We start from the raw sequence: 68,056 nt of genomic DNA on the forward strand, positions 1-68,056 counted from the left end.
TCTGATAATACCTGTTTCTCTTATATTTGCTTGGTATGAATGTCTTTGCTATGTAAAACATTTGAAAGTTTAAATAATTTTATTCAGTTTAGATATAAATACGTATGTATGCCACATATATGAATATATATGTATATATATGATTTACGAGTTAAATAATGCCTTGTTCTAGTAGTTTCTCTTCTTGTATGGTGTTACGCAATTGCTCAAAACATTTGTGGGAACTGGTACCAATCATGTCCTATCTCATCCTGAACACAAGCAAACAGGGTCCTCTGCTTTGCCCACAGCATCCCCCTGCATAATCTTGCTGACATGCACAGGCCAGCATGACAACTCAATGATGGGGGAGGTGTGTACAAATTTTGACCCTCTCCTTGAATATATCATCCAAGAAAGTTTACTTTGCACATTTTTATATGTGCAAATATATAAAAATATTTGTTTAAATAAACATGATTAAACCTACCTATTAAAGATTTCAGATTTATTTTGAATTTGAGCAGAAGAAACTCAATTTGGGTTTTTGGTATATAAAATAAAATGGATTTTCTGTTATAAAAACTTCAGCTATTTACTTACCATTTGAATTATAAATGATTCATTTGAAGGTTATTGTAATTCAGCTGAGTCAGACTGAGAAATAAGAAAAGCAAAGTAAACATTTCAAATAGGTTGTATTTTTAAAACATGTATAATTTGTATTTGTACTTTTGTTCAGCTTCCTAATGTCCTTATATTAATGTCCAATATATCAGAAACTCATCAAATGATTTTGAAAATTATAGCTTTTCTATGATTGCAAAAAGTTATGCGTATTCAATTAGGAAAATTTTTAAAATAGAAAGATGTATTCCATTGAGACTTTGATAGCAATAATACCAGATATTCTCTCTTTTTTTTTTTTTTTTTTTGGCATTACGCGGTCCCCTCTCGTTGCAGAGCACAGGCTCCGGACGCGCAGGCTCAGCGGCCATGGCTCAAAGACCCAGCCACTCCGCGGCATGTGGGATCCTCCCGGACCGGGGCACGAACCCGTATCCTCTGCATCGCCAGGCGGACTCTCAACCACTGCGCCACCAGGGAAGCCCCAGATATTTTCTCTTTAAAGACCACCCACGGGCTGTACAAGAAGTTAGTTTCTTGAAATGCCACCAGAGGGCGATCAGTTCAAAAATTCATCTATCTGATTTATAAACAGGCTTCTGTGTTGCGGAGGTGCCGACAGGTTTTCAGTTTTAATTTGGAAAGACAGAAGAAAAAAAAAAGAATTAAAAAACCTTTTAGTTAATAGAAAATATATCCAAATAAGTGTTCAATTTTTTAAAAGGTTCATCACTACCCTTTTGGGAACCTAATTATTATACATTCCTGAATATAGCAAAAATTTATGGAGTGCTTACTTACTGTTAATTGTAATAGGTGTTGTTGATAAAACTTGGTCCTGACATTTTAGGATTAATATTTTCTCTGGGAAAAGAGGCGTACATAAACAAATGAATTAGGATCCAGTATTTTGTGTACCACACTAAAAATCTTCAAATGCTGTGAAGGACAGGATTAATTCTGCTAAAAGCAAATAGGTCAGAAGAATGCTTCACAGAAGAATTGAACCTTGCAGAATGAGTAGACTCCTCTGAACTTTCAGGTTACAGTGGTGGATTGAACATGTGCAATTAATTTGCCTCCCTCTTGAACAATCAAAAATAAGAAGTGTTTTAGGACCTAAGCCCACATGGATTAGAATAGGAGAAGAGACAACAGCAACAAAATTCTGGAAGCTGAAAAACTTATGGATTAGTGGTAAGTGATTTAACAGACCTGAGAAAACGAACCTCAGGCTGTCAGTGGGAAAGCTGAGAAACCAACAATAATCACACAGCAAAATCTTTAAAAGGCATGATTTGTAGGCTCCTTAAGTAAGGACTACAATTCCAGGGCTGGAGCTAAAAGGGAGAAAAGAGCTAATATAAAGAGGACCAGGATGAAAACTGCTTGAGAAGAAATTAGAGCCCTAGACCCTCCCTCACCCTGGTAGAAGTCTGGATGTTTATTCTTATTGAGGGGGATTAAGAGATCATCCCTTCGCCAACCTCTTCCCCCTACTTGGTCCCCAGAATGTAACAGCTAGATCTTTACTCTTTAGGTGGGAGATTGGAAGACTCTTCCCTGGAGAAATCTGGTCATCCAAAAAGAAAACATTTAAAGGTTGATGTCAAGGTTTTTCCAACAGCCTCTCTACCAACATCACCCTATAGTGAAAGTCAAAAGCTCAGAGTTTTTAATCGGTTTTTAAATTTCCCAATCTTAATTTTGAGCAGACCACCAAGGATTACCAGATAGCTGATGAAAGCCTGTTGTGTAGAAGATAGAGACCAAAACAAACAAGCACAAACAGAAGAAGCATCTTGGAGGAAACAGAAATTAGTCAAGAATTAAAAGCAACAGCTATAATCATATCCTCAGACAGAGAAGAGGGGATATTGCATCCATTAAACAAGAACCAAAGCTATGGAAATGGAAGAATTGGGGGGGGGAAGCAACTGCAAAGGGCTCTTGGAAATTAAAATCATGGCAGCAGAAAATAAATACTTGTGCTGTCCAACGTGCTAACCACTAACCCCTTTATTGAAAAGTAAATCACTTAGATTTAACAAAATTAAAAATTCAACACCTCATTTGCACTAGTTGCATTTCAAATGTTCAAAAGCCACATGTGCCTAGTGGCTAAGGTGTTGGACTGCTCAGATATAGAACATTTCTATCATTGTAGAAAATTCTATTGCTAGCACTTGAGAAAGTACATTTGAGGACACCTCACATGAAGTAGAAGACAAAGAGAAAAGATGAAAAGAAAAAAAAACCCATACAACCATCCAGGAGATCAAACAATTGAATAACAGAAGTTCCAGAAAGAAAGAAAGAAGAAAGAAAATGGAGGGAAGAAAATAATCAAAGAAAAAATTCAAGAAAATTTCCTGGAATTGAATGATGTAAGTTGCCAGACGGAAAGAGCCCTAGGTACTTAGCCCAATATATCTGCTCTGAGGCATATTTTTGTCAAATATCAGAAATCCGGGGGTAAAAAGAAATTATTCATTTCCAGACAGGAAGAAGTAGTAGTATACCCAATATTAGGAAACAGAAAAGCTTCTGACTTCTCAATAGTAACCTTGGAAGTAAAAAAACATTGGAGCAATATCTTCCAAAACCTGAAAGAATATTGCTTGCAATTTAGAATTCTATACCTAATCAACTATTGTTATATTTTTTGAGTAGAAACAGGCTTCTCAAGATAATCCATAAGATACTTAACTGTTAAAAACTTAGCTGTCATTCAATCTCCAGGAAATGTGACTTTCAGTCACAGAATAAGTCACAGAATAAGACGACCACGCTATTATAAAAGCATTGAATTAATTTTTTGTTCTATAGACTATGCTGATTGAAGAAATTGGAATTTGCCTACCAGAGTAACTGACCTCACTCGGCTTGTGTTAATTGACTTCTTACACTATTATGTAGGTGCTTCTATTAGTCAGAAGGCTCCAGGCTCTGGGGCTTTGTTTTCTGTTTCATCCTGCTCCATGTAGAATGTATCTTTAGCAGACTAATTCTAACTAGTTAGAATTCAAACACAACAGGAAAACTGTTCCTTCGATGTACTTGAAGTACTTTCATTAATAATGAAATAATATTATTGCTATGTTTACACATATTTGAAAACAGCTGTGGGAGTTACCCAGGGCAGTTCTGTGCTCCCCACTTAATGGAGTAGGAAAGTTGCTGCCAAGAGATTCAGAGCGTTCATCCCAGGCTCTCATATCTGGAACTTGACTGGTCCAATCAGAACAACATCTTCTACTCCAAATCAAATGAAGGTTTTAACTTTCTTTGGAAAAGAAAACATAAAAGGAGACCGCAGTTATATAACAACAACAAAAATCATGTCTTTCCCAACCTATGAAAGTATTTGTTTTTAAAAAACAATACGCCTTTTTCCCTAGAAAAGTCATGCATGGAGGAATCATTCCAAGAATGTGGACAGCGGCCCTCCTCACAGCCCTCTCCCACCGTAGCTTTCAGGGGTTGGAATGCTGATGCGTCCCTGTCAGAGGCAGGGGTATTTACTTTAAGTGTCATAGGCGTGGGGTCTCTGTTTAGAGATTCAGTCCGTTGAGGAATTGCTTTCTCCTCCACCAGACCGGCCCAGCATGGTAGTCTGAAGCTGCTTCTGCTTGGGGGCTGCACCACTTCAAGAAGCAGGGTGGTGGAGAAACCACCTACAGGTGGTGGGGAGGGCAGCTGAGGGAGCAACGTCAAGTTCCCAAAGGCGGTGGCAGTAATGCCTGAAGCAGCGCCCTGTATCTCATGCCAGCATCAGTGGTGGACAAGCTGTGGGGGGTCTTGTGTAGGTGACAGCAGCAGTGGTGTCCTCATTGGACTGGCTTGTGGTTCTGGCAGCCGTCCAGTGTCCTTTGACTCTGTCTCTAAGCCTGTTCCTCCAGCCTGCTCACAGGAGTGGGAGCTCCAGAGTAGCCTTTGAATAATGTTCTTCCTTCCCAAGTTATCAGAGTTGGATTCTGTCACTTGCAAATGAGATCCTTGCCAGGTACAATTTGAGAGATTAGAGACACTCTGATCTAGCTCTCAGGAGGGAGTGCATTCCCCTCTTCTTCCTTGGATTTGCCCCATCACATTGGGCTGCTCTGGAGGCTGTGACTTGGACTGAATTTAGAGGAAGGAGGCCCCTAGAGGCTGCTCATCCCACTGTTAGGAGGCAGCCCCTTGGATCTGCCTGTAGCCTCGGCCAAGTGAATCCTTCACATCATTTAGCCCAGCTCACCATACTAGAGGCTTAGAGCTAAAGCCTCTCTCTCTCTCTCTCTCTCTCTCTCTCTCTCTCTCTCTCTCTCTCTCTCTCTGTCCCCTCTCTCTCTGTTCCTGGTGATAGGAAAGGAGTGAAGTAACAGCTTGACTCTCCCACCCTGTTCTTTCAATTTCGATACCACAGATCACCTTATCCCCTTACACGCACCAGGTAGACTATGCATTATACATGAACATCCTAGTCCATTTTGTGCAGCCCTTAGGGCCAGAAAAGTGCTGGCTACACAAGTCTGGGATTAGTATTTAGAGAACATAAATGGATAGAAATTAAGATATAAGATATTCTGAGAGAAAATAATGAAGCCTAGTATGTGCTTTTGTGGGGGAGGATTAACAAGATACAGGTTCAAGGCTGGAAATGTCAAAAAAGACTGGGAACAGATTCAGTTATGAACATTGAAAATCTTTTCAGTCCCCTCCTCGTCTATGTTCAAAGAAAAACCCCTCTAAGAATATGAAATGATTTTTTGTTTGCCTTTTAGAATGTGTACTTCTTCCTGGAGTGCAATGTTGTGTATGAATCTTCAATCCAATATTTTTTATTCTATTAAATAATAATAAGATGACGATGATGACATAGCAGCTATTTATTGAATACTTTCTATCAAGCACAGTGCTAAGTGATTTACACATATTATCTCACTTAAACCTGACACCTGTATAAGGCAGGGGCTATGACTAATCTCCTTTGACAGATGACATTGAGTCTTAGATAAATTAACCAGCCCAAGGCCATACCATGAAGTTAATATTCCAGGATGAATACAACATCGTAGCCCAAACCTCCTTTGTGGAAGCGTCCATATGTATTTAACTACTTTGTAAAATCTCTGGACTGGCTAAAGGGAGTTTTGTTTCCAGTTTCCAGTTTAGTGTTCTCCACCTTGACTGCACATTAGAATCACCTGATGAGCTTGTAAAATTGATGCTGGGGTCCTACTCCCACCAATGAAGTCAGAATGCTGTGGCTAGATAGATATCAGTATGGAACAAATTAAGCTAACTGTATCGATTGAGATGGGAAAAGATTTGTCGATGGAAAAAAAAAAAAACCCACAACCTAAAATTTGGAAGTTATGTTTTATTCGGTGCCGTTACTGAGGACTATAGCCTGGGAAACAGCCTCTTAGGTAGCTCTGAGGAACTGCTCCAAAAGAGGTAAGGGAGGAGCCAGGATACACATAGGAGTATTTGCTGGGGAAAAAAAGAAACAAACAAGTAGTCAAACATCAAAAGATTACTGCTAATCACACAAACAGACATCTCCAGTTTATTATTTTCGTGTTTTTCTATGGGAATATGCAAGAGCCTGGGCTCATTGAAAATATTCCTTTGATATGCCTTTTTTTAAATAAATTTATTTATTTCATTTTGGCTGTGTTGGGTCTTTGTTACTGTGCGCAGTCTTTCTCTAGCTGCGGCGAGCAGGGGCTACTCTTCATTGCCGTGTGCGGGCTCCTCACTACCGTGGCTTCTCTTGTTGCAGAGCACGGGCTCTAGGTGCGTGGGCCTCAGTAGTTGTGGCACACGGGCTCAGTAGTTGTGGCTCGAGAGATCTAGAGCGCAGGCTCAGTAGTTGCGGCACACGGGCTCAGTAGTTGTGGCACACGGGCTCAGTAGTTGTGGCCCGAGGGATCTAGAGCGCAGGCTCAGTAGTTGTGGCGCACGGGCTTAGTTGCTCCACAGCATGTGGGAACTTCCTGGACCAGGGCTGGAATCCGTGTCCCCTGCATTGGCAGGTGGATTCTTAACCACTGTACCACCAGGGAAGCCCTGAGATGCATCTTCACTACCTGAGGCTGGTCTCCTGTTTTCCCCACCCTGAATCCCCTCAGGGCGCACCGCGGGGTGGCCTGGGCGGCAGCTGCTGCGGCTCAGGGCTTGATGGGGGACAGAATTGAACGTTTACCAGGATGGCGGGCAACATTCTTTGTTTACTGAAATGGCAGGCAGCATGTTTTTGTCCACAGATTGCACTGAAAATATGATGGTAGATTCATGGTTAGGAGAATGTGAGTTTAGAGGGAGAAGGGGATGGGACTACACAGGCAGCTTTTAGCTTCGATGAGTGGGAGGTTGAGTGGAGGGGATATTGGATAATGAAACGAATGTAGGGTCACTGGGTTTCTATTTCATAACAAGATTGTTATGAGTATCCTGAGCCCTGAATTTGGAAGGAGAAAACTATTGAAATGTACAGGTAATTCGCAAAAATAATGTCACGGGGGACAGATAGTATACAAAAATAAGGACATAAAATTAAAGTCAGCTAATAGTTACTTGTCAACTGAAAAAAAATGCACCACCTAAAAGTTGTGCATTATATTTTATTCGGTGGACATTCTGAGGACTTCAAGCCCGGGACACAGCATCTCAGATAATGCTGAGAAACTGTTCCCAAGAGCCAAGGGTGGGTGGGGGGATAGCTAGGATATATAGGAGTTTTTACAACAAAAGAGCAGGTATTCAGAACATCAAAAGATTACTGTTAATAAAAGAAAACAAGGAGGCCGTTGTGGTGGGATGAATTGGGAGATTGGGATTGACATATATACACTAATATGTATAAAATAGATAACTAATGAGAACCTGCTGTATAAAAAATAAGTAAAATAAAATTCAAAAAAATAACACCACAGGAAAAAAAAAAAGAAAACCAGTTATCTCAAATTAAGGAATTTAGTACTTTTCTCTGTATGGGAAGATGCAAGAGTCTGGGCTCACTGAAATCATTCCTTTGGTATGCACCTCAGCTATCAGGGCTCAGTATCCTGTGTTTTCCTCTCCTGAGTTTCCTCAGATGCACCATGGGGGTGGCTGCAGCAGCCGACTGCTAGATGTGCTTGGCAGTCAGCAGCCCGTTTGCCTCCATCCTGAGTTCCCTCAGCGCTCACCATCCAGGCGGCTGTAATGTGCTTGCTTGATGGCTGCAACATCCTTTGTTTACTGATATGGTAGGCAATATTTTAGTTCCCATACTGAAAAAAAATGAATTCCAAAGGGATGGGCCTAACCATCCATATTTTTGAAAGGTTTTCCAATATCAGTGTGCAGCCAGGGTTGAGAATTCTTGCCTCATCTCTTTCCTCTTAATTCAGTCTTCCTTCTTTGGACAACTCCGTGTCACTATTTGGTAGACAGCATATAGAATCTGCTTGGAATTTGTGTTATTTGCATACAAGCAAATGGCACTTAACCCTGCAGAAGAGATGCTGTGCTCGAGCTGGCTTGACATGGTTTCTACAGACAGGCAGCTGTTTGGAGATGGAGAAGCTGAGAATTCTGCATCTCATGCCCCAGTTTCATGCAGCTCATCGCTGGCCTCCTTTTTTGCTACTGTATTATTCCCCATGACTGAGTTCCTAAGGCATCACCTTGCCTTGGGACCAGCTGCACTTATAAAATGCTTAGAAAAGCTTTTGGAGACCTAGCCCTTTTTTGTTTGTGAATACGCAAGTCATTTCAGCCTCTCTTGAAGTGGCAAGTTCTAGGAAGTTACTCTTTTCATAGTCATCAGTTTACCACCCTTTGACTTTAAGACAGTCTCGTTTTCAGCAATTTTGCCTTCCATTCTTTGATTCAAATCTCAAGTCAATTTATGAAATACATTATGTTCCTATTGGAGTTCTGTCTTTAGAACAGTGGTTTCAAAGGTAGGGTGGTTTGGAATTACCCCTAGGGAATGTTTCAGAAATCTGTGTGGGAGAGAGGATTAGTTGTCACAATATTTGAGTACTGCTGTTGGTATGGGACAGTTCTGTCAACTTTCGAATACCCCATCAGATATTTGTGTAAGAAAGTCAGATAAAATGAACACCCTATTTATGATTATCTGAGCCTAGAACCCAACTTATTTTACACAAAATATTTTTTGCATGGTTTTAATATACACTGAATTTCATGAATGCAACTACAGTGTAAAAAGAGGAAGCTCACACTTTGTTTTTCTTGCTTTACTAAGAGTTATTTGTCATTTCAAAAAACGCTATCACCAATTTGGGATATTTTACTTGCCCATATGAGACACCTATATCAGCCTTCATTTGTGGCTGTCACTTTCATATGTGACTCTACACGTAAGGGACTCTACATCATGTCCCTGTACCGTATTATTATTATTATTTTAGACAATTTATTCTTTTTTTATTTTTTTTACATCTTTATTGGAGTATAATTGGTTTACAATGGTGTGTTTCTGCTTTATAACAAAGTGAATCAGTTATACATATGTTCCCTATACTTTTTTTTAAAATTTATTTATTTGTTTTTATTTTTGGCTGTGTTGGGTCTTCGTTGCTGTGCACGGGCTTTCTCTAGTCGCAGTGAGCGGGGGCTACTCTTCGTTGTGGTGCCTGGGCTTCTCATTGTTGTGGCTTCTCTTGTTGTGGAGTGCGGCCTCTAGGCACGCGGGCTTCAGTAGTTGTGGCGCACGGGCTTAGTTGCTCCACGGCATGTGGGATCTTCCCGGGCCAGGGAACGAACCTGTGTCCCCTGCATTGGCAGGCAGATTCTTAACCACTGTGCCACCAGGGAAGCCCCCCATATTATTATTAATGACTTCCCTTTTATTTCTCCTTTATATTTTAGTTAGAGCATTGTACTGATTTTTTAAAAATTATGTTGTAGGTAAATGACATTACCTATGAATTGCATTTTAGGACAGTTAAGGAGGCATTACAAAATATTTGTGATAAAAGTGAGGACAAAGTCTAATAGGGTTGAGAACTTTTCTGTTAGAAGGAAATGAAACCTTGCTTTTTAGGCTGGATCCAAAGGACTCTTGAACCTCAACTCTGTATTTAACATAAGAAAGTGTTATATTAAGTGCTGCAAGTGTTTTCCAAACAATATCTGCTCAGAAGTACAAAGTTTCAAAATAAATGGAACATTATATAATTATATGCAACAATTATATAGATTATATGTGTATTTTATTGTATGCACTGTGTATATGTATATATCTAGCCATATCTATCTATCTATCTATATATATATATTTATAATATCAAGGACAGTGCATGCAATTGTGTGAATACGAGCTAAGGTGCAATACTTTTCCCTCATGTAACTGTTTGAAATAAGCATTAACTCTTAATTCCAACATTTCCCTCTAACCCAAAGAGAAGGGCATACTTAAAAATTTTTTTCAGTTGAGTTAGCACCATGCAGGACTTCATCATGAAAACATCCTTGTCATGCTGGTCTTTCTTCAAGTCCTGCTCACCAGGCCCTCCCTTCCTGACTAGGCCCTAAAAGGGAGAGTCACACCCATGGAAGAAAGCAGCTCTTGGCTTTCTTGAGAGGCTTCCTTCCCCACTCCGGTGGAAGTCTGATCTTGTTTTTTGGCAGTTGCCATGGGAGCGGTGTGTTTTGCAAGGGTGACTCCATCACTAAAAGAGCTGAGAAGCATATTTCAGCCTTCAGTGCTTCAAACCCCGAGGAATGAAAACAGTCTGTGCAATTTAAATAGTATAAATCCCAATGCCCCCAAGGGAAGCAGGAGTTTATTTTTAGGCTACAAGCACTGCCACCCAGGCTTTAGGAATGACAGACTGAAAGTCCAGATTGGTGTCGAAGTGCGTCTGTTGCGTTGCCGGGCTTGCTTCCCAGCCTCCCGGGCCGCCTGCCCGTGCACCCTACTAGCCACGGCTGCCGTTCGCAGAGCGGGGCTCAGAGCAGACCCACTTGCTCTGCATCTTCACCATCCCTGGTGCCGGGGTGTGGTGCGCACGGCCAGTGGCCACACGCGGCACTGGGCTGGCAGGTGGAGCCGGCGCTGTGGGATGCGTGGGCCCGGCCGTGTGGCCACAGTGATCACCAACCAGATAGAAGAGGCACCTGCCAGCACGTGGGAGCTGCCCCTCGTGCCCAGCACCCTAGTGGGAATCAGAGGGATCCTGGCGATGGAGGGCGCCCGAGGCCAGCTCTTGCCAAGGCCGTGCCAGTGGATGAGGGCGCGTCAGGTCCGCGCCAGCTCCTATCCAGGCAAGACCTGGCCGGTCCCCAGATAGCTGTATATACAAACTAGATAAGGAAGAAAGGCATTCAGTACCTTACCTTATAAAACATGATTAGGGCATCATAGTCCTGGCTTGGTTTTGAAATGATAGTTTTCAATTATATTATGTTATTATTGGTCATTTATTAGTACATATAAATATTAAAAGCCAACATTAAGTTATTTAAAAATTAATATACTTTTTAAAAGGGCAGCTTCAGTTTTACAGAAAAATTGAGCAGAAAGTCCAGAGAATTCCATGTGTCCCTTCTCCCCTCCCCAGTTTCCCTCTTAACATCTTGCATTAGTGCAGTAGGTTTGTTACAATTGATCAGTCAATATAACTACATTATTATTAACTGAGTCCATAGTTTACATTAAGGTTCACTCTTTGCATTGCACTGTTCTGTGGGTTTTGACAAATGAATGTCATGTATGGATCATTACAGTAGCATACAGAATAGTTCCACTGTCCTAAACACCCCTGTGCTCCACATATCCATCCCTCTCCCAACCCCTGGCAACCGCTGATCTTTTGTGTCACTATAGTCTGGCCTTTCCCAAAATGTCATATAGTTGGAATTATATGGTATGTAGCCTTTCCAGAGTGGCTTCTTTCACTTAGCAGTGTGCATTTAGGGTTCTTCCATGTCTTTCAAGACTTGACAGTTTTGGTTTTTCTTCAATCACTGAATAATATTCCATTGTATGGATATTCTATAGTTTGTTTATCCATTCATCTATCGAGGGATATCTTGGTTGCTTCTGATTTTTGACAATTAGTTATCACCCCTTTTTAGTATCTGTAATTAAGAGCTTACAAATCAGAAGTCATCTTAATACCAGTATTTATTAGTCAAACATGATTATCAATGACATTCTGCATCCAAACACATTTGGACACTATGATGATACTCTTACATTGTTCTAACACCTCTTCTGCCTTCTGTTCTTGCACAGATCAGGTACACAAAGAAATATTTTTAGAAGTTTAATTATTATAAATATGATACCTTTTATATTGAAATACATCAACTATACTTCAATTTTTAAGTCTCAAGCACAAGAAAAAAAGCAAACAAAAAAAACCCCAAATTAAAAAAAAGGATACCCACTTCAGGTGAACATTTTTTTTCACATATGGAATATATAAAGTGAGAAGCAAGTACTCACTCCCACACTAGTCCCCAGCCCCATTCCCGCTCCCCAAAGGTAACCACTGTTAACATTTTTATATGTATCTTTCTAACTACTTCCTCTTCATATACAAGCATTCCTGTATATTATCTTTTTTTTTTGGTAACAAAATATATATTTTGTTACCTTTTGCAATATATGTGTGTAAATGATTTCTAAAGAAGGTGTCCTGCTTTTGTTTTTGAGAAAGTGCATTTGAAAATATAGTCAAATGGAACACATTTTAAGATGCCTTTTGGCATCTTCAATAGGATAGAGACTTTTGATTCCCTTTCTCCAAAATGTTACCCTGTTCCATGGTCCCTAGAGCTACACTAAGTGAGCAATACACTGATACCACTCCTGAGCAGGAGAGAGTTTGGAAGTTGGGCTTATTCATCTCACTCCCAACTGCAGATTCCTAGATCAGCCATCATTTATCTTCTCTTATTCTCACTACATTCTTGGTGATGTCACCCCTTCCCCAAGAAGCGACTTGTCTCTTCCCTGGTAACCAAAGTTCCACTCAGAGTTTCTCATATAGTTTTAGCACAATAAATTCTTTTATGGGGGGTAACTTTTAATTTCCCCATGTACTAATAGCATAAAGGCTGTTTTTGTTTTTGTTCTAAGCCTACGCACTTCCCTCAGGTATCTATCCTAACAAGCACATCTGCAATTCTTTGGAAAATGGGAATAGAAAATAATAAAAGTTCCTAAACTCCAGGAGGGGAAATAATAACCATAGGAGGGGCTCAAAGGGTAACCAAATATTCATCATTTCCATATAGAAGGCCCAGTTGCAGAAACCACTCCCTCTTATAAACCATTGCTTTTGCAGTGATCATTTACAATTGAAACATCTTTTTGTAGAATAAAATATGAGTGTTTTTACATTGGGTCTTTGGATCTCTCAGAGGATGTTTTATTCTTTTAAAATCTGTCTTGAGTACTCAGGTTTGAACATCATGTCTTATTAAACTGTGTTGGGAAAAGGATCTCCTCTCAGTGGGTGCTCTCAGTAAATGAATAAGCCCCTGCATTGGCACTGGGGTTGGTTCCATTGACAGAGCCTTTTCACAGAGTCAGCTGCACTCTGTAAGTCTGGTGGATGAGCAAAACCATAGTTCAGTGAGAGGCCAGTTTACATAAGAAATTCTTGCCTGAGAAATTCCATTTAGTTCTTGTGTGTCTGTTTCAGTAGGCTCTTGAACATCAACTAAATAAAAAAGTGGAAACCAGAGAGGAAAGAAGCCAAACAATGGGCATCAGGAAATATAAACTATCCAGGGAGTTAACGGTAAGGGAAGAATGATGGGTTTCATATGATGCATATGGAATATTAATATTTCATTTATCTAAGTTGTATAGATAAATGTGTATAATTAGGAGAGATTAGGGGTCATCTTTTTTTTTTCCCCAATCATCTAGCACTGTTACCAGCAAATGGTCACATTTGTTCTGTTTCTAACCACTACATGTGTAATACAAGGAACTGAGGTGGAAGAAAATACTACAATGGCTCTTCTATTTGTAAAATCCCTAAGCCCACATGTGCCACAAAAATTAGGGCATATGTAAGTGGTGGGGTGACAGAACAGTAAAGTCAACCCAGTGCATAATCATATGGTCTTGTTATGTTCCTAAATTCCTAAAATCAAGTAGGTTAGAGGGGACTATTTTCCAGGGCGAAGTCTCCGGTAGATAAATTACTAAACACCATGAATTACTTGGCCAAATGCCTATATCCCTGTTTAGATTATGCTTTGATACAATAATTAAACAAACAGTTTGGTCACTGAACAGACCATTTGTAAGTACATGCGGGCTATTCATTGGTATGGAAGGTACTCTGCGACCCTGAGATTCTAGGATACCTTTGTATATTTCCAGGATGTCCACCCACTTGGTACAAACTGTCCGAAGGCGACAACTAGCCAACTGCTCTTCCAATGAGCTCCGTGTACCACAGCAATTCAGTCTAACAAGTACGAGTAACCTGAAGATTTGTTGCTACTTCTTAGTTTGAAATATCTTCAGGTTCAAGAGCTCTAGCCCTTCTGTATTCACATCAGGTTACATGAACAAAATCAAACACCTCCCCTTAGTTAAACAGGTCAACAGCCTGCTACAACCAAATGCATGTTAAAATTTTTGTGTCCATTGGAAGGACACAGACCAATAGGTAAATTCCTAATTTTATTTTACTTCTTAGGCTTTTTTTTTTTTTTTGGTCTGGAGAGAAAATTGATTTAAAAAAAGTTTTGCTTTGGGGTTTTTCTTTTGCTATTTATATCCATGAAGTCAATTTTATATATCTTATTATGGCAATAAGCTCTTATTCATAAAATGCTATGTTGTATTTTTCTATGTGAGCATTTACTTATTTGATTTATTTACCATTCCATTGTCCATCAGATGTGACACATACCATCCTAACTGAATTCCGGTAACATCTCTGATGATATTTAAACCACTTGTTTATTAAGCAATTTTAAAGGCACGTTGTTCGCTTTAAAATTCTATACAATCATCTGATCATTTTCCTTTCAATGTGGCTAATAAAAATACAGGAAGGGGGGCTTCCCTGGTGGCGCAGTGATTGAGAGTCCGCCTGCCGATGCAGGGGATGCGGGTTCGTGCCCCAGTCCGGGAGGATCCCACATGCCGCGGAGCGGCTGGGCCCGTGAGCCATGGCCGCTGAGCCTGCGCGTCCGGAGCCTGTGCTCTGCAACGGGAGAGGCCACAACAGTGAGAGGCCCGCGTACCGCAAAAAAAAAAAAAAAATGCAGGAAGGGGTTAGATATTTACAGAAAGTATCTCAAGTAATTGGGAACAATTGGTGCTTTCACATTTGCACACTTCCCTTTGGAGGGAAGGTAATAAAACCCCCAAGTAATTACAGTCACATAGCCCTCCAGCTGTGTCATTCTGAGCACATAAATCACATCTTGTCAATATTACATCAGTCAAATGGGCCAAATAACAGTAATATACCTGAATTCTGTATAACTATTAATAGAGTAAGAACAAGTAAATCTGAAAGGGTTCTATCCGGAATAGAATCTGTTTTCATAAAAGGAAGTGAGAATTCGAACAATGACAGAAAGAGTTTATTTCTTGCCATCCACCCTCCAGGTTGTCAGAGAAGTCTTGTTCGATGTGCCTTAAGAGGATGCGGAGGAAGACCCTCCTATGTCCCTGTATCTCTGTCCACATTGTGTGTAATATCCTCCATGTCATCCTAATGTCAGACGGAGACAGCCTTTTCTGGACCTTATGGATTCTGAAGTCCAATTTGTGACTCGGACAATACCTCTATGCTGAGAGAATGTAGCTGTCTAGTTTATCTACCGTTGCAGAAGCAGACGCAATGCACAGCACACACACCTCTAGCACTCATTTGTCTGAATTCGACTTTTAATAAGTATGGAACAGGAAAGCCACGCTTTCTTTCTAAAGTGCTTCAGAACATGTGGCAGTGGCTACCCCTTACATAAGTCAGCGTGTTTCTATCTATTTTCAAACATTGGTGGTCCCTAAGCCTTTCTGTCTTATACTTTTTGTGAAGTGGATGTATTCAGGAAGACATTATGGGATTAAAAAAAAAAAGCCTCATCGTTCATTCATGTATTCATACACTTATTTGATAAAAAATAATTACCAGACTTCTACCATATGCCAGGCGCTCTTGTAGACACCGAGGATGCAGAGGTGAGCGATACCCTCACCGGTTTTGGTAGCAGTTGGGCATCCATCCAAGACGTTTCCTATAATGTGTGTGAAAAGAAGCATCGCTCCCACCGCCTTCCAGATATTCCCGCTTTACCCCGAAGTGGAGAGGAGGTCCTCAGGGTGACGTGTCCCTAGGCGCCCGGGGTGAGCGACGGGCCCAGGCGTGGAAGCGGGGCTGCGGCCGCCCGCGGCGGGAGCCCCCAAGTCCGGGCACCCGCTCTCCGGGCGGGGCGAGGCGGCGCGCTCCGCTCCAGGCCGCGCCCTCCGCCGGGGCCTCCAGGGGGCGCTCGCGCCCAGGCCAGGAGGAGCGCGGGTTTCCTCGGAAGGTGGGAACTCAGCTGAGAAGCCTTCCCCCGCCGCCCGCCGGCACCCCGCTCCCCCTTCCCGCTCCCCGGTACCCCCACCTCCCGCCCCGAGTGACTGAGGGCCGAGAGGCCCCGCCCCCGCCGCCCGGAGTGGACCCGGTGCCCGCGGAGCCCGAACTCCCGGCTGGGACGTCTCTTCCATCCGCTGGCGCTGAGCAGCCCCGGGCCCGCGGGGAGGGCGGTGCGACCGCCGACCCCGCCCACGGCCTTCACACCGCCCTGGGGATGGACCCGGCGGGCGGAAGCCCAGTCCGCCCTCGGGGCCGCGCGTCAGGTAAGAGTGTATGGGCCCTGTACCCGTCCCGGGCTGCGGCGCGAGACCAACCTTTGAGGCGCAGGCGTTCTCCCAGAGCCGCAGCTGATGTGTAGGAAGACCTGCGCGTGGCGTCTTAGTCCGGGGAACTTTGGCCCTTCGTCTCGCCCCTGCCCTCCGCTCGGCTTGCTCGGCCTGGCGTGGGTGGGGAGGGGCCGACTTGCGCGTCCTGAGGGGAATCGGGGGCGGGGAGGCGCAGGGTCCCGGCTGGGGTGGCAGCGCCCGTCGTCCTGACGGCGGGGAAGGGCCGAGGGAGGGCTGTGCTGGGTTCCGGGGCTGGACCCGCCGCCGTGGGACTCAGCCTCTCCGCCTCCTAACCTCCCCTTCCCTGCCCTTACAGTAGGTTCCAATAATATTTAATTGGCTCTCGGGTTTAGAACTCATCCATAGGCTCGCAGGTCCCTTGATTCAGCCAAGTTCCTCTCCGCTCCTTCCTCGGTTAGAGAAAGTGCCGGGGGGGAGGGGACTGGAGGGACCCCTGAAGCGCTGGCCTGAGCCGACTGAAGAGGCCGGGACCCGCGCCGTCACAGACGCCAGAGGACCCTTAGGGCGGAGTCCAGGGGCACAGGAGGTGGTCCGAGCCGCGTCGAGTGAGTATTGATCACCGTCGAGTGAGGAGCGGGCTGACCCCTGAGAAGCACTGTGAGGAAGATGCGTTACTCGTCCCCTCGAAGGAAGTGGGTGGCCTTTAAGGCTCTAGTTCCCCCACGCACACCCCAACCCCCGACCTCCAGGCCCGAGTGGCCCCTGGCGGCCGTGCAAGCCTGGCTTTCAGTCCCAGAACTTGCCAAGCTCCAGGAAGAGTCCGGGCTGCAGAGGTGGCCCCTGGGGGCTAGACCTTAAGAAGTGCTGCACACCCCCCGGGGGGTGGGCGGGTCCTGGAGGTGGAGGGGGGAAGGGTGGAAGGAGTAGTGGGGCGGGGTAGGGAGGGGTGAGTGCCCTGGGAGACTTTGAGAAATACCCCCCGCACCCCCGACCCCGCGACGGATCCGTTGATGCCGTAGGATTCCGGCGCCTTTTGGGAAGAGGTGCCTCTGCTTCTTTACTGCTGTGTTCAGAAAGATGCAAAACCAACTCTTCATCCTCTTGCTGCTTTGCCAGGAGTTTTAAAGCACTGCTCTATTCTTGGCTCACTTGGTTCTTGGTTCCCCAAATAGCAGTTTTGAGCTGTCCAAGGTATTTATAAGTGTTCTCCTTAAACTGAGACTGAACCCTACTCTTCTGGAAAAACTACCCTAACTTCAGAGGAGATATTCTTTTCTGCCCATTCCTTCCTTCTGCTGCCCTCTTAACAATCTCTGTTCTCAAAGGTGTTTGTGTTTCAATTTTTGCTTTATGTGGAAACAACCTTCCCCCTGCACCCCCCAAAAAACTTTCCTAGAACATAGGTGTTTCAAACCCATGACAGTGTTTTGTAGTTAGTATACACTGGTTAAACTGCATAGCAATCCCCCCAAGAGCCAGAGGCTAGCAACAACTTTACTACTTATTTTATTTGATGCCCTTCAAGTTTAGGAAGGTCCCATTTTTATTACCCAGCAGATAAGACAGAGCCCTGGATGGCTGTGGCTGTGATTAGATAACTTATGATGTTTTCATTTACCTTACCGAGCTGCTGCTTCTAGATTAAATTCGTTTTATTGCTTGTTCTTTTTTTTTTTTTTTGCCGTTCGCGGGCCTCTCGCTGTTGCAGCCTCTCCCGCTGCGGAGCACAGGCTCTGGACGCGCAGGCTCAGCGGCCATGGCTCACGGGTCCAGCCGCAACGCAGCATGTGGGATTTTCCCGGACCGGGGCACGAACCCGTGTCCCCTGCATCGGCAGGCGGACTCTCAACCACTGCGCCACCAGGGAAGCTCCTACCTGTTCATTTTTAAAGAAAGACTGACAAAATCACTCTAATAGATCAGGGGGTCTGAGCTCAGAGTAGGTCAAAGGTGCTCACATGTAGGGAGGTGGATACAAATAGCAGGAGAGGACTTTCCTGGTGGCGCAGTGGTTAAGAATCCGCCTGCCAATGCAGGGTACATGGGTTCGAGCCCTGGTCCGGGAAGATTCCACATGCCGCGGAGCAACTAAGCCCGTGCACCACAACTACTGAGCCTGTGCTCTAGAGCCCACGAGCCACTACTACTGAGCCCACGCGCCATAACTACTGAAGTCCGAGTGCCTAGAGCTCGTGCTCTGCAACAAGAGAAACCACTGCAATGAGAAGCCTGTGCACCCCAACGAAGAGTAGCCCCCGCTCTCTGCAACTAGAGAAAAGCCTGCGCGCAGCAACAAAGACCCAACACAGCCAAAAATAAATAAATTTATTTTTTAAAAAAATAGCAGGAAGGTTGGCAAGTACAGCCAGGTCACCTGTGTTAATTGTGCACACTAATAAGGCCAGAATCTCCTCATTTATCTCTGGTGGGAAGTTCTGATGGTTTCACGGGATCAAACTGAAACTGCATCAAAACTGAGTGGAAGTATCCATCCCCAGTAGGAGTGGCTGTTGTATCCTGGATAGTTTTTAAATGGTCGGAGAGGAGGAGCTTGCCTGCAGTGGAACCAAAGGTCTGCTCACGTGTCAGCATGTGAAAGCGCTCATGGACATCAACCCTATACCATCCCTGTGAGCGCTCAGTTTCATATTTATTCTTCCAGACACACTCCCAGCATCATTTATTGGGAGCAGGAGCCGATGGGGTCCAGTGTGCTTCCCAGCGTAAGACAAACACTTTCCTTGAGCTTCTAAATATTTATTTAAAAATAGTTGCTCTGAGGTTTGTGAGTTGTTTTTCAGTTGTGCTTAAAAGACTTCCTATTTATTTCCAGGTCTCTGGTAGCAACAATGGCATTTTGCTTGAATCATTGGTTTGTCTTAAGGAGACCTTGCTTTGGGAGATTTTGATTAAAAAGTGCCTTTTACTACAGGGTTTCTTGATCTGCATGTAGACTTCTGATTTTAAAATACTGCATTTCAGTTAGTAGGAAGCAAAGATGTTATCTGTTTCCAGAAAAGTTTCATGTAGTATTCCAGAAAATAGAGGCTTTGATTCATCCCATCATCAGATGATTGGAGTCCATCATAGTGTCTGAACAGCTTTAGATTATATTGACTAGAAGGAATAATCACAGAGAAAAAAAAAGGGTTACTTGGAATCTTTATTCTCATCTGCATTTGAGTCTTTTGCAACCCAACTGAATGTATTTATATGATTTGCACCATGCACTTCTCTGTCTTCTCTTCACAAGTTCCCTGAAATGTAACACTCTGGACCTTTACCGCCACCTTTATTTACATAAAGAAAGGATTTTTCCATTTAGAGATAAACATGTTGGAGGTGGGTAGTTAATATTGTGTATAATCAATGTCCCACATTTTCAGAGGGGCCTCAATCCAGAACAAAGAATGAGAAGAAGACTCTGATGGTAGCTGCCCCACTGATTGGGAGAAGGTCTCTATACCAGTTGGGAAAGTCACTGCATGAGTCTTTGTATTTTTTAATCAGATATATGATCAGAGGATCTGTACTGCATGCATTTTGAAGAGAAAAGGGGCTGAATTTGTTCTCTATATTTACTTTTTCCATGTTTGTCACGTTAATATTTAAAAAACAACAAACAAAAACCCCTTTGTATCCCTGCAGTAACCCATATTGCCTTGGCAACAGTAGCTATCCCAGTGGAGTCACAAAATATCAAGACAGAAAATTTTAAACGCACTTAAAATGTCAGATGGTTCAAGATCATCCTGTAATGCATTAGAACTGACCTTCCAGCATGTAATACAGTTGCTTTTAACTGCCTTTCTCCTGATTGAATGTAGATGGGAAAGACAGATTACAGAACTTAAATTCTTTTTAGGATGTTCTAAAATTTTATGGTTTTTCTTTTGAGGGAAGCATTCTTTGAAAATTAAGGGGGGTGGAATTACAAATCCTTTCTTTGAGTGAGGTGTTCTTATGGAGATTGGTGATAAGTCCAAAATCAAGCTCAATCAATGGGTCAGGCAAGATGTGCTCTCTTTTTTATGCTATTTGAAATAGACAATATATAGTAGAACCTCAATTAGCATTAAACTCAGTGGATATCTGCTAAAACTGTGACTGCAGAATAAAAACATAGTCTTTTCTGTACTAGAAATCTCATTTATGTGGGAGCTTTCTGTTTAGTGTATGAACTACTAAATATATACAAAGTATAGTATATGTTTTCCTTAAGTTAGCAAATGCTGCGAAGTCCTGCATAGACTTCATGACCCAACTATAGGACATTTTGGAGTAATGGTTTCATCTCTTTTTTTCTTCCTCTCATTTTAAAATCTCAATATATTTTTCTGTATTGTTGTATTGATTTATTTTTGTTTGCTGCTACAAACTCCTTTTTTTTTTTTTTTTTGGACTGAGGAGAGGAAAAAAACTAATAACTGGATAAACCTATCTTTCTCTTCCTTCCCCAGAGAAAAGAGCTGAAATGTTAGCCCAGATTATTGGCTCTGAAAGAGCCAGAAAACTCTTTGAACTGAAGTGACCTTCTCATTTCAGAGGTCAGAATTCAACCTTCTTATTTCAGCCCTGAGAAAATGGAAGCCAAAGTTTATGTGATTAGATACTAGTTGATGACAACATCTGTGTCCTTGATTATTCAAAACACTTTTGCCAATTGGGTATCAGGTGTCTAGAAAGGGAGGCAGCTATAGGTGGAATTTCATATGGTGTTACAGACAATGTTACAGACTAATGATGCCAATTGAAATTATTTATGTTGTTAATCATTAATAATAAACATTGCATTGTATCATGAACATTTCATCCTTTAGTAAAGTCAAGCTGCCACTCATCTACATTTCTACTGACAGATTCCCAAAGCAAAAATCTCTTACTTATTCTACTTTTTGCTAATTACAAAGTTAAAATTTTTTAGCAGAAGACTTCTTGTTTCTCAAAATGGAGGGTTAGGTTAGTTGGATCCCGTTAAAAAAAATTGAAAAGTTGAAAAGATTTGACAAGTGGGACTCTCTGGCTAGTTTTTTGGGTAAAAGACTGTTTTCAGAATAATATTTGGAAGGGTTGGTGGGAGCGGGGAATCAAAACTGCCTATGCCGCAGGGGAATTGAAGACAGCACCCAGCTGACCAAGGTTGTTAACCCTGCTCGGGTAGGAGGGACGGAGGTCAAGTCCAGCAGGGAAGGCAGTTCTGGAAGACTTTCCCTATAGCCTTTAACCCCAAAGTGCAACGGCATCAGTGTGAGTTAAGCGGAACTAAATATGCCCTTCTGCATCACAACCACAAGAGACTAGAAAATGCTACTTGGAAGTGAGCAGAACAGGAGGAAGAAGGAAAAGAAGATAATCCCGTAGAAAATTGGCCACAGACCAGTCCTCACAGGCATTTGCATTTTGGGCACATACAATCTGAGGGAGCCAGAGAAAGTCAAGCCTTAAATTTGGTTTGACTTGGTTTCCAAGTAATGGAGTTTCCAAGAGTCTAACCGGCAAATGCAAAATGCAGAGGAGGAAGCATATTCATCTCAGGCCGCAGGAAAACCTCACAGGCAGTTTTCAAGGTCAGTAGCAAATGCGCACTTATAGGTAACCAAGCTCACAAGAAAGCAAGACAATAGGAGGGAGAATCGGCCAAAAACAGGACAGCAGGAAGAGGTTGTGTAGACTGCTGCTATCAGAATTCTCAGGCTCAGATTATAAAGCCACTTTGCTTACTGGGTTTAAAAAAATAAATGATAATATTGGAAATGTTTGCAGGAAACAGAAAGCTACAGAAATAAGACAGATTGGTTAAGGAACCAAACAGAATTTATATATATTTATTATAAACTCTGTATGTATTTGTTATAAATTATATATATATGGACATCTTTGGCAGCAGATTGGATGCTAGAATACAGCAGAAGATTAGTGAACTAAAAATAACTCAGAATATATATCATCAAGAATTTACAACAGGGAGTCAAAAATATGAACAACAGAGGAAAGAAACCTAGAAGAGACAGAGAGAAGTTTGAACACATGTTTTTAAAAATAGACATTCTTTAACAATAAGAATTCTTAAAAGAAAATGACTACAATATCATCACACCTAAATATTTATAATAATTCCTTAATACTTTCAAATATCTATTCCATCTAACATACATTTGATCAAAATCCCAGAAGGCAAGGAAAGAGATAATAGGGGAGATTCAATATTTAAAGAAATAGTGACAAACTTTTCCAGTGCTAATAGAAATACTATTCCCTGACTCACTGGCAAGTTAATACCAAGAAGGATCATTTTAAAATCCACACCTACATTCAGCAGAATAAAACTGAAGAAAACTAAAAATAGAGGGGTGAGGGGGAGAGGGAAGAAGAATAGCCAGAGAAAAAGTCAGATTAGCTTTGAAGAAAGGACAGTTGGACTTGTTGATTTTTTAAAAATAAATTTATTTCTTGTATTTATTTATTTTTGGCTGCGTTGGGTCTTTCGTTGCTATGCTCCGGCGTTCTCTAGTTGTGGCAAGAGGGGGCTACTCTTCGTTGTGGCGCGCGGGCTTCTCATTGCAGTGGCTTCCCTTGTTGTGGAGCATGGGCTGCAGGCACGCGGGCTTCAGTAGTTGTGGCTCGCGGGGTCTAGAGCACAGGCTCAGCAGTTGTGGCGCACAGGCTTAGTTGATCCACAGCGTGTGGGATCTTCCCGGACCAGGGCTCAAACCCGTGTCCCCTGAATTGGCAGGTGGATTCTTAACTACTGCGCCACCAGGGAAGCCCCGGACTTGTTGATTTCTGAACAGCCACAATGGTAGCCAGGAACCAGTGGTATGATCTCTTCAATATGCTAATAGAAAATAGTTGCCAGCGAAAAATCCTACATCATCAAAAGTGACCTTTGAGATGCAAAGTCATGTGCATTTTGTAATCCTAAAGTCTTGTATTTTATAAGATTCTGAAGTGCAGTGAGCCGCACAATTAAGGACAAAAGCATGTGACTTGAATCACTGCCTAATAAGTCTTTACCTCCTTGTACTCTCTTATTTCCACCTTTCTCCCCATCAAATTATCACCACTATCAGTTATCTAATATTAATTTCTCCACTGACACAATTTTCCTCTATGATTTAAAAAATTAGTTTTGTTTAAATTTATCATCAACAGGGCATGGAATCAAGATAAAAGGATACTTTGGAGAATATGGCCCCATTCATACTTTCTCATCCACGTGCTTTTTAAAAACAGAAAATAACTAGATTTTGTGTTTACGAGAGTATTGCGGAAGATGTGCTATCAAATATACTAATTGCTAGAGCTATTGGGGGAAGCAATATGGCAGTATGTCTTGAGAACCTCAAAGTGTTCACTTCCTTTGGCCTGGTGATTCCATGAGTGTGGAATCTATCCAAGAGAAGATGGAATACACACTACACACCCGGTACACACAGCATCACAGTACAGAAAAGTCATTTTGCAAAAGATACACATCAAATTATATTTATAATAAAGAAAAATTGGAAGTAACTTACAAGTCCAGCAATTTAGGGAACAGCTTAAAATTTTTGATTCAGTCATACAATGGAAATTTTGTAGCTTTTTAAAAATGCTGTCTAATGATACAGTAATAGAAGAAAATACATATGGTCCAATATTAAGAGGAAAAAGCAAGATACAAAGTTGTTTCTACAATATGATTTTCTACATTAAAAGATTTGAGAGAAACCTATACAAATGCTCCATTGGTTCCTCTTGGGTAATAATATCATAGATGATTTTTCTCCCTCTTCCTTAGTCTTTTTTATACTTTCTAAAATACAACAAATATATATTATTTTAATAATCAGAAAATTATTTAAAAATCTAATCAGTATCTCTTAAGCTGGGTGAGGAGACTCAGGTGTTCATTTTGTCATTTATTTTTATTCCTACACATGTCTATCATACTTACGTAATATAACAACTAACAAAGCAAAATATAAATAGATGACTTGTAGAGGTAGGATATAACCATATATAATGTTATTTAAAAGTCAGGAATCAGGGCTTCCCTGGTGGCGCAGTGGTTGAGAGTCCGCCTGCCGATGCAGGGGACACGTGTTCGTGACTCGGTCCGGGAAGATCCCACATGCCACGGAGCGGCTGGGCCCCTGAGCCATGGCCGCTGAGCCTGCGCATCTGGAGCCTGTGCTCCGCAACGGGAGAGGCCACAACAGTGAGAGGCCCGCGTACCATAAAAAAAAAAAAAAAGTCAGGAATCAAAAGGTGTTGTGTCCCCTGTCTGGGCATTCACAGAGACTATATAACTCACTAATAGTAAACATCAAAGAAAGTGAAATGGACGATAAAGAAATGTGTTATTTATGAACTAAATATTAATAACCCCAAATTTGTTTACATGTCAAATTGAGTACATCCAAATTGTCTATTTAAATAAAAATAATCTTTTGCTACATCCCAGCAGTCAATAACAATAGAAGAAAAAGTTTATTTCATCTAGCTGTTAGAGAAATATGTCTTCTTTAGAATAAAACTTCCACAGATTATAATTTCAATGTTATTGAAATTATGCAGCCACACAGATATATATATATATATTATACATATATATAACATATATATAACATATATATATATATTATACACACTTATCAAGAATTTAGAATAGGGAGTCAAAGATATAGAAAATACAAAGTAGAAGACCTGAAAGATACACTGAGGCCTAACGTACACTTTTAAATAACACATTATTTAGAATATATAAATATATCCTAACTTATCGTAAATTATATAATTGCAAAATTATGCAAAGGTCACTTGAATGAACATGACAGTATGACTGTGACTTGAACATTACCTGGCTAGCAGGTCCCTGAGAGGGTCAAGGGCGGGAAAGAGATTTTGTTAAAAGCAGATTCCTAGCCATGTTGGTTTCTTCTGTTTTCTCCTCCTCCTGTTCCTGCTCTGTATTCATTATCACTAAGAGTCATCCTGGTCTCTCCTTCATCTCCCACAGCCAGTTACCAAGTCCTGCTGGTTTTACTTTGTAAACATTTCTCAAATATGCCACCTCTTCCTTACCCTGCTCTCATTGCCCTATGGAGGTCCCATTCTCTACCTGGAATATGGCCTTAGCCTCATGACGAGTCTCCCTGCCGGCTTCACACACCTGCTGGAGAGATTCCTATGAGATACATATCTGTTGGCATTGCTTCCAGGTGTCATTCAATTCCACAAATACTTTTTAAGCACCATTTAAGTACCAAGCACTGTTTTAGGCACTGAACACACCAGTGAACAAGATGGATCAAGTTCCTACACTCAAGGAACTTAAATTCTAATAGGAATAAATAATTCAAAGACATGCTTGGATGTTCTTTCTAAGACCTGGCCTCTCCTGCCTTCCTTCACCCATCAAATGCTGGCATTTCTGCCCATGGTTTACGTTTGGGTAGTATTCAGCTTTTTGTGGTTCAGCTTAGGAATCATTTCCCCCCTGAGAACCTTTATGAGCTTCATACTGGGCTAAGTGGTCCTTTTCTGTGCCTCATAGCACCATGTGTATAACTTTATTACAGCACCTCCCACATTTCATTAAAATATGTGTTTGTCTCCTTCATGAGGTAAGCATTTGAGGAAGGAAATTATGGCTTAATCATTTTTGTAATTCCAATGGTCAATGCAAATGAAGGTAGAAAAGATGGGAAGCAGGATTAATAGGTTAAAAAAAAGTTGGAGTGATATTGGTTTAACATATCTAGTCTGATGGAGGAAAGAAGGCTTCCTTGGCTGGGACAGTAAAATATTGTGAGAAAGAAAGGTTGGGGCAAAAAGAGAAGATCTTGCTTGTGGTCATATGTGGCACTTCCTCAACACTGGTTTGTTTATGAATGTGGATGTAACATGAGTGTGGCCTTTGCTGTTAACACAGGAGGCTGCTTGTTCTAAATAGACAATTCTCTGCAAAGGACTAAATCAAACCACTTTATTGTTCCTGTGACCCTTGTCACTTGCCTCCCAGGTCTTTTGGTCCCTGTGGAAGTCATGGGAACAAGGAATCCGGATACTTTGATCTGGTCATGGAGAAATATAACCCCCATGAAAGTAAGGATGAGATGCTCCTGTCCAAGTTTATATCTTTTCTTACCTTGTACTATTAGTTAAACTATTTAGCTACTAAGCCCCTTAGTAAGTAATTAGGAAGCATTAAGTTATTAAGCAGGAGCAGCATAGAGCCAGTAGTGATTATCCTCAATCCCTAAATGGAGAGCAAATACAAACAAGAGTTATTTTAGTGAATGGAGAAAACAGGTAGAGCATCTAGCCACAATCACTAGTTAAGCCATTAACAAAGAAGATCACTCTCCCTAGGCAGGGTGACATTGAATGCCAGAAATGAACTGAATCAAATAACCGTTAACAGCACAACCAAAAAGCCACAATGCAATCCTAAGATGGGGTGCAAGGCAGGATCCGTATCAGTTATCCTGTTCTAAGTAGTAACAGAGAAACCCAATGCAAGCATGTTTAATCAGTAGAGAGGATTTATGGGACCATGAAAAGGAAGATTCCTAGGTAAGGAAGTGAACTAATCAGGAGAGATTAACACTGTAACTGATAACTTTAAAATTCTGGTGATTTCAGGACTTCCCTCGTGGTCCAGTGGGTAAGACTCCGTGCTCCCAGTGCAGGGCGCCCAGGTTCGATCCCTGATCGGGGAACTAGATCCCACATGCCGCAATGAAGATCCTGCATGCCACAACTAAGACTCAGCACAGCCTAAATAAATAAAAATAAAATATTTTTTAAAATTCTGGTGATTTCACACAATGTAAATTTGTTTCTCCATGCAGTTCGGTCCAGTGTTCCCGGTCAAGCAACCGTCCTGAGATGCTGTCCTCCAAATGGTTACCCAGGCTCTCTCCATTGTGGTTCTCCACTCAGCCAGCAGATGGGGAAAGAAAAAGGAAGATCACTAGAGAAGAGGCAGGCTTGAAAGGGGAGACATCGATTTGGTCCACATTCCATTGGCTAGAACTCAGTCATATGGCCAAGGAGGCTGGACAATGTAGTGAGCTGTGTGCCCAGGAAAAAAAGGAAACACTAGCAAATATTTAACTAGTTTTTGCCAGCTGCAATGGGAGCTAAATGTTTTCTGGCTTATTTCCAATGAAAATAGAGTGCCTCAGTCTCTGTATTCTAAGAAAGACACTGAGATTCACCTTGAGTCACAGGCACATCCCTGAACAGACGAACTGACCAGGGGACTGCAATGGGCTGATGGCCTCAAGCCCACCAGAGTCCACCTGTTGAACGAGAGGTGGGGTCGGCTTTCCCTGAAATGTCTGGACTGCACGAGAAAGAGGTAAATATCAGAGAGATAATGTAAGTACTATTAGGAAGTAGGAACAGATTAGTGAACTAACAATGTCCACCTAAGGTCCTTATCCTAGAAAAATGGAATATCAAAAAGATGACGAGATAGCTCAAGGATCTGGAGAAAACCATGGGCGAGACATGTGACCTGGTTATTGAAACTCATGCCTGCCAGGCACTCAGGCGCTGGGAATGAAGCAAGAGCCTGTTCCTGGCAAACCTGTGTAAAGCTGAGAAAGTAGCAAGGAACAATAACTCTGTCCTTTAAACTGAGCACCTGCCTTTGGGTCCCTTAGATTCTCCTGAATCTGGGGGCATCACTAAATCCCTGAAGTAGAGAGGTCCCAGTTTAGGTTAGAAGGCTACAGAGGCTGGAAGTAAGAGAAATTGCTAGGCTTAATATTCCAATGTCATTCATTCCATGAATGATGTAGAGATTTATTCAAGGAAATGAGCATACACATTTTCTCATTAAAAGGACCAAAACTCCATGCATTTTTCTGGGTGATAGGTTTTGAACCTATTGTTTCTTCAGCTGGTACTTTCAGTCCGTTTGTTGTTTCCAGAGAATGTCTCTAATCACAAATGAACTGTCTTTTGGCCCAGCTAAAGTCGATGTATTCGCCATCCATTCTCTCATATAAGAATATAAAGAGAACTTTATTTCTAGAGTCCCACACTCCTTGATCTTGTGAAATTCTTATTCATTTTTAATATTGTTTGTTTTTCAGATTCACAGCAGCTAAATGTACTCAGGACTCTCCGATTACCACTGTCTTTCCAATTTGGGACTTGGCTGTCATCAATCCAGGGAAAGATATTCAGGAAACTTTCCCTTTAAGGTTAGAAGTGCTTTGAAATCTAGAGCATATTCCTGAAACACCATCGTGTTTCCTGAACAGACCTGTTCAGTGAAGTTTCCCACCCTTCACTACAAGCCCTAAGTGGTGACAGCCCAGTGGGGGCGTGGGGAGAGAGAGAGAGGATGTACAGAAGAGGGACAGGCATTCAGAGACAGAATACTGGTGCTTTGGTCTCTGTCGCCCCACTCCAGCCAGGGGGCGCTTCAGAGTAGAGATCACCATCTTTTAACCCTGTCAAACCTGGACACTACACATGTGTACTCAGAGCAAGGCACCAATTCAACAAACATTTTATTTAGGGCTTATCATATTCCAGGCTCTGTTGTTAGGGAAAGCATCCCCCAGTGAGAGGATCAACATATGGAAATAATTTAAATATCTATCTATCTATCTATCTAATGACTATTAGAAAAACCACAGAATTATCTTAAAAGATGAGCTAGAATCATATGTATTGACAGGGAAGGATACTCGAGACTTATGTTGAGGGGAAAAAGTTTACTAACAGTCTGTATAGTATGGTCCCCGTTTTGATTGTTTTTAAAGTATAGATAAATGATCAGAGTTGGATTTACGGCAAGGCTAAGGCTCAGAAGCTCTCAGTTGCAGAGATCTTGTTCAAAACTCTGAACTTAATTTTGTATTTTTCATAAAGAGGGTCTCCAAAAAAGCATAAGTATGAGGTCAAAATCTGAATCATTCCCTGATATTTATATACATGACCAACTTTATGGCCTACCGTGGTTATCTCAGGCAGTTGGAATGCAGAGACTTTCTCTTTTCTATCATCCCAAAGAATGCCTCCTGAAATTCCTTTATAGCCATCCCTTCTCTTACCCTGTAACCCCTGGCCAGCCCTCCCTGTGTTTCTACATGTATCTCTGAGTGAGATAACTCATGGGCTTTGTAAACAGAAGTCCATTATTCAAATAGTAGATACTATCTCTACCCTATGTCCCAGCCAACCTATGGGACACCCTCTCTCATCATCTTCCTCCAAGTTCTGCTTTTCCCTGTTTCCCAGTGACCAGTATCATGACCTTCCACTTCATTCCCTTTAACCAATATTCCCTTAATCTCATATTGTCTGTTTCTCTCCCACTCTGCTCATTTTCTGACAAAAAGCAAAGACCAAAAATTACATATATGTGTTTCTAGGACAGAGACTTTATTTCTCACTAGTGATAAAAATTTTCTAGCACAATAAATATGCCTAAAATCTACTTAAAACTTAAGACAAATAAAAATAGCTAGTAAAGTCCATAAAACCAACAGCAGTACTTTAATTAGATTATGGTGCTTTTTTGCATATGTTTTCCTTATGTGGTAATGTTTGGTGCCCAGAGAGGCTTAGGGCTATTTACTGCTGTCTAAAATTGGCTTTTTGGACCAGCTACACTTCCTTAAGCATCTTCACATTTTTTTTATTTTGCATTACAAATCAAAAATGCTACATTCAGCCAGTAGTTCAGTGCAATTAGTAGACTGTGAACTATTTGATCATCATGGAATCAGTGCAGTAATTATCTGTGATTAAACTTAATTTACGTGAATTGAATATGCAAGAAATATAATTTAACTGTACCCTGTGTTAGTTCAAATTAAGTTCAACTGCATATAATAGTTAGCTGCTTTCTCTTGCAAAGGGATTTTACAAATTCTAGGCAGTTTGGGGTTGCCGTGGCCAGGTGTCCCAAGTTCTTTAAGAACTCAATCTCCTTCTGGCTGTCAGCTCTTATAATCTCTAAAGTGTGGGCCTGGTATTCATGGTCTAGGAAGGTAACTGGCTCTCCAGCCATCTCATCTATGTTCCAGGCTGGCAACAGATGAGGAAGAATAAACACATAAACACTTAATAAGGAGACTTCACCCAGAAATGCTGCACAGTATTCTCACACCTCTATGGCAAATACCCCAACATCTGACTCAGTAAACTGTTCATGAGAATAGGAAATGTCATCTTTTAACTGGACTGCAATGCACCAACTAAAAATTTGGAATCTCTTACTAAAGGAAAAGGAGAGATTAGGTTGAGTGAAGAAATTTGCATTCCCTGCCACGGTCTTAACATAAATAATATCATGATGATTTAAAGATGTTATATCTCTTCATAATACTTTGAATTCTGTTAAAGATAAAGCACATAAAAACCTTAATAAAAAAAAGTAAAACCTAGTTCAATCAGTATAGTGAATCATCAGAATTTAAATAGATTCATAGTGTCAGCAGTGCACAGATGGGCTGCATTTGAGCAGAGGTTGCTTGGAAGGATGCAGAATACTCAGGAAGCAACCACTTCTTTTCCCTGTCATTGGGAAACGGGTAAAAGCAGAACTTGGAGGAAGATGATGAGAGAGGGTGTCTTATGGGCTGGCTGGGACATAGGGTAGAGATAGTATCTACTCTTTGAACAGTTGTGGTCATGAAGATCTGGAAAGTGCATATCAGATCTGCGTGTTTGACTGTGGAATTCAGTGCTGGAGGACAGAAAGAAGCAGAAGGTAAGGTTCCTGTCCCAAAAGGCGTTTCCATTTAGGCTGGGAAACAAGTTCAATAAATCCTTCAACTTTTCATGTATTCAGTATACAAGAGCTCTCAATACAGTGCTAGAAGACAATCCACAAGTCGGTGTGTGATTTTTTTTTTCCAGTCAAATGCATAGACGATTGGTGCTGTAAGTGATTGCATGTGTTCTGCTGATGAGGCAGTAAGAGTGTAACTAAAGGAGGAAGAGGTTTGAAAAGGAGTGGGTAAGGAAATCCAGATTGCAGATTGGGGAGTTAACATTTATCGAGCTCTGCTCTGTGTCAGGCACTTTGTCAGGTGCTTTATGTAATCTGTGGGATAATTACTGTTATTCCATTTTTCAGATGAGGAGTCTGAGGCTCACATCAGTAATTTCTTGCAGTTGAGCAGCCAGCCAGGAGAGAGAGCAGAATTTGAATGCGGGTCTGTCCCAAAATATAAGCTGTTTCCATTACAGAATTCCACCCCGGATAGGAGTTGGGGTGGGACAGTGTTGTATGAATGTGTTGGCATCCAAGCCTCACTAGCTGGGAGGTTCTGGATGAGGTCACATGTATATACTCAGATTTCACTAGCTCAAAGTCTGTATCACTCATTCAAGAATTCTGACTTTCACCCAGTGAATCCATCTGCACTACTACCCGCATTGGCCTCTTCCATCTGGGAAAACTCGCCCTCACTGACCTTGACTGCTCCATGCAGAACCCCCCCCGCTCCACCATGATTCTCTCGGTCCTGAGAGTTCAGCAGTTTTTTTTACTGTCAGAAGCCACAGTGATTCCATGACATAGCAGGGTTGATTGATTCACTCGAATATTTATCAGGGGCTCTGTGAGATGGAGAGGTGAGCTAGAGCTCTGAACCTGGCTCTGACACAGAGGCAGGTGTTGGTTTAGTGAGAGGAGGCCGACAATAAGCATGATAATTGCTAATTTTGGTAAATGCTATTAAGAAAATAGACGGAGCAATGCGATAGGAAATAATGACAGGCAGTGGGAGGGTGTTAGGGCTTCGAAGGAGACAGCCATTTCTTTTCATAAAGCCAGTTTATTTTTTTTTAACTCCTTGGAGCAATCATTCATATCAGGGTAGCTGGGCCAATATAAAATGAAGCAGCAGTTATGATGCCTTCCCTGGAGCCATCATTCCCCTCTAAATCCCACGCACAGTGCAGAATCCTACCAACCTCTCCTTCGTCCCTCCAATGGTTCTGAAACTTGGCTAAGTTATCAGAATCACTGGGAGATCTTTCAGAATACCTGGGCTCTGCCTTTAGAGACTAGAGTTAGTTGGTTTGGGATGGGTTTCAGGCATGAATTTTAAAGTTCCCAGGTGATTCTAGTATGTAGGCAAGAGTGCAAATCACTGGTCAGAGCAGTGGTTCTCAAATCACTTGAGCATCAGAATTGTCTAGAGGGACTAGTCATTGCTCTGCTGCCTCGTTTCCATTGCCTGGCCCAGGGTCATGGCCTGGGTGCCTCAAGAAACTCACAGTGGCTCCTGATTTTACGATGTGTGGTTCTCATACTTAGGGCAGTGACTCTCAACCTTTAATGGGCATATGAATCATCTGGGGAACTTGTTAAAATGCAGTTCTGAGTGGTTGCCAGTGGCTGGGGCGGGGATGGGGCGAGAAGGAGATGGGGAGTTGTTTTCATGTGTACAGAGTTTCAGTTTCGCGGGATGGAAAGACTTCCGGGAATTGGTTGCACAAAAATGTGAATATACTTAACACTACTGAACTGTACACTTTAAAAAACAGTTAAGATGGTAAATTCTGTGTTATGCATATTTTAGCGCAGTTATTTAAAAGTGCAGATTCAGTAGGTCTGGGGCAGGGCCTGAGTGTCTGCAATTCTTATAAGCTCCGAAGTGGTGCCGGTGGGAACGCAGTTGCAGAAGCAAGGGTTCAGGGTGCATCAGGATTACCTGGGGGACTTGATTTAATGTAGGCTCTTCATCCTCATCTCCGAGATCTTGATTCAGCATGCCTGAGATGGGGCTCAGGTGTAGCTGCTCTAAACGCCCCACTTTAAGAAATAATCTTCCATGGGCTTCACTTCCAAAGGTGAGATAGATTATTTACAGATGCAAAACTGAGTCTGGCATTTTATTTCATGTTTGAAATAAGAGTTTCTGTATGTTTCACAGCTTTATAAAGTGCAGTGGCTTCCCTAGTTCAGCGGGCTAGGAATGGAAAAGACCTTCAGCTGCAAGAGGGACTGGCCCCCAGAGTCCAGGGTCGTTGGTAGGCGCTGGGTTGATGACTGTCATGGAGCTCCTGGAATAGCGTGTCCCCCAGCTGATCAAACCTCAGGGCCCCGCAGTATGCGATGCCTGACTGGGTGTTCAGCAGGCCTCCTGTCCTATCACCAAACCGCCCCCACCCCAGCCCATCTCCAGTTCAGAGCAAGACCCAACAGCCAACCAATCCAGACCTACTCCTGGCAAGTCTATGGAGCCCCAGAATCATGCAGAGCTCTAACAGTTACTATTAACATGCGTTTGCTCTATGGCAGCACCCTAGCCCCATCATCTCATGTAATCCTCTCAACACCCTGTGAGGTATTTGCTGTTATTATCACCATTTTATGGGTGAGGAAATAGAGACTCTGCTAAGTTGAGTAACTTACCCAAAGTCATAGGGCCAGTATGTGACAGAGCCAGGATTTGAAACCAGCTTTGTCTGGCAAAGATGCCCAGACTCTTTACACTGTGGAGAATGGCTTTCCATGGGCCCGGAATTTGGGCCAAGAGTGGACTGCAGCTCAGGAGCACTAATTAGCATAAGAGCTGTAACCTGTATGCCTACGGAGAGCCCTCCATTCAAAGTACGCTTCTCCACGTGGTGGAGAGCCCTCCATTCAAAGTACGCTTCTCCACGTGGTGATCATTTTGCATTGTGCAAAAATACCAGGGCACTCTGTTGTACACCTGAAACTAATATTGTAAGTCAATTATACTTTAATAAACAAACGGAAACAAAGTGAAACTAATACAATATTGTAAGTCAATTATGCTTCAATAAACAAAACCAAAGTGAACTAATATAACATTGTAAGTTGATTATACTTCAATAAACAAACAACAAAGTACACTGACTGTCTTCAACACATGGCTGTCCACAGCAGAATTTCTATTTAGAGTAATTCGCGCTAAGGGGTAAATAAGGCTTAGCTTTCCTAGCAAGTAACATTTTGAAAAGAGTAACTTATTAATCTAAATGGGTCCATGGTTGATAGAAAGTGTAAGAGAAATTCATGGGGGAGTGTGCTGGGGGATGAGTATGGAGGGACTTTCCTTTAGATAAGATCTTTGAAACTGAAAGGGACCATATGTCATCTGGTCCCATTTTTCGTTGTTTAAAGATGACTTTACATAAAGCAAATTGACGATCGAACATGTTGGTTTGTTTGTTTTTTTTAATTTATTTTTGGCTGTGCTGGGTCTTCGTTTCTGTGTGAGGGCTTTCTCTAGTTGTGGCGAGCGGTGGCCACTTTTCATCGCAGTGTGTGGGCCTCTCACTATCGCAGCCTCTCTTGTTGCGGAGCACAGGCTCCAGATGCGCAGGCTCAGTAGTTGTGGCTCACAGGACCAGTTGCTCCGCGGCATGTGGGATCTTCTCAGACCAGGGCTCGAACCTGTGTCCCCTGCATTGGCAGGCAGATTCTCAACCACTGCGGCCACCAGGGAAGCCCATCGAACATGTTTTAATATAGATTCTCCCATGTCAGTTTACACAACTTTTTTTTTTTTTTTTTTTTAGCGTTACTTGGGCCTCTGACTGTTGTGGCCTTTGCTGTTGCGGAGCACAGGCTCCGGACGCGCAGGCTCAGTGGCCATGGCTCACGGGCCCAGCCGCTCCGCGGCATGTGGGATCTTCCCGGACCAGGGCACGAACCCGTGTCCCCTGCATCGGCAGGCAGACTCAACCACTGTGCCACCAGGGAAGCCCCACAACTTTTTTCATCTAAGCCCCTCCCCTCCCCCTGTTCTAAACAGGAATTGCAGGTGAGATGATTAGAACGCATGTCTAAATATGGACTGAGCATTTATTGAGCATCGATTTGCCAGATTCTGTGCTGGAATTACAAAAATGAAAATAAAATGCATGATTCCAAGAAACTCACACTGTCCTGTGTAGATGTAATTGTCTTGGGTGCTGAGGCAGCTCAGAGGGGGAAGCAATACAACACTGGAAGGGACAGTTTAACTGAGTCTTGAAGGATGGCAGGCTTACGAGTTTACCAGGCCAGCAAGCAGGGGCAAGAACCTTCTAGGCAGAGAGCCAAAGAAGGGCACCTGAAAGCTCACAGCAAATGGTTCTCCCTGGAGCTGAGGGGCGTGTGAAGAAGCAGCAGGATGTAGTGTTCGACCAGGTGGCAGGGCCAGAGAAGTGTTAGGGAGAAATGAAAGTGTGACTGTAAGAGGCATTAGCAGAGGTGTGTAGGCTGGATGAGCCGGAGGCCGCTAGGATGGCCACACAGCCCCACAGGCCTGGGACTCCAAGGGCCCCAGAGGAAGGGAAGGCAGACTCGGGGATGCTGGGACTCACTTTCTCAGAGCTCTCATAGTAGTGCTTTGTAGAACCTGATCCTCTCATCTGAGATCTTAGCTTCAACAGCGATGCCAGAGAAATACCAAAAAAAGATATAAATACCCAGCTGCAAGAATTTGGATCTGAAAGGAATAATAATCTTAACAAGTAGTAGACGTATTAAAGTACTAACGCTCCTGAAGTGAGGTTGGAGTAAGTTAAGGCCCCTCCCTAGATCGCTACTGGCTGTTTCTGCAGGAGCTAATAATGACCGTCAGGCAGGTGTCACTGCAGCACTTAGTACGTGCAGCACCCTGCCAGCACCTGCTCACCTCTTTACAAGCATTAACTCTCTCCACTGCTCCTTCCAGCTTCCTCTCAGCCAAACACGCTGTCTGGGCAGCACGCTGTCTTTGCAGGCTTCCTGGCAATCTCCATGCGACCGTGAGGTTAGGGCGGCCTGATTCCTGTTTGCCCAAACATAGGAGAACACAGTGTTTTTTTTCCAGCCTGTTTTTCAACTACTGATATGTGGAGAAGTAGGAAGCTTTCCTCCCACCCAGTGCTCCAGCAACACACACACACACACACACACACACACACAATGAACCACAATAGCACAACATTTAGAAATAGACTTTTCTATGTTATTTGGCTCTCTGAATAGCCTTTCCTGCATATAGAATGACAGAGTGTTTGTTACATTCAACACTGAAGTTGAAGAAACTGAACCCCAAGTAGGTTCAGTAACTTGAATCTGGTCATACAACTAGTTAGTGGCAAAGCTGAAATCAGACACATCTAACTCTTAGCCAGCACTTTTCCATTATACCTCTTCCTAACTCCCTCTCAAGCCATTTAAAAAAGAAATATATGAGGACTTCCCTGGCAGTCCAGTGGTTAAGACTCCACTGCAGGGGACACAGGTTCAGTCCCTAGTAGGGGAACTGAGATCCCACATGCTGTGCCACGTGGCCAAAAAATTAAAAAATAAAATAAATTCAAAAAGAAATATCTGGAGAAGCAAAAGATCCATGTAGAACTAATCATTCAATAATCAACCATACTGGTCCCTTGATTAACGATATTAAGTAAAATTCCCCTGAAACATAGGGCAAGTTTCTAGTGAACCATAGTTGTTTGGTTAGATATTTCTTTGATCCCTGCAGGCATCCGTAAAGAAATGGCCTGGAGGAAAGCAAAATTTCAATCAAAAAAAGGAATCTTTTAGGCAGAGAGAACTCCTGCCAATCTGAGCATTTAAGCCTCCAAAAATAGTATCACATAATTGATGTTACGAGTGTGTACAGCTCAGGAGCCCAGGAATCTGCATATACTTTATAAATATTAAGATATTTCCAGAAAACTGAAACCAGATCATGAGGAATATACTCTCATATTTTATATACATGCAGCACAAAATTCACATCCCTGACGTTAACCTAAAATCTGTGTAGCAAACCATCCTTTTACCAAAATTACTTTGCTCGGAATCTAATCCAACTGAGAAGAGGGTGCCTGAAGCCTCAGAGGGGAAGACATTCATCCTCTGAAAACCAGGTAAACAGAGGATGCTAAAACTGGAAAAGAAGGTTACCAGGTCAAGGTCTTTGCATTTCATTCTCTATCTTGCCATGTTTCAAAAAGAGGATTTTTAGCCACTGGGAGACATGTTCCAGGATCAGAGAAAATTTAACTATCTGCCTTTTGAAAATTATGATGATATGGTTTTATATATCCTGATTTTCTGCCACCACCAGGATTAGATTTAGTTTTTTAATTTATCTGAATTGTGGTACATCCTAATTAACTAGGTTTCAGATCTTGGCGGGGGTGGGGTTTGTACTAAGAAGATGTACATCATCTCAAGAAGAATGTCCCAGCTGCTATTTGGACCCAGCCGTTCTACTTCCAGGAATTTGGTCTAAGGAAATATTTCAGAAGGGAAAAATGCTCACCATGCAGAGATGTTTATAATCAACTTCATGATAGCAAAAAGCAGGAATGAGCAACAATTAGACAATGGTTAAATAAACAATGATAGCAATTCAGTTTGAATATTTTGTAACCATTGAAAATGATACATAGAAAAGCATATAAGAAACAATCGCATGAGTATTATACCTCATAATTTTATACTTTAGAGTTTACAGATTGTGTTTATACTACATTATCTCACTTATGCTTCATCATAGCCTTGTGAAATAGAAGCAGTTCTCTCCATTTGCTGATAGAAAAACAGACTAGTGGAGCTAACATGGTTTGTCTCGGATCACTCATGAAGTATTCAACACATTGACCACAACAATTTAAAAACCATAGGCGTATAGATCAAGATTTGAAAGACCAGAAAACAAGTTGCAAATAGTTGCTCTGTTAAAATGGAGTGTTCTTCCTCTGTGAGTGTGTGTGTTGGGGGTGGGGGGGTTGCAGGTTTGTTTTGTTTGTTTGTTTGTTTTGGTAAAACTCCTTTAAACACTGAATACTTCTAAGATTATTTATCCTAATCATTGATGCCAAGTTCTTCAGCTTCCTTATTAGACATCAGAATCTTGAGATTACCTATGACGGGTTGTCTTTGCTTTTTGCAGATACACACTAAATCATATTCATGGCCTGCATTCTCATACAGACAGGAAGGTTCTCTGGGATGGCCAAACAAGTGGCTTTTACATGTCGCCCACCTACTATGTCCCCAACTCCAGTGCTGCCATGGCCACAGGAGAGCCCATTCCCACTGAATCTTGCTTGAGACATTCGCTTATATACCCACTAAAGTAGTTCCTCTCTGAAAATCAAGTCCTTGAGTCCTTCAGGGTTGGAAGTTTCCAGAGCTGCTTTCTGGAAAGGTGTCCTGTAGCCAGAGTGATTTGGTAGATACACATGATCAAGCTTTCAGCTTGTGTCCCTGGTTTAATATGACAAATCTCTCATCCCCAATATTTTGTTCCCTTTGTTTCTCTTTGTTCTGTTTGAGTCTCAGTGTCTTTTCCAGGACATAAACATTCTCCATTGGGAATGTTCATTCTAATTCAAACATCTCCAAAGCTGGAACAAGTAGCACATAAGACAGGATCAGGATTCTCCTTGTCAACACAGAAATGGACATCACTCCCATGGAGACCATCCCTAGAAACGGACATCACTCCCATGGAGACCATCCCTTTTCTCGTACAGCAGGAACAATTTCTGTTGGAAAGTCATCTTTAAAGGATTACCGCCTGGCTGCAACTTGATTGTAAACACAAATATGACCAGAGGAACTGAAATCCCCAAATAGTTTTCAGTTATCAGTGGGCATCCAGGGGATACAGTGTGTACAGCATGTGTGTGTGTGTTTAAATTCTCATATCTTAAGGACAGAGAGTACTTTCAGAGATCCAAGTTTGAAAACCATCACTCTAACCCCGCAGCCTTTGGGGCTGTGGGGTTAGAGCGATGGTTTCTCTCTCTCCTCCCTTTCAGGATCAAGCTTTCTGGAAGAATTGTCCAAACACATCATCTCCACTTCTTTCTCTGAAGCATTCTGGCTTCAGGCCCTGCCACTCCACTGACTCTGTCCTTCCAGAAACACCTTTGGAGGAATCAATGGGCACAGCCCTTACGTTGTCACGTACACTGTCCCTGGGGCATCCACCTGCAATGACAGATGGAAATTGGTGATAAGTAACCCACTCCCACCCTTCACATGGGACAGCTCTGAGGTGCATATTCTTCACTGTTTCTAAGATTCCTCCCCGCCTTGTCCCGAAAGATTAAACTTTAGTTGCCTGTAGGGTGACTTACTTGACAATATACCCTCTTGTTTTCTTCTCTTCCTCATTTCCTTACCACCGTTTCTTAGGATCATCCCCCAAATAAACGGCTTGCATTCAAGTCCTTGTTTCAAGATCTGCTCTGGGACAAACCCCAAGTAAGACTCAGTATTTCTTCTGGGAAGTAGTTACTTCTTTGGGATGCAGAGACGTGGGGCTACCAGTCCTCCCATTGGCTGAACCCAAGCAGAAGGCAGGAAACCTGGGTGACACAGTGTGCATACGAGGCTCAGCCTCTAAAAGGATGGAGCAGCACAGAGGAGGTTGGGGGAATGCCTCTGGAGGAAATGGGGTGCAGGAAATAAGACATAACACAGCACCATTACAGGCAGACAGGCTAGCCTACCATGCTGCTTTGATGGAATTCCTTGTGGCCATTGGGTTATGTGGAGCCCTAGGACTTATTAGGCCTACATGTATTTCCTGATTTTTCTATAATAGATACACTTTACTTTTGCAAGAGGCATAAAAACTTAAGACAATATATATCAAAAGATAAAAATCATGCTTTTAAATGAGATACGTCTTTAAAACAATTACACATCGTAAACATGTGACTCAGAAGAGCCTAAAAGTCTAATCTGGTCTTCATTTGGGGCCCATTGTGATTAACCCAGGGCACTGTAATTAGGATGGCAGTATCTCTATGTAATAGTTATCTCAGTGTTTCAGTTTAGGGCCCAGATGAGAAAACGAGCAAAACTAGTAATATTGTCATTACATTGCTGAACAAGATCCATTACAAAAGCCATGTAGAGTATGTGAAAGTTCTGTTTAGGGGAAGCGACAGCAAAATATAATTTCAGTTCTAGTTCACTTTTAAATATATTTTGTTTAATTCTTCAGGAGAGACAAATTTAAATGTCTGGTCACTGAAGGAGAAAGAGCAAGGAGAAAACAACACAAAGGATATTTGTTAGGATACATGTTGTCAGCCCCTTCTCCCCTCAAAAGAGTCGTTCTTTCTTTCTTTCTATTTTTTTTTTTTTACTTTTGGTTCAACCAATGTCAGAATTCCTAGCAAGAATCAGGTAGGATTTTACTCTTTTAATAACGTGGTTTATTCCTCTGTTCATGACACGACCCCCATAGTAGATTTTTATCTCGCTGTGATTATCTCCCATTAGGACTCTGGAGCACAAGGAAAAATCACGAGCATCGTTAACATTGGTCTGGGCTAGAGAAATGCTTTTGGCTTTTTTAAAATTGTGGTAAAATATATATAAGTGAAATTTACCATTTTAAATTTAGCTGTACAGTTGACTAGCATTAACTACATTTACAAAGTTGTGCAACCATCACCACTATCCATCTCCAGAACTTTTTCATCTTCTCCAACTGAAACTCTGTACCCATCAAGCAAAAACTCCCCATTTCCTACCCCTACTGCCACCCCAGCCACTGGAAACCACCATTCTACTTTCTGTCTCTATGAATTTGACAGTTCTACGTACCTCATATAAGCGAAATCATACAATATTTATCCTTTTGTGTCCGGCTTATTTCACTTAGCATCATGTCTTCAGGGTTCATCCCTATTGGAGCTTGTGTCAGAATTTTCTTCCTTTTTAGGGCTGAATACTATTCTATATTTTAATATATGCCACATTTTGTTTATCCGTTCATCTGTCGATGGACACGGTTTTTCCACTTTTCAGTTATTTTGAATAATGCTGCTGTGAACATTATTATGTACAAATATCTGTTTGTGTATAAAAATATCCAAGTTCCTGCAGATTTGATTTTTAATAGATTCTTAACCCATACAGCATGTGTGATGTGTATTTAAACCTTATCAAGAGGCTTTCCTTTTGAGAGCTTATAGAGTTCCAGAGACTTTACAAAGAAATATTTTTCTAATTTTGAAATATAGTTAGAAAATAGGTGTAAACAAGGAGAGAGGCTTAACACAAAGGAAATAAAAGTGCAGCTTAATGACAGGATGTAAATATCAAATACCACAACCTCTGTAATACATCCTGCATTTCTCCTTTTATAGATATTTGTTTTAGTTTCCTGGAACTGAACATAAACAGATGAAAACGTGGGGGGCTGAGTTGGTTAGAGTGCTCTTAGAATGATACTTAACTCTAGTGAAAATTACTTAACACTGATTTAAACTCTTTGAAGTTACTTCTTTGGGTTTCAGGAAACTTAATTTTCTTGCTTAAAAATGGACTTTAAAAAAAAAAATCTATTTAGGAACTCACATAGCTGCCACCTCTGGCATCTAGAAACTTTGAAAGAGATTTTATTTTAGCTTCAAATACCACGAGATTTTTTTTTTCTTCACAACCTGAGTGGTTTGCTATAAACACAGCAAGCACATTAACCCTGTCAGAGGGCGAGATAAGACAGAACAGATGGTCCATTGCACGTCAGCCCACATGACCCCAAAAGGTGATTCTTATTTTGAAAACCAGGCAGAGGAGATGTTTAGTGGAGGAAGTATGTAGCTCAAGCAAGCTTTTTAGCTGTAAGCTGCTGGCAGTAGTCCTTGTAGCTACAAGCTCGGGCTGTTGCTAGGTAACCATTTTGAAATGGACATCTAGCAACTATTAACTGCCGTCCTCCTTATCTGCTTCATTATTCCAGGAACAGACCTGCAATTCCTAAATCCTGTTTAACATCAAATGTCGGGGGTGGTGGTGGGGTGGAGAGAGAGAGATTTTAGACTATTAGTGCCTACTTATGGAAATACCTGAAAGAAAAGCAACAATGCCAGTCGTGAATGACTATTTTCTTAATAGTTCTACTGGTTTAGACCACATACTTACCACCTTCCAACCAACATGTTAGTGTTTTTATTTTGTGTTGCTTCACATTTTAATTTATTTTTATTTATTTATTTTTGCCTTTTATTTTATTATTTTTTTAAAATCTTTTTTCAGTTTTATTGAGGTATAACTGACAAATATTGTATATTTAAGGTGTACAATGTGATGGTTTCATGTGAATATACATTGTGAAATGATCACCACAATCAAGTTAATTAGCATTCATTACCTCACATAGTTAACCTTCTTTTTTTCACTTCTTCTCCCCTCCCCCCTCCCCACCTCCACTCTGGCAACCACATGTTTGTTTTCTGTATCTGAGTCTGTTTCTGTTTAGTTATGTTTCTTCATCTGTTTTGTTTTTTAGATTACACTTATAAGTCACATCATATGGTATTTGTCTTTGTCTGACTTATTTTACTTAGTGTAATACCCTCTAGGTCCATCCACGTTGTAGCAAATGGCAAGATTTCATTCTTTTTTGTAGCTGAATAATGTTCCATTGTATATATATATACCACATCTTCTTTATCCATTCATCTACCAATGGGCATTTAAGTTGCTTCCATGTCTTGGCTATTGTAAATAATGCTACAATGAATATAGGCATGCATATGTCTTTTTGAATTACTCTTTCTGTTTTCCTTTGAAAAATACCCATAAGTGGAATTGCTGGATCATATAGTAGTTCTATTTTTAGTTTTTTGAGGAACCTCCATAGTGTTCTCCATAGTGGCTGCACCAGTTTACAGCCCCACCTCACTGTGGGGTGGGAGGATCAGAGTTAAGGTTGCTTTAATTTTTAAAGGTTATACTTCTTAACATTTCTCCCCAAATCCAGTAAGTGTGTAATTTTGATATAAAGGAAACAAAAGCTAAATTTATACTGTCATTCAGCTCATTTTAAAAACTCTTCTGTGAGGATAATGAGTTCATGTGAATTATGTTCCTGATCAATTATTGCTCCATTCAAGGGCATAATCTTTTTGTGAGCAAGAGTCCACTTTATCCCCCCCGCTTCATTGTCTAGAGTTAGGTGCTTAAGGAGACATCAGAGTGTCTTAGAAGGAGAGTTATATATGGAAAAGTTATGTACCATCACTTTGTGAGGGATTCAGGGATTTGTGGAAGAGTAAAAGCCAGGGAGGAAAAGATACAAGTAAACTCTATATTAGTTGGGATTAGATTCCTTTGTGACAGGAAATTCAAAATAAGAGTGGGTAAAGCAAGGCAGAAGTTTCTTTTTCATTCCATGTAAATTTAGCTGGTATGGTGGCTCCAAAGTCATGAAAAGAAGATGGGTTTCTTCTTTTTGTTTCCATCATCATCAACCTTGTGGTCCAAAATCAGTGTTCCCACTGGGCATCGTGTCCTGTTCTACCCAGTAGGAAAGAAGAAAAGTGAGAAGGGCATCCCCTCCCTTTAAGGACACTCCTGGAAGTTTCACATCCCCCTTCCAACTAGACCACAATGTTCGTGGACAGTTTCTCTTGCCTGTAGTCTGACAGATTCCACTCATTTCCAAAGTTACTTAGGTTAACACTTGATCCTCCCACCCCCCCAGTGAGGTTGCTTCATGCATTTATAATACAGATAAATTGTTTTGTCACATTCTGCATTCCATCTCAGGATCGCTCACCCTCCTAAATGATTTATAAATTTGCATATATTAAGATTCATTCTTTGTGCTATAAAATTCTATGGTTTTGTTACATATAATTTTAAATATTAATAAAATATATTTAATGTTATTTTAAATATATCTAATAATTTAGTATTTTAATATCATTTGAATATAAACAATAGCAAATAGTCTGCCTAGGGTTGCACAGCTGTTAAGTGGCGGAGCTTGAAATCAAAGCCAGATGAGTGAAACTCCAAAGCCCCCATTCCTTCTGCCATGCCATTTTCTTCTTCTGAGAATCTTAACTCTGAATCTTCTCGTATGATAGGGAAAACTTAAGCTTTCCATGTGTAGAGTTGCTTGCTCTTTCCCATATATTGGCTTAATACTTTCTAGATATCAGGTCAGGTCTGGAGAGTGACTATGGAAGGGTTTGTTTTTAGAATTGCCAAGTGCCACTGGATGAAGATAGCACATTGACAACTGATTTGATAATAGATCAATGAAAGGGCACAGGCCAGTCAAAGCTGTGGATGGGGCCTCATTAATGGTCAACTGTAAAATTTCGTTCCATCACCCACCCATTTCCCCTTGTTGTTTTAATATTTTGGACCTGTCAGTACCTATTTGCAATCTCTGCTACCTCCAGCTGCCCAACAACTAGCTGATACTTCTGTTTATCCATCCCTCGCTGTCTCATTACCCTGCTGTGCCCTCTCACCTCGCACTTTGTAATATACTCAGTAAAGTTGCTCCCCTTCTGTTGATCATGGATGATGGCTGTGGAGGCTGAAAGAAGGTGGAACTGGTTCAGTGGCAAAGGAAGGACATGAGCGTTGTGTCACAAGTTTGCAGTCCAAGGAGGAAAACAACTGCCCTTTTAGTAGAAACTCAGCTAAAATTCAAAATGAACCCACTGTATTTTTCTCTTCCCTGACCTGCCACTCCAATGTGGTATGTGGTGAGGACCATTCATTTTCCTCCCTTATCGATTCTGCCTTCTTCCTTGATAGAGAATCGTTGAATGATACCAGGCTAATGGCTGTCCAGAATAATGTTTTCCAGACTCTCTGGAAAACACTGTAGTTGATAAAGTTGCCTCCCACATGGGTGCAGGTTAACAACAATTCTGAAACTGCCCTGCATGTGTACTGGAATTGAACAATTAAGTAAATGGATGTGGATGGTAGGAACCAGTTTTCTCACTGTTGAAGCAAGGGAAGTCAGCTATAATGATCAATATGGTAATGGATTTGAGTTGAAGATATCTGTATGAATTCATGTTTAGATTAATATAGATGCAAATGGTTACATAGAAATATTTATGGATATGTGTAAATACGTGGGTTAGTATATGTACATATAGTTTCTCTTTTAGCTGAGAAGCAAAAACATCCCAGTAACAGTCAGCATATTTATCATCCAGATCTTGATTTCTAATACCATCCTCCAATAAAAGGAACCGAGGCTTCTCAAGAAATGGCTAATCCGAGGACTGCGGCAGAAAATGCAACATGAGCCTGGAGCATCTTATAGAGCAGAAATTAAAGAAGTGCTAAAAAAAAAAAAAATCCATAATGAAGGACTATGTTAAAGGGACAAGGACCCACCTGAAAGAGTCCCCAGTGGTCAAAGGTGGAAAAACTTGAGCAAGAAAAGAAATTAAAAAGTGTTGGATTATAACCCAAGTATATTTTAAAAACAAACCTTGAGTCCACACTGATATAGAAAATGACTGAATAAATAGAATCTTCAAATAATTAGTGCAGATAGTCTGCCCTCAAGGAGGTGGATCATAGCTCCCTACTCTTTAAGTGTGAGCTGTGCATAGTGACTTCCTTCTGAAGAGTACAGAATGGAAAAGGGGAAAAAGAAGGCAAAGGGACCGTAAAGTTACCATAGGGAAATCTGACACATGTTACCTCAGCCAGGTGATTAAGGTTAACATCAACAATGATAACTCATGTTGATGGTATATGCCCTTGACATGATATGATGAAAATTGCATTCTACCTCTGTGGTCTTCCTCTTAAGAATACTTAACCCCCGTCTAATGAGAAAAAAACTAGACACATCTCAGTGGAGGGACATTCTACAAAATATTTAACAGTATTCCTCAAAACTGTCAAGTTCATCAAAAAGAAAGTCTGAGGGCTTCCCTGGTGGCACAGTGGTTGAGAGTCCGCCTGCCGATGCAGGGGACACGGGTTCGTGCCCCGGTCCGGGAGGATCCCACATGCCGTGGAGCGGCTGGGCCCGTGAGCCATGGCCGCTGAGCCTGCGCGTCCGGAGCTTGTGCTCCGCAACGGGAGAGGCCACGACAGTGAGAGGCCCGCGTACCGCAAAAAAAAAAAAAGAAAAAATTCTGAGAATCTGTCACAGTCAGCAGAGGCCTAAGAAGATACAATGACTAAATGGAATGTCCTATCTTGGATGGGATCTTGGGACAAAAAAGACAGTAGGTGAAAACTAAGGAAATCTGGAAATAAAATACAGATGTTAATAACAATGTATCAATATTGTAATGATAATGTAGCATTACATTATTGTAACAAATGTATCATACTAATGTAAGATAATAATAATAGGGAAGACTGGGTGTGGGATATATGGAAACTCTCTGTATTCTTTGTAATTTTTCTGTAAATCTAAAACTGTTCTAAGATAACACTGTTGATTTTTAAGATAATGATATATGAAAAGTACTTGGCACTCTGTAAACATTCAGTATGTGTGTGTTGACCTGAGCTCATTGTATTATTGGTACAGTTCCCTAAACTGAGGGAACAAATGTCTTCCCTGTCCTGGGAATTCTGTGTAGTGAGCTAGCGTTACGGGGATTTCTCCAAATTCCTGTGGAGTTAGTTCTTCTTAGAGGATGTATAGAACATGCTTTTATAAATTAAACAAGCAGCCTTTTTTTTTTTTTAAAGCATCTAGAGTCTGGAACAAATATGGACTTGAACACCAGAGAGTAGGGAGTGACATATGAGCACAAAGCTTATGTTGAAACTGACTCACTTCGCAGAAAATAACAGAGTTGCAGTGAACTGACTGATTAGTCACACTCCCTGCTCTAATGGTGATTACAAAAGCCGAACTGTTTTTATGGGCGACACCCAATAAGCCAGACTAAACAGGAGGAATTAAGGGAGTATTTAAATAGGAGTGCTGAATGATGACACCAGCCTTGTAGCTTTAGAGAACGTATACCAAATGCAAGCCCAGCAGCCTGGAGCCAAGTAGGGGAAAACAACTCTTTCAAAGAGCTTAGGTAATCGAGTGACAAGAGACCCAAGGTCCACAGCCAGTGATGGGAGAGAGGGATGCAGGAGCACAGGGTTCTGGAAGCACTCAGCAAGATGAACCACTGATAGAGACAGGGTCTCTAGTCCTGGCTCTTATAGGTCTAAGCTCGTGTGTTTTTTCGTGCTGATTTTTTTACAAAGCATTTCTTTTTCAGTAATTTTTTCCTCATTTAAATCCATTTTTCTGTGTTGCCTTTGTTGCCATTCACAGTTAAGCAATCCACATAAGTACCAAGTATGAGAAGTTGATAGAAAACAAATGAAAACCATATATGGGTGTGACCCTTCATAATGCTTTCATGATGGAGGGGTCTGCGGTTGTTAAATGTAACAACGAGTATGTTACCATAGGGTTCTGTTTTACTTGAAGCTGTAGGTATCAGAATGGGTAGAAAGATCCGGCATGAAAAACAAAATACATTTTTCTGCCAGTGAGAGTGATTGATGAAGAAGGCACAGAGTGTCCAAAATAAAAGTAGACACATTTTTAGTGGATTTTGTTTATTACTAAGAATGATTTTGGTGACAGTTTATATCATACAAATGGCCACTTTGGTCCTGTGTGGCTCATGTAGCATGTCAAAATTTTGATTACTATAATTGTATCTCACATTTTTATAGCTTGTTACAATTTTAAGAAGTGTTTCATACACTTCATCCCAGTTGTTGTCACCTTGACATCGGTTTCCTCTTAGTTCGAGGTAACTTAAATCTTAGATAAAGTAAAACTAGATCCTTCTAAGAAATAACCCCAGGATGAAGAATACTATAAGATATTTATAATAGTGTAATAGTTTTAAATATCTAGAAATATAGAAATCTAGAGACCATTACAAAGTCTTCTGGCTTTGCCTCCTTCCTGGAGTCCATTCTCAGGTCGTGTCAAGAGATCCATGAACCAAGGCTCTTCTACAAAAGTCTCCATCTTGGGTGCACTTCAGAAGCTTCCATAAGAAATTACAAAGCCACACCTCAGATCAAATAAATCAGTATCTCTGAGGGTAGGATCCAGGTATCAGTATTTGTAAAATTTCCAGGTGATTCTAAAATGCAGCCAGATTTGAGAACCACTGTCCCTATATAAAAAGGAACTTCCTGGGCTTCCCTGGTGGCGCAGTGGTTGAGAGTCCGCCTGCCGATGCAGGGGACACGGGTTCGTGCCCCTGTCCGGGAAGATCCCACATGCCGTGGAGCGGCTGGGCCCATGAGCCATGGCCGCTGAGCCTGCGCGTCCGCAACAGGAGAGGCCACAACAGTGAGAGGCCCGTGTACCGCAAAAAAAAAAAAAAAAAAGGAACTTCCTGATGGAAAATGAGGTCATGTGATCCTTCTGGCATATGGAATTTTGAGGTCCCATTATTTCTAATAATGTTTGAAGAATCAAAAGCAAACTTAGACTTCAAGTAAATCTTTTACAGACACTGCATAAAGAATTTTCCCCATGTTTGCAATAGATTTGGGATGGTGGAAGCATTTTATAATTAAATGAGGGATGGGCATAATTAAACTAATTAGTAGTTACTTACAGATCATGTATTTCTGCTAAGACAGCAACTTGCTTTGTGGGAATTACTGGCTACAGATTAAAGAACAAGATTGATTTATTTTTATCTATTTATTTATTTTTGGCTGCGTTGGGTCTTTGTTGCTGTGCGCAGGCTTTCTCTAGTTGCGGTGAGCAGGGGCTACTCTTTGTTGCGGTGCGCGGCTTCTCATTGTGGTGGCTTCTCTTGTTGTGGAGCACGGGCTCTTGGCACACAGGCTTCAGTAGCTGTGGCACACGGGCTCAGTAGTTGTGGCTCGCAGGCTCTAGAGCACAGACTCAGTAGTTGTGGCTCACGGGCTTAGTTGCTCCTCGGGACGTGGGATCTTCCCAAACCAGGGCTCAAACCCGTGTCCCCTGCACTGGTAGGCGGATTCTTAACCACTGTGCCACCAGGGAAGCCCCAAAGAGCAAGATCCTGAAAGAACATTTACAGTAACTGAGTCACCTGCTGTCACAATAAACCAGTTTCTTACCTGAGAGACTTTCAAATTCAGGAATAGTAAATGCTTTTAAATGAGTTGTAACAAGCAAGATATAGATAAATGACTCTGTAGAGTCAGGTGCGCAAGATTAAATATCCAAAATTCTTCTCTAAATCTGTCTCTGACATTGACTCACTCATTGATCTTTTGGGATTTAGTTTTTTGTGCTTTCATTTTCCCAACTATAAAACAGAGTATTAACATCTGTTTCATGGAGGTATTAAAGAATTTTTTATAATGCACTTTGAAGGTGAAAAATACATGTAATTAAATTCCATGAGAGTTCCCATGGAAGTTGCTGAAGATATGACTGAAGCTCATTGTTCAGGCTGGAAGTTAGACTCTCTTAAATGGATGCCTTTTCAACTCTTTGTCCATTCATTGATTCAACAAATATTCAATTGTGACCTACCATGTGCCAAGGCTTAGATTACTCAGTGGTGAAAAAAATCCCCTGTCCTCATGAAGTTATAGTCCTGCGTGGGGAAATAGACAACAAACAACCAAACATATCCAGGTAGTGATAAGTAGTGCTTGAGGAGTGGGTAGGAGGAGATGGGTGAAGAGATAGAGAGTTAAAAAGGGTAGGAGTGTGGAGCCAATTTAGTTGGGGTGGTTAGAGAAGGTCTCTAGGGAAGGTAAGAAGAAAAATTGCGGAAAGGAATTTCATGCAAATGTCTTAGGAGAGAGATTTCCAAATAGAGGGATTCATAAGTGGACAGTGTTCCGGATCTTCAAGAATAATGCAAAGGCCGTCACAACTGGGATGGAGTGAGGAGATTTATTTTAAATTAATATCAATCTACGCATCGAGTCAAAGTAATACTATACTTCTTTTCCAAGTATGTGATGATGGTTTACAGATCAGCATAGGAACTCCAAAAATATGGTTCTAAACATTCTTTTCTCTCTTTCCTTCCTTCTTTCCTCCCTCCCTCTTTCTTTCTTCCTTTCTTCCTTCCTTTTCTTTCTTTCTTTCATTTCTTTCATTCTTTTTCTCTTCCAGTTTTATTGAGATATAATTGACAACAGCACTATGTAAGTTTAAGGTGTACAGCATAATGATTTGATATAGATACATCATGCAATGATTATCACAGTAGGTTTAGTGAACATCCATCATCTCAAATATATACAAAATAACAGAAAAAATAGGTTATTATAAAATATTGGGTAGAGTTCCGTGTGCTATATAGTAGGTCCCTGTTGGTTATTTTCTGTTTCAAAATAACAGAAAAAGAAAAAAATATTTTTTTCCTTGTGATGAGAACTCTTAGGAATTACTCCCTTTAACAACTTTCATATATAATGAACAGTAGTGTTAATTATATTTATCATGTTGTACATTATATCCCTAGTACTTATTTATCTTATAACTGGACATTCTTTTCTTAGTCAAATATTTATTAGTACAAATATTCTGTTGTGACCAGTCTTATAACTGGACATTCTTTTCTTAGTCAAATATTTATTATTTTATTAAATAATAAAAGTATTTATCATTTTCTAGATTAAAAGAACAAATTTTGTTCTCAAGAAGTATACAATTTAGAGAATTATATACCTCAGTTTGCTCTTAGATGAAACTAAATTAAATTAGTATTAAGTCTATGTTAGTGTTTAGGCAGATTCTATGGTGATAGTACACCTTTTTTTTTTTTTTAATTCTAGCCAAGTTGCATAATAAGAAAAAAGTGAGTCCTAAAAAATAATGACACTGGAATTAGACTCCAAAGGACTAATTTTTATTTTCTCTATGATCTCAAACAAGTCACTATGTTTTTTTGATTAGGCTGAAGGATTATTCAGAAGAACACAGTGAATGCTTTCTAGAAGTTTGTATCTTGTAGAATATAGTACTGACAAACATATTAACATGTTTATAATCAGAATAATAGGAAAACATTTGAAAAATATTGAATATTTTAGGCAAACCAAAAGGTATAGATAATAATGTAATGCATAACAGATTTTGGTTAAAAATAATCTATAATCTATATTTGATTTCATTTATGTAAGGTTAACAGCAATGCATGTTTTGTTTTTTGGGTTTTTTTGGAGTATTTTCACAGGTTTTATTCTGTCAGCTTTCAACAGGGGTTCCACAAGCATTTTAAGTGGGACAGTTCTTGGTGGGGAAGGACTGTCTGGCACATTGTAGGATATTAGATCCCGGGACCCTGCTCATTAAGTGCTAATTTGTAATAACCAAAAGCAGATAAGAAATGGTCTCATACATTGTCAAACACTGCCTGGAGGGATGTACCGCCCCTGGTTGGAAACCGTTGACAGTTGATAGTGGCAAATACTGCCTTGGGGCTGGAGGTGAGGATGCAAACTCTCCAGCCTCCTCTGAAGTCTCCAAAAGCCAGACCCAGGGACCCAGGGCCTTCAGAGATGGCCTCCAACTAGTCAAGGTCCTCTCCTATGCTTTTTTTTTTTTTTGAATTTTATTTATTTTTTTAATAAGCAGGTTCTTATTTTTTTTTAATTTTTATTTATATTTATTTTTGGCTGTGTTGGGTCTTCGTTTCTGTGCGAGGGCGTTCTCTAGTTGTGGCTAGCGGGGGCCACTCTTCATCGCGGTGCGTGGGCCTCTCACTGTCACGGCCTCTCTTGTTGCGGAGCACAAGCTCCAGATGCGCAGGCTCAGTAGTTGTGGCTCATGGGCCTAGTTGCTCCGCGGCACGTGGGATCCTCCCAGACCAGGGCTCGAACCCGTGTCCCCTGCATTGGCAGGCAGATTCTTAACCACTGCGCCACCAGGGTAGCCCGCAGGTTCTTACTAGTCATCTGTTTTATACACATCAGTGTATACATGTCAATCCCAATCTCCCAATTCATCACACCACCATCCCCACCTGCCGCTGCTTTCCCCCCTTGGTGTCCATACGTTTGTTCTCTACATCTGTGTCTCAATTTCTGCCTTGCAAACCGATTCATCTGTACCATTTTTCTAGGTTCCACATATATGCATTAATATGCGATATTTGTTTTTCTCTTTCTGACTTCACTCTGTATGACAGTCTCTAGATTCATCCACGTCAGCAATGCATGTTTAAATAGCCTTGGTCTTCTTTTTTTCTTTTTTAAAAATTTAATCAACTCATAGCCAAAACTGTATCCTCTATACCCAAATGATAGCTATCATATCATTTTTTAAAATTTATTTTATTATTTTTTTATTGTCTTCTCTTTTTATTTATTTATTTATTTATTTTATTTTTTGCTACATTGGGTCTTCGTTGCTGCACGCGGGCTTTCTCTAGTTGCGGTGAGCGGGGGCTAGTCTTCATTGGGGTGCGTGGGCTTCTCATTGCCGTGGCTTCTCTTGTTGTGGAGCGCGGCCTCTAGGTGTGTGGGCTTCAGTAGTTGTGGCGCACGGGCTTAGTTCCTCCGTGGCATGTGGGATCTTCCCGGAACAGGGCTTGAACCCGTGTCCCCTGCATTGGCAGGGAGATTCTTAACCACTGCACCACCAGGGAAGTCACTATCATATAATTTTATCTGTAAATATTTCATTATGTACCTCGAAAAGATAGTCTTAGAAAAAAAACACCGAACAATGCTTCCTTTGTATCATTGTATATCTAGTCAGTGTTCAAATTTCCCTTATTGTCTCATAATTTTAAAAAATTCAATGGATTTTTAAAATTTGCGGTAAAATATGCATAACAAAATTTACCATTTTAATCATTTTTAAGTGTACAGTTCAGTGGTATTAGTCCATTCACATTGTTATGTAATCATCACCACCATCCACCTCCAGAACTTTTTCATTTTCCCAAACTGAAATTACAAACCCAGTAAACAATAACCCCTAATTCCTCCCCCAGAAGTATGACAACCACCACCCTACCTTCTGTCTCTATGAGTCTGAATACTCTAGGTCTCTCATAGAATTGGAGTCATACAGTATTTGTCCTTCTGTGACTGGGTTATTTCACTGAGCATAATGTCTTCAAGGTTCAGCCATGTTGTAGCATGTGTCAGAATTTCCTTTCTTTTTAAGGCTGAATAATATTTCATTGTATGTATAGATCACGTTTTGTTTATCTGGTTGTCCCATAATTCTTTTTAACTGTTTTATTTCCAGCTTTATTTACAAATTCACTGGATTCTTTGGGGGCAAAAGGACACATAGAATATGTGGTAGTGTTACTTTTCAAAACCCAAAGAGATGAGGAATCTAAGAATCAAATGACAGAATATAAAGCCTTTGTAAGACCTTTTTAGGAGCTCCAACAATCCAAAGTCAACCACTTCAAAAATAAAAACAAACTGCTTGGGAATTTGTTTTTCCTGCTTAGGACTTGGTGCTTTCAGTGCCGTGGGCTGGGGTTCAATCCCCAGTAGGGGAACTAAGATCCAGAGCGCCCAAAAAACAAAAAACCAACAAACAAAAACAAAAAATCCCTGCTTTCCACAGGGCCAGGCTGTTCTTTTGTTGTTTAGAGAATATGGTATCCGCCCCACAGTAAGACATCATTGTGGAGTGCTCTGAACCAGAGAGACTAGCTCTGTGTGCCCAGCTTGGCTGGTCGGGAAAGAGGACTGTGCTCTGGCATGTTGATTCTGTGCGCCTGGCAGAGACGCTGCAGTGTTTGTTCCCGGACAGAATTTCCCAACACATCTGAAGTCAGCTTGTACAGCAACAAGATGCTATGAGCCTGCACCATCATTAAGCCACTTCTAATGCAGTCTCTTGAAAGACTATGTAAATGGCAGAGAGTCGAATGGGAATAGATATCTTCCATTATTGATGTCAAGCAGGGAATGAAAATCTGAAGATTCTGAACTCATTGTAGTTAATTATATGTTGTGGGGTTGGGATGTTGGAATCACAGTTCTAGGGCTTCCCAACTTCTTTGCAACCTACTCTTTAAAAATATTATCCTAAGGTCAACATCAGGATCATACAGAGATAACACTGTGTAAAAGTTTTCTTAACATGTATGAAATTTAAAATATTTTAATTACATCAACTAAACCAGCAAACTGTGTAATTGCAAAATTTCTACCATTGATGTGAAATATAATTGATGGTTAACTTTTTTAAATTGAAGTATAGCTGATTTACAACACTATTAGTTTCAGGTGTACAGCAAAGTGATTCAGTCATATATATATATATTTCTTTATATGTTCTTTTTCAGATCTTTTACCTTATAGGTTATTATAAAATATTGGGTAGAGTTCCATGTGCTATACAGTAGGTCCCTGTTGGTTATCTATTTTATAAACAGTAGTATATATTTGTTAATCCCAAACTCCTATTTATCTCTCCCCCCACTTTCCCCTTTGGTAACCATAAGTTTGTTTTCTATGTCTGTGGGTTTATTTCTGTTTTGTATATAAGTTCATTTGTATCATTTTTTTGTTGTTTTAATAAGTTTTCTGCATTTTGTTCTCTTGCGGCTACATATATATACACACCCCTGTCACAAAATGCCTTACACATGAGAGGAAATAATAATATTCACTTCATATTCCACTATTGGGAGAAATAATAATATTCACCAATTTGAAATCTAAGTAAACCAAGCATGGTATGAAATAAAGTTCTCTAATTAGGTAAAAGCACTATCTAAAATATGCATAAATGGAGAATCATGGAATATTAATGTTGAATGGAATTTAGAGATTGTATAACTCAGGGGGCTGTAATCTCTTTGGATACATGAGTTGAGAATCCAGTGAAAGCTATGGATCTTGTCTCTCAAAAAATGCATATAATTTTGCTTATAATTTCACATATTCATGGACCTTCTGATGCCTCAGTTAAGCATCTGATGTAATTCAAGTCCTTCCTTTTATGCTTAATGGAATTGAGAGTCATGGTGACTATGTGACTTGTAGCCAACAGCTACAGAGTGAGAGAGGGTAGAGAGTTCACTCTAGTTAAAAGCGATTTTTACTATCTTGGTTATGAAATTGCTAAGCAAGCGATTGATGTGAAATTCCTAAACAAAGTCCCATTGGCCCCAAGGTATCTCCCAGCCAGCTTCTAACAGTGCCTTAAATTCTCGCACGTGTGGGTTTCAGGTAATATACAGTCAGCCCTTGGTATCCGAGGCGGAATTGGTTCCAGGACCCCCATGCATAACAAAATCTGTGGATGCTCAGGTCCCTTATATTAAATAGTGTAGTATTTGCAAATAACATACACACATTCTCCACGCTACGTAAATAATAGCCTGCACGTGACAAATTCAGGTTTTGCTTTTGGGAACTTACTGAAATCTTTTTTCCTGAACATTGTCAATACGCATTTGGTTGAATCCTCAGATGTGGAACCTGAGGATAGGGAAAGCCTGACTGCACTTGTACTAACAAGGACAAGACATTAAGCACTGCCCTGCATTCAAATGCCAGGTGAAGGCACCCAGAGGATAACAGGGGTCACTAGCCCAGACTCTCTTTCTCTCATGCTGAATTCTCCTTTGAGACTCTTGGTCTCCTTATCTGCTGTTGACTTCGATGCCTTTATGCATTTGTCTACTTTTCCAACTGACCAGCTCTGCAGAACATGGAGGAGGAGGGGCTAGAGAAATATGGTGTCAAAAAAAAAAAAAAAGAAGAAGAAGGGTGGGGCAGACAACTCTCTTTATCAGGATTAAAGTTAAGCAAAGGCAGCATTTTCAGAAATACAACTGATTCAAAATTTTTTTGTAGCTAGAAGTGAGAGTTCTGGAAATGTTTTCTATTAAATTACTAGGCAACGTATTCTAAACATTGTTGAAATGTATTTAAAAATCCCCAGTTTTACGAGTCTCATGCAATTAACTTGGAGAAATCGCACATGCTGAATAAGGTTGCGTTAAGGGCAAGAAGGAAGCTTAGATCCATATTCCAGGAAAGAGGGGGATTTCCTTGTGAACATATTTGCTCTCAAACAAATCACAAATTGAAATATAGAAATATAACCTTAACTGTAACTTAAATATAACAAGCACTTTTTGTGATTGCTTGAGCAAAATACATGTACTTTTTGGCATGACTTTCTTTTGAAATATAACTTATTCTGATGACAAAGATAATACCTATTACAGAAAATTCGGAAAACAAAAAAGAAAAGAAAAATTGTGATTCCAGCAAGTACAGATAACAACTACTGACAATTTGATGTACTTTTTGTGATATTTTCAGGCTTTATTCTGTGAGGGTCCATTTATACCACTCCCCCCACCACACACACACACACACACACACACACACACACACACACACACACACATACATACATATACATACAGGTATTGTAATCGAGCAGAGAAGAGCCCTAAGGGGCCTTCCTGCCCCCTGCCCGCCCACCCTTGTCCTCCTCTGCCTGCCTCTTGTTTGTGGAAGAACTTTAGCCTCCTAGGCCTTTGCCCAGTTCCAAAGAATAAATTTAATTACAGAAGTGAGAAAATGCAGAAACAAAGGAAAACAGTCAAGCAAGACAAAATAGTAATAGTTTAGCCATTGAAGTCAGTGACCTTTAGTTCCTCCTCAAGGGCTATAGATCATATTCTGAGCCAAATCCTTTGAGCTGTTTCACAGATACTGAAACCCCCACCAGGTGGAAGAAGTTAACTGCTTGTTGACCACAAGCACCTAGACCCCAGACCAGTTGGAACCAGAAAGTTGATAATGTTGACTCCAGATTACCTCATCACCAACCTAACAGAAGAATGTCCATGAGCTGATCACGTACCCCACAACCCTCTCCCTCACCCTGTCTTTTTCAGGGAAAAAACATTTCCCTGAAACCCATCAGCAAGTTCAGGCCGTCTGAGCACTAGCTGCCTGGACTGCTTGCTTGGCCCTGCAGTAAACGCTGCACTTTCCTTCACCTCAACGCGGTGTCAGTAGATTCGCTTTACTTGGGAGCAGACCCACGTGTGGTTCGGTAATAGTGTGTGTGTATGTATTTACATCAACGTGAGGTTAGGCTTTATATGGAGAAGTGTATATTTTCAACAAATGTTATGACATAGGTATTTTTTTAAGTTCTTAAATTTTCTTGGAAAGCAATTTTTAATGGCTACATAGATTCTATGATATAGGATGCCAACATTTACTTAACCATTATTCCACTGCTGGAAATCAGGATGTTTTTCGTTTTCCCAACTGAATATCCTTGAATAGATCTTTGGGGGCATATCTATCTTTAGAACAATTCCCAGCAGTAGAACATTTCTTTAGGATTTTGCTGCATATTATTAAATGCCCTGCATGAAGCTGTACCAATACATTCTTAGCTGTAATACCTGAGGATGCCCCATTTCCTTATTCTTCTACTAATATCGCATGTTAAAACATTTTTTCTTTTTTTGCTTTTACTTTTTATTGTATCTATATGAGAAGATGGATGCGAACTAAACTTATTAAACCTTAAACTTATAGAGTTATGTATGTAAATTGTATCTCAACGAAACTGGAAAAAATAATGATATATATATTCTATGCCAATTTTATAGGCTAAATATGGCATCCTATTTTAATTTGCATTACTTTGATTACTCTGGAGATTAAACTTTTTAAAATATATTCATTACCTATTTGTATTTCTTCTAATGTAAACTATTTTCTTTGCCTGTTTTTTTTTATGTTATTCATCATTTGCAAACTGATTTGTAGGAATTCCTTATATATCTTGAATATAAACCCTATGTTGTATGCATTGAAACTATTTCCCATTTGTCATTTTCTTTAGCTTATGTTGGCACTTTTTTCCTCCAGTGTATAATATCATGAAATGTCACCTGTGCTCCCAAATTGATTTGAGCTGAACTGCTTTACAATGGGGACAGGCCTCACCATATTTACCTGTTGGGATAAATGGTGGGGTTGGAGCACATAGAGGATTTGGGGAGTTAAAGCTGGAGTTCGGGGATTGAAGTCCTTAGTGCATCTGGTTTTTCCCAGATATTCCCATTCTAATTGCCGAGATTATACATTTTCTCAATAAACACACCAATTTTAGTTTTAAAAACGATCACAATACGGAACCTACTTGTATTGATCTGTGTCTTTTTAGATGCTTTTTAGATGGACTTTGAGCAGTTAGATGTCTGGCTTTGGTCAGAAAGGATCTTGGTACCCACTTGGATTCCAACTCTGCTTTTCTGTCTGCTTTTGGTTGGGTAGCCTTGGCCTCAGACCTCTCTCCTTCTTGCTCTCATTTTACTTCCTTGAAAGGCTGCAAGAACAGAACACAGTTTATCATCCTCTCTTTTGTTTCTAGGACTACCCACTTCTCACCCCATCTGCTTTGACAACCGTTTTCTTAGATGGTCTGTAACTTGCAAACTCACTTCCAGAAAACAATTTCTATGCTAGGAGTGTTTTCCATTTCAAGGAAGAGAAGCCAATTCAAGGGTACTGTAGCAAAAGCAGGGGATTTATTATAAGTCTTTAGGGCAAGGAATGTAGCTAAGACTCAAGAATACCAGGCAAGAAACCAAAATGTTGGAAAACCAAGAAATATGATCTCTTGCTAAATCTGCAATCATTTCACATCTACCTTTTTCTTTCTTGGTGAATGGATTTCCTCTGCTCCCAAGTCCCTCTGATAGGCTAAGACAGCAGCTCATGATTTCCAATTTAACACCTGGATCCACAGAACGACTGACTTTTCTACTTTCAGTCCTGAGAGGTAGCAGAATATATCACCCCAGAATATGCCACTTTGGCATAGCAATTATTTTGAGCTGAAGGCAGTTGAGAAGAAATGGATACAAGAAAAGCTCCATCTTCCCCCATTTGTCTAAAAGGAGGACATATATTTACAAAGGCGTCCCTCCTCCCTTCTCTACCGGGAAGGACAAAGGTTAATCCCTGGAGACAACTTTAGACCCTTGTCAATGGAGAAGGCAATGACTTAAATGTTCATAACCCACTCCCCCATCACCCCCAAGACTGGTCTGCCCCATATCTCTCTTATGTCTTCAGTTGCAGATGTTATATAAGCCAGAGTTCTAAGACACCATTTTGAATGACTCATTTTCCGCGGGGTATCTCCCGTGTATACATGAGGTACACATGTTAATAAACTTCTGTTTGCTTTTCTCTTGTTACTCTGTCTTTTATTACAGGGGTCTCAGCTAAGAACTCAGAGTCAGAGGGGAAATTATTCTTCCTCCCCTACAAAGCTAAACTGCTAGGATAAAGCTCCAATAATCTTTTCGGCTTTACTTTGGGGCACATTGTCATTTAATTTGTACATCATGTTAAACTTTTTTAAACAAAAACTTATTTTTTAAAAAACCAAAGTAAGAAAAAAAAGAACAATAAGTTTAGTATTCTGCCCTAGAACATTACCCAAACTCCTAATACAATATGTAAACTTAATACTCTTTGTTTTGAAAATGTAAATTAAGTGTTAATATAACTGTATTCAAGAACCACAAGACCATGGAACAGTATCACCTTACAGAGGAAGGGAAAGGCTTTCTTTCTTTCTTTTTTTTTTTTTGTGTGGTACGCGGGCCCCCACTGTTGTGGCCTCTCCCGTTGCGGAGCACAGGCTCTGGACGCACAGCTTAGCGGCCATGGCTCACGGGCCTAGCCTCCCCGTGGCATGTGGGATCTTCCCGGACCAGGGCACAAACCCGTATCTCCTGCATCGGCAGGCGGACTCTCAACCACTGCGCCACCAGGAAAGCCGGGAAAGGCTTTCTTAAATTCTTCTTTAGCATCTGAAGAGCCATTGTGGTGCGGGAACAAAGGAGCAAAACTCAGGCATCTGCTAGACTTCCATCAAATCCTCTGAGAATTTTGAAATAGACAATATCTTTTTAACTGATGGGAGATCCACAGCTTCTGAAGACTGTCTTAGTCAACAGAAGACAATGTTTTATTTTTATACCTCGGCAAAGACAACAGAGAAAAGAAGCCTTCTCAAATTATCTTGTATCCAGGCACCGTGCACAGTCTTACATAAATATGTGTTGAATTAATAATGAAGTTATGACCAGCTGTGATCCTTGTGTTATGACACACCATTATTCCAAAGCATCTCACCATTTCATGGGATGAAGTGGAGCAGGTAGGGAGTCAGGTTTTATTGTTCTGTTACACAGAAGGGTAAACAGAAACTCTTTTTTTAAAATACAAAAGTAATAAAGTATCAGGAAGAACATAAATGGTAACTTTGGCTTTCTTGTCTTTTAATAAATACATGGCTTTATTATAAACATCATCAAAATTACAGTTCTTTGGGAGGACTTCACATTTGTGATGCTGTGCTGTGCTTTATGATACGTGTTACACTATGTCACGGTAGACTTTGTTTCTATCTTAGAAATACAGTGTTTCTCAAGGAGGAGGCAACATCCCAGGTGTCATTTATTTAAAAGCTAGCCGTTAAGTAAATTTGTTTTTTAAAATGGGAAATATTTTGTAAAACTGTGCAGACAAAAGCAAGATCTGAAACCATTTGTCTCACTGTCACCAAATCTCATGAAAAAACATTTCAGACTAGTAACTAAGACTCCACTGCCCGGGCTACACAGCTTGTACACTGCACACACCACCCTTGGAGGGAGGGACCAGAAGCTGAAACCACCTGATTCTCACAGGTCTGCTGGGGGTGCTGCCTTGGTCCCCTTTCACAAAAGCACACGTGGGCCCCTTTCACAAAAAATGAACTGTATGGTGGCTCCCTGCCCATGGCTTACCTTCAACCTTAGGCACAAAAGTGCGGGTGGGGAGGGCTTCCCTGGTGGCACAGTGGTTGAGAGTCTGCCTGCCGATGCAGGGGCACGGGTTCGTGCCCCGATCCAGGAAGATCCCCCATGCCGCAGAGCGGCTGGGCCCGTGAGCCATGTCCGCTGAGCCTGCGCATCCGGAGCCTGTGCTCCGCAATGGGAGAGACCACAACAGTGAAAGGCCCGTGTACCGCAAAAAAAAAATTAATAAATAAAAAAATGCAAGTGGGGAAACGACCTGTCTGCTCCCCAGCCTCCCTACCCCTTCCTCCTGCACAGGGCCGCATCTCAAAGCGCCAAGTGAGCTATAGTTAGCTTCGTTTGTCCTAACTACTTAACAGATGTTTTTCATTTATCCTTCACTGGAATGATTTTCCTCCATTTTCTCATAAAGAGGATGTTTGCACCAGGATTGGGACTGAGAATGGTGGAGGGTGACGTGAGGGGCTCGGGGAGAATGCTATTTACAGACCCTCAGGGCGAGTTCTGGAATTCTAGGTGACACTGCTGCAAATCCTTTGGCTTTCAGTGAAATCGCCTAGATCCTGCAGAACATCTTCAGCTGAAAGTACTTCCAACGGATGCTAAAAATACATTGCAGTTTATTTTCCTCAGTAGGGAGCATATGTGTTCCCACTTGACCTGGAAACACAAAGAGATCCAATGTTAAATTTAATGCTGCCCATTCCAAGATAAATCTGTTTTCTGGAGAGCAAGGGAAAGAAAAAACAACAGACATATTGGTATGATTTTGCCTTTGCTCTCTGGGGGAGTCAGTGCCTTGAACACATTTTTTATGTTCCCTGTTGGTAGTTAAATGACCACTCTCAGACTTCTTAGCTATTGCTGATATAAACTGGCTTGCATTCAAATCAGATGGTGAGTCCAAAGCAGATTTATTAAATTTAGGGAAAGCGGGGTGAGGAGTTTGATTTTTTTTTTATCTAAACAAAAATGTCAGATTCTTTGTATCTAATCTTAGATTGATAATTTAGCCTTCCATCTTCTTCTTTCTTTCTTTTAATGCTCTTCTCAAAAGACAATCTGAAGTGCCCTCTAATTGAAGTATAGATTTTATGGACATTTGTATTAAATCCTTTCTCTCTAAAACAAAAAGCAAACAGACCAAATACAACTTATCTACAGATGGCATAGAAATTCTGTTTCCTGCTGTAACATTTAATAACATGTTCAATCCAGTTCTTGTAGTTTGGGGATACCGTTTGTTTAGAGCTTTTGGTTGCCCAATATGACATTCTTTAATATTGTAAGAGCAAAGTTCAATTTTTACTGAAGAGGAAGTCTCAGCCCTGCTCTCCAGCTGGTACCACACTCCGGAGCTTAAAATACACAGTCTGCTGACAGAGAACTAAGACCCATTCCCCTCCCCCCACACCCCCGTCCAACCCCCGCCCCCCCAAGAAATAGCACAGCAATTAAACATGAGCTTTGGACTCTGCCTTTTTTTGAGTCTGGATTCTGCCACTCAGTAGTTCTGCCTTCACTTTTCTCCATCTGTAAAAGGAGGATAACGATGGGACCTGCTGTTCAAGGCTGTTGTGAAGGTTAAATGAAATACTGTGTGAAAAGCATGCAGCATCTTGCCTGAGTGCGTAGAAAACCTTGAATCCATATTAGCTATTATTACCGGTGATGATTCTTAGATACCCTGGTTAGTTGTGCCCAATATCAAAGAGTTAACTGACACCACCTCGAAGATCCACTTCCTGAACTGTCCCTCATCAGTTCATTTTTTTAAATTAATTAATTAATTTATTTTTATTTTTGGCTGCATTGGGTCTTTGTTGCTGCACTTGGGCTTTCTCTAGTTGCCGGGAGCGGGGGCTACTCTTCGTTGCGGTGCGTGGGCTTCTCATTGTGGTGGCTTCTCTTGTTGCGGAGCACGGGCTCTAGGCACGCAGGCTTCCGTAGTTGTGGCATGTGGGCTCAGCAGTTGTGGCTCGCAGGCTTAGTTGCTCCGTGGCATGTGGGATCTTCCCAGACCAGGGCCCGAACCTGTGTCTCCTGCATTGGCAGGCGGATTCCTAACCACTGCGCCACCAGGGAAGCCCCCCCCGCCCCCCCGCCCCCCCGCATCAATTCTTAAGGCTTGATTTCTATCCAAGAAGGGTGTGGTCTGATGAAAATCATGGAGATGGATTTTCTCTTACTTACCTTTAACCACATAGTAAGGAGCATTTTTCTTATTGTTTATTTAAAGCAAAATATTCACTGAATCTAAAATTATAAGAAAGGAGAAATATGAGAAGCCCTTTTATTATTTTCATGATAAAGGCAGCATATACTGAGCCTCTCCAGACTTCAAGGAGACAACTAAGTAAATTTTCTCATGAAATGTTGTAGCCCACCCTCGGGTCTCATTTACACTGCAGGCTTAAGGAATAGCCACATTTCCTTTTGAGACTAGATGGGTAGTTTTGATATTCTAAAGTTAGTTAGAACCTCAAGCCCATGGATGTCCTCTCTGATAAGTAGTAAGCATTTACAGGCATACCTCAGAGATGCTGTGGGTTCAGTTCCAGACCACGGCAATAAAGCGAATATCACACGCATTTTTTGGTTTCCCAACACATATAAAAGTTATGTTTACACGATACTGTAGTCTTTTAAGTGTGCAATAGCATTATGTATAAAAAAAACAATGAATGTACCATAATTAAAAAATACTTTATTGCTAAAAATGCTAAGCATCATCTGAGCCTTCAGCAAGTCTTAATCATTTTGCTGGTGGAGGGTCTTGCCTCGATGCTGATGCTGCTGACTGATCAGGGTGGTGGCTACTGAAGGCTGGGGTGGCCGTGACAATTTCTTATAAGACAGTGATGAAGTTCATCACACCGATTGACCCTGCGTTTCACTTAAACACTTAGAGGCCATTTTAAGGCTAGTAACTGGCCTAATTTCAATATTACTGTGTTTCAGGGAGGCCTGAGGAGAGGGAGACAGGGGAAGGGCTGGTCATTGGCGCAGTCAGAACACTCACATTTATTGTTTACCATCATATATGAGCGCGGTTCATGCCCCCAAACACAAGAGTAACGCCAAAGATCACTGATCACAGATCACCATAACAAATATAATAATGAAAAAGTTTGAAATAGTGCAAGAATTACCAAAATTTGACACACAGACATGAAGTGAACAAATGCTGTAGGAAAAATGGCGCTGATAGACTTGCTCAAGGCAAGGTTGCCACAAACGTTCAATTTGTAAAAAACACAATGTCTGTGATGCACAATAAAGTGAAGTGCAATAAAATGAGGTCAGCCTAAGTAAATACATAAGTAAATAAATCAGAACTATTTTGAAAGTCTAAAGTAGCTGAAGTAAGTAAAAGTCCTGCATTTCTGGGAAGCTATGTTTTCTGAACTCTTGAAAGGTAAAGGGAGAGCAAGATAAAGACCAAGTAGGTTAACTAACTGTACTAGTTTCCTAGGATTGCCCTGGTTTTAGGTGCAGAATGTCTCCTGTCCCGGGAAACCCCTCAGTCTTGTGCACGCTGGGACAGTTGGTCACCCTAAAATAAAGACTTACATTGTGGTTGATGAAATTAAAATTCAGTGGAAAGGGTACTTATATATTATTTTCCAAATTATATATCTTTAATATAAATGGAGTAATATAAATAAAAACAGAAAAAGCATAATGACCAAATACTCTCCTAAGAAGCTATCCATATATAGGCAAATCCTGGACAGTCTGTCCATGCAGTTATAGAGGTTCATTTGGTAGCACTTATTCTAATTGCAAACTTTTTTCCTACAAGGAAATAATTAGCCTTTATAGGGTTCTTTTGGAAATCCCAAACTTTAGCATGACACCAGATATCCTACAGGCTGACAAAGGAGAAAGTTTCCAAAGGAAATTGCTTAACATTTTCAACGATGGGAGGTCAAAAAAGGGAAAAGGGTGAGGTGACCTTCCAGAGAACAGTGCTGCTGGCACAGTGGGGACAGAAGCCAGATTACTGGGCCCAAGGAGGGACCCAGCAGCGGAGAGGCTCCAGACGGCCTGAGACCACTTCTGTAAGATGTCAGGGAAAGGAAGTAAACCAATGAGCCAGTAGCTAGGGGGCAAGAAAAACGTCTGTCAAGTTGGAGGAAAGTCTAGTGTGCTGAAGACAGAACAAAAGAAACCAGGGATGGAAAGCTTACTTGGAGCTTGTTGCTACCAAGAGCAGAGGACTCCTGCCACCTGGGCCATTCAGACTGTTATCGAGAAATATTTTAATGGAAGACTCTGGCCCACGTGTCCAGGACCCTCCCTTCTAGCTAGCCACATCTTTTAAGGCCCAGCTCAAGACCTGGCCTCTATACATGTGCTTTCCCACTCCTTTAAATGACTTTTGCCGTTGCAGAGGGTCTGGACTCTAGGAGCAAGCCAGTTGCAATCATACGGCAGCAGCTAAAATGAAAACAGTGTCAGAATAATAAAAATAGGATAAACGTAAAGGTTTTGGAAAGTTTATAGCTTGGGTCCATGACATTGGGTAAACATCCAAGACAAGAAAACCTTTTTTTATTTTTTAATAAAGAAAAGACTGACATTTTATTATATCAAAATTAAGAACTTTCTTTTTTTTTAGAAAGATAAATTTATGTATTTTTATTGTCCTTCTTTTCTCAATAAAAGGTAGCCTTCTAAAAAAAATTAAGAACTTTCTTACATCAAAAAAATTTTTAGGGCTTCCCTGGTGGCGCAGTGGTTGAAAGTCCGCCTGCCGATGCAGGGGACACGGGTTCGTGCCCTGGTCTGGGAGGATCCTACATGCCGCGGAGCGGCTGGGCCCCTGAGCCATGGCCGCTGAGCCTGCGCGACCAGAGCCTGTGCTCCGCAACGGGAGAGGCCGCAGCAGCGAGAGGCCCGCGTACCGCAAAAAAAAAATTTTTTTAAGAAAATGAAAAGACACTCTTAGTAAAGTTGGCATAAACACAGCAAGGGATTAATAACAAGAACACATAAAGAACTCTCATAAATCAATAAGAATAGCAAAAGAAAAATGGGCAAAGATTTTTACAGAAGAATAAGCACCAACAAAAATACAAAGAGATGTTCAACCTCATTAACGATGAGGGACATGCAAATGAGATACCATTTTATGGAATTCAATTGGCAAAAACTTAGAAGTCTAACGTGTTAGAAAGACTTCGAAGCAACAGTATCTTTTATACGTAAGACAAGAAAACCTTGAATAATCAGAGTCCCTATTCTCCAAACTGAGATTGTTTTTAGCTTTTAGGAAGACTCCAACACACGCAGGGCCACTTAACATTGGCAGGGTCTGGGGCAAGAGCACAAATGGAGGCCCATCTACCATACACCTAATCTTTAAATGTGCTACATCAGGCCAATAAGTGTGGCTCACCCACACCCCTTTCATCCTAACCTGGGCTCTGTGAGGAACCTGTGGGCTCACAGGAGCAATCAAGCTCCAGCCACACCCTGGAGGCCCAGGGATGTCCACATCAGCAACTCCTGAATGACTATGAAATACTGCCCACCTTCTCCAAGCAGGCTTCAGGCTGTTTGCACTGGGAATTTAGGGTCCTTCACACCAAGTGTGTTCCAGAAGGCCGAGGGGGCATATCCATTAACCCCTTGGCCCATCAGAAACTTTACCACGAGGGGTGTGGTGTCGCAAGAGGAGGACCAGCTTGTGTGCCGAGGCCAGGATCCTTCTTGCCTGAGTTTAACAAACATACTGGACACATTATCATTTTCCAGTTATATTTTATCACTGCATTCTCCCAGTCTGACTTTCAAATAACTCTTGGACAAGACTTTACAATAAGGCTTCCCACAATATTGACCGTAACAGCTCAAGCAGGCTGAACAGCCCAGAAAGAATGTTCCTGCTGAGCAAACTCAAACACAGCAGGCTTCGGTGCTCCAGTGAGAGGCCCCAAACGGGGTGTTCTCTGGTCCTATCCAGATAAAGCAAATTACAGATTATCTCCTGGCAAAGGAAAAGCAGAGTTTTTAAATACATTTGAGATGGAAATATAATCTTCTGACAGCTTCTGAAAGGGAGCAGTTTAGCCTGGGTTATTTAGGTCAAACCCAAACCACTTCAGTTTACCCTACGTGGGGTAGGGAGCTGATGCCTTCTCCAGTCTTCTTCCCCAGGAACTAAAGCCTGGAGGAGGTGGCATCTGACTCAAGAATACCTTGAAGGTGATGCTCTCAGGGGAGTAACCCCACAAGGGGAGTTAGCACACCTGGTTCTTCTCTTCACCTGGCTGGTCAGTTGGGAGGTTGCTTCTTCTGGGCCTGTTGCCACCGCTGAGAATAATAGGGCCAGCCTAGATGATTTAGAATTTTCCTTGGGGCAGGAGGGTCTGGGGAACCCTTGAGCAATTTGATCTTCTAGGAAGCCCTGCAGGGTGAACACAGCTCACCTGTACCCTGTTAACGTACTTGGAATATCTGGGATTCACCTGGCCCCGGGAGCGTCCTCCAGTTACAGGATGTACCATCCCAGGCTGGATAACCATCACTGGGGCATATTTCCAGCTTGAGGTGCTCAGTCACTCTCTTTGAAGAGGCAAACGATTACTACTGCACTGAATTTGGGTCCCCAAATGACAGCAACATCATGTGTAGGGGAGAGCCACGACTGTTAACTGGTGCATTTAACCAATTAAATTCGGCTTTGTGTCTCAGAACAATTTGCTTCATTATTAACCAAGCTGGAGGCAATGATGGAGGTGATATTCGGAGGCCTGATAGATTTCAAGGTTTGGGTAAATTCTGAAGAAATTATTTACTTAGTATAGATGTGATTTCAAAGAAACTTCCTCAACTAGTAAACAAACAAACAAATAAATAAAATAAACCTTCAAGTTGAGCATTGGGCTGCAAATTTTGCTTGAAATAGCTGCCATTTTCTTAAACCTACAGCATAACAAGTACCATAGAGTTGGGGCTATGGTATTTGTTTTCCGGGGCTGTTGGGAGGATGAATGGGATACCCCAGATAAAAGGGTGCGTGCCCCCCCCACCCCCAATCAGGCCGGTGAGGAGCCTGCTCAGAGCCTT

General features: G+C 41.2%; 1 protein-coding gene across 1 annotated transcript; it reads left to right on the forward strand.

Annotated features, from left to right (window-relative positions):
* Positions 1–10,244: 10,244 nt before the first annotated feature.
* On the forward strand, positions 10,245–59,362 carry LOC137216203 (uncharacterized). Its single transcript, XM_067722120.1, has 7 exons — positions 10,245–10,875; positions 15,854–16,438; positions 27,301–27,812; positions 28,555–28,665; positions 31,101–31,187; positions 53,398–53,453; positions 56,847–59,362. Exons 1-3 carry the CDS (start codon positions 10,245–10,247, stop codon positions 27,441–27,443), a joined length of 1,359 nt encoding a protein of 452 aa, XP_067578221.1. The 3' UTR covers positions 27,444–27,812; positions 28,555–28,665; positions 31,101–31,187; positions 53,398–53,453; positions 56,847–59,362.
* The last annotated feature ends 8,694 nt before the right edge of the window (positions 59,363–68,056 follow it).

Source organism: Pseudorca crassidens, chromosome 21 (genome assembly GCF_039906515.1).
Source record: "Pseudorca crassidens isolate mPseCra1 chromosome 21, mPseCra1.hap1, whole genome shotgun sequence".
Lineage (NCBI taxonomy): Eukaryota > Metazoa > Chordata > Mammalia > Artiodactyla > Delphinidae > Pseudorca > Pseudorca crassidens.

What these genes read in the sequence shown, in the direction of transcription:
- LOC137216203 (XM_067722120.1), top strand. Translation starts at nt 10,245, where the DNA reads ATGGGAGCGGTGTGTTTTGCAAGGGTGACTCCATCACTAAAAGAGCTG. An exon ending in CCGCGCCAGCTCCTATCCAG is followed by an intron (nt 10,876 to 15,853) that starts GCAAGACCTGGC and finishes GTGTGTGAAAAG; the next exon opens with AAGCATCGCTCCCACCGCCT. An exon ending in CCCTCGGGGCCGCGCGTCAG is followed by an intron (nt 16,439 to 27,300) that starts GTAAGAGTGTAT and finishes TTCTCCATGCAG; the next exon opens with TTCGGTCCAGTGTTCCCGGT.